Below are 72,089 nucleotides of genomic sequence, written 5' to 3' on the forward strand. Positions count from 1 at the left end.
CCTGGGGGAGTAGACCTACAATGGCAGTGTTCTGACAAATAATGCTGACTCACAGCCTGTAAGTACATTTTCATACTTAAAAAATTTGCCAATGATGATTCAAACTCGAGTTTTAAGAAGTGTAGAGTAGCGCTTGTTATTTGACGTTTCTCCGATCACAAATACCGACGTGGTTTCATGTTTACGCAGCACGATACACAATGCAATGTGTAAATAGACATTGTTAGTAGGGGTTGGCAATATGGAAAAATTAATCACTATTTATATATCACAATTTTTTATCACAATTGGTTTCATGTTGGTTTCACTATTTTGCAAGTTGTCTGCGCATTACAGCCAAACTAATTTCCCTATTATAAAGACAAAGCCTTTCAAGGTAACAAAAAAAGGAATGGCAGATATTTAGGCCAAAGAGGGCAAAGATAAAAATCGTTGTTCTTATTTTTTTTAATAACAAAGATAAAAGAATGACAAAGATACACATTACAACTACATATAATATACAAATAAAACAAACAGTGCTTTATTTTCAGTTACGATAGGTGTATTTAGCAGGAGCATTCAAGAAATTGAATGAATATAAAAATAAAATACTATATGAACTGATTCCTAAAGCAACTGTATTAAATTTCTTCAGTCAAGAGCAGTGAGTGATTTTTCTCTGTGTTTTGTTTTATTAATGTTAAATAGTTCACCCAAAAATAAAAATTCTGTCAGCTGCTTTCAATTCTTTCATAGTGTTTTATTTTTATACGACCATTTACTCACTAAAAAGTAAGGCTGGGCGATGTATCGAAAATTAGCGATAATACCGGAATAATTTTGACGACGATGTAAAATTTGAAAATATCGGGATTATCAAATATTTCAAATTCAAGCATACTTTCCCAAAAGAACGTGCCGAACGTTCAAAAAAGGAACATGTAACTGCGGACTGCTCTACGCACCTCTACTACGGGAGCTTACATGAGAGCAGTTGCCAGATAACAAGAGTTTAAATCCCTGAATCAGAGCTTCGCTGTTAAAGGATGCATTTTCTGCCTGGTGTGTGCTTATTTTAAGCAATCTGGCAACCATGTGCACGTGCTCACTCCTCATTGCGAAAGCGCCGGTCTGTGTTCTGTCATGAGATCTCGACTGTATTGTTTGCGATTGTGATCACTGAATAAATGCACTTAGTCGACCGCTGATGTTTGAATAGAGAAACATAGACTATGGCCATTTGGAATTACTATTAGGGAATTTCACTGTTATATTTACCAGTTTTCATAATATAGACAGAGAGAGTGCAAAAGTCTTTGGTATTCATATATACATATTTATATATAAGAAATAGCTATGTGCTTCAGCAACTAGCTCCCCATCTAAAAGGGTTTGTAGTGTCAGTGGGAAAATAGTTTCATGCCACGCTTCTCTTTAAACTGCAGACAAGTTGACAGACTTGTGTTCTTAGCTAAAAAAGTTGTACTTTTTTTTTTTTTTTAAATAAAATACTTATCCTAGTTGCATAGTTTAAATTGTTAATTGCATGCACTAAAAAGTTGACAGAATGCACTTTCTGTACTTGTTTTGCACTACTTCAGTTACGTATAGCTAGGCCTACATGTGTTCATTTAATAAAAAGCAGTAAGTGATCACTTAGTCTAGATTTATTTTAACTGCTTAAATTAGCTGTTTAATCTAAATTGTTTTTGTTGTTGTTGTTTTTAATGGGCAAAAGAAAATCATGCTTTTTTTTATTATTGAAAAGCAAATGCAAACCTATCGAGATATACAGGTGCTGATCATATAATTAGAATATCATCAAAAAGTTTATTTATTTCACTAATTCCATTCAAAAAGTGAAACTTGTATATTATATTCATTCATTACACACATACCGATATATTTCAAATGTTTATTTCTTTTAATTTTGATGATTATAACTGACCACTAAGGAAAATCCCAAATTCAGTATCTCAGAAAATTAGAATATTGTGAAAAGGTTCAATGTTGAAGACACCTGGTGGCCACACAACTCTAATCAGCTAATTAACTCAAAACACCTGCAAGGCCTTTAAATAGTCTCTCAGTCTAGTTCTGTAGGCTAACAATCATGGGGAAGACTGCTGACTTATGACAGTTGTCCAAAAGACAACCATTGACATCTTGCACAAGGAGGGCAAGACACAAAAGACATCATTGCAAACGAGGCTGGCTGTTCACAGAGCCTCTGTGTTCCAAGCACATTAATAGAGAGGCGAAGGGAAGGAAAAGATGTGGTAGAAAAAAAGTGTACAAGCAATAGGGATAACCGCACCTGGAGAGGATTGGGAAACAAAAACCCATTCAAAAATGTGGGGGAGATTTCACAAAGAGTGGGATCTGCAGCTGGAGTCAGTGCTTCAAGAACCACTACGCACAGACGTATGCAAGACATGCGTTTCAGCTGTTTTGCATTCCTTGTGTCAAAGCCACTCTTGAACACAACAGACAGCGTCAGAAGCGTCTCGCCTGGGCTAAGGACAAAAAGGACTGGACTGCTGCTGAGTGGTCCAAAGTTATATTCTCTGATGAAAGTAAATTTTGCATTTCCTTTGGAAAATCAGGGTCCCCAGAGTCTGGAGGAAGAGAGGAGAGGCACACAATCCACGTGGTTGAGGTCCAGTGTAAAGTTTTCACAGTCGTGATGGTTTTGGGGTGCCATGTCGTCTGCTGGTGTTGGTCCACTGTGTTTTCTGAGGTCCAAGGTCAAGACAGCCGTATACCAGGAAGTTTTTTGAGAGCACTTCATGCTTCCTACTGCTGACCAACTTTATGGAGATGCAGATTTCATTTTCCAACAAGACTTGGCACCTGCACACAGTGCCAAAGCTACTGGTACCTGATTTAAGGACCATGGTATCCCTGTTCTTAACTGGCCAGCAAACTCGCCTGACCTTAACCCCATAGAAAATCTATGGGTTTTGTGAAGAGGAAGATGTGATATGCCAGACCCAAGAATGCAGAAGAGCTGAAGGCCACTATCAGAGCAACCTGGGCTCTCATAACACCTGAGCAGTGCCACAGACTGATCGACTCCATGCCACGCCGCATTGCTGCAGTAATTCGGGCAAAAGGAGCCCCAACTAAGTATTTAGTGCTGTACATGCTCATACTTTTCATGTTCATACTTTTCAGTTGGCCAAGATTTCTAAAAATCCTTCCTTTTATTGGTCTTAAGTAACATTCTAATTTTCTGACATACTGAATTTGGGATTTTCCTTAGTTGTCAGTTATAATCATCAAAATTAAAATAAATAAACATTTGAAATATATCAGTCTGTGTGTAATGAATGACTATAATATACAAATTTAATTTTTTCGAATGGAATTAGTGAAATAAATCAACTTTTTGATTATATTCTAATTATATGACCAGCACCTGTATATCGAATATCGTAAAAATTGACAATATTGAGATATAATTTTATATATATATATATATATATATATATATCGCCCAGCCCTACTCAAAAGTGGTTTTGAACCTGAAGCATAAATGCTATTTTGAGGAAAGTGGAAAACCAAACATTTGCTGGTCTACAGTGACTTCCATAGTATTTTTTTGCTACTATCAAATTCAATGTGGACCAGCAACTGTTTGGTTACCCACATTCATTAAAATATCTTCTTTTTTGTTCAGCACAAGAAAGAAATTAATACAGGTTTGGGACAACGTGACACTGAGTAAATAGTGACAGAAATTACATTTTAGGGTGATCTATCCCTTGACAGCAATGACAGTGGGCTGCACGCTTAATAGGCCTACTGTCCCTTTAAGACCTGCACACATCTAATATACAGGCACGTATAAGTTTTTCTCTCAACTGTTTACTTTCATTTTAGACATAACCAACTGAGTCTACATGTAAACCTTGTGTGTTTTGACAGTATTAGTGCAAAAGATAACTTAGTCCAATAATCAGGCGCTGTTTGACAGACTTTAGTGCGTGCGTTTCGGGTTTATGCGGCGCTCAGAAACAGCACAGGTCAGACCAGTGCGTGAATGAAACATTCAAAAACACATGCAGATAATGAGAGAGTAACTCTACTGCTGAGTTAACCACTGGATAGCTGGCCAATCAGCGTAAATCTCGCTTTTCAGACCGATGAGCTTTGTAAAAATCACCGCGTTTCAGAAGGCAGGGCATAGAGGAGAAACAATGATACAGTATGTGGAAAATAATGTGTTTTTTGAACTTTAAACCAGATAAACATTTCATTACACCAAATACACAAAACAATGTTCTTTTTAGCAGCATCATATGACCCCTTTAATATATTTAAATCCCATCACTTTTTTAATTTTGTTATGTTGCAGCCTGATACTACAATAATTAAGACTTGAACACCATCGAACATCTTTGGAGAGACCTGAAACTAGCTTTCGACCAACAGCCCCATCCAACATCACTGAGCTTGAGAGGATTTGAAAAGAAGAATGGCAGACAATCCCCCAATCCAGGTGTATAAAGCTTGTTGCGTCATACTCAGAAAGACTTGAGGCTGTAATTGCTGCCCAAGTTGCTTCAACTAAGTATTGAGTAAAGGGTCCAAATACTTATGTAAATATATTTCAGTTTTTTTTTCTTTTCAATAAGTTTTACAGACATTTCTAAAATTCTGTTTTCACTTTGTCATTATGGTATAATGAGTATAGATTAATGAGAAAAAAAAGATTGCGTGTCTTTGGTAAATCCAGACAGTAGATTTTTAATGCCAAAAGAAAGTTTGTGCCGGCACAATCGGTTAGTAAATCCAGCCCTAAATATGATCAGATTCCATTTGAGATATATACAAAAATTAGACTTGAACTGACAGTCTGAATGAGGCTATAGTATCTTACCTTACCTTTCTAAATCAACAATAAGAAACTCAAAAAAACAAAAAATACTTTGAATAAAAAAAACAAAAATATATATAAATAGAACAAAAATAAAAATATTTCCACACTACACACAATCTCCATCTTGTTAAATCAGCTCTATGTAATACTCACTTTCTCTTCTTGCTTGACGCTTGCGATAGTAAATCACAACAGCAGCAGCACATGCAGCTAAAAGCAGAATGACAGCAACAGCTATTCCTGCTGCAGCAGCTGAATCTGGAACATCAGCTAAAGAGAAACAGTCATTATGAATAGAGAGTGACTGACAACCAATTCTACTGTTATCTTTGTCTGATATTTACACCTTTATACTTTGGTCATCTTTTGTATGACATTGATTTAACTTATAATAGCAGCATCTTTCTATTTATGACGTGCTGACACATTAAAACAGCATCACAGCACTTTGCACTGAAAAAAAACAAAAACAAACAAACATCAATGTTCACAGAAAAACTAATTTTATGCATTTTTCATGTTAATAACATTAGACTTTTTTTTAAGACTAGTCTAAGCAGTTTATGCAACTGGCCTCTGAATTGACCATATTAGCCTACTCAATAGCATTAACACAGGCTTTCTTCCTTTCAAACATTATCTGCAAATAATCAGAATGATTTTTTTTTTTTACCCAACCCGAATATAATCAGTGATGCTGTCTACACTGGATGGGGTGCGGCGCGACAAATCCCCAACATTCTATTTATGACGTGCTGACACCAATTTTAAGGATTTTCAATGCTTGCTTTGTCGCGTTCAGTGTAGACAGAGGCACTTGCTAAATGCAAACAGTTTCCATGACAGAACTGCAAGATCATATAAATAAGCCACAGAAGTTTTGACAAAGCTTGAACTTTTCAGCCCTAAAAATCATATATAAAGCCACAGAAGTTTTGTGATTCTGTTCTGTGGAGCAACAAAGCTTGAACTTTTCAGCCCTATGAGTCATTGGTATGTCTGGATGAAGAAGAATGAAGCATACACTATAACGAACTTTCTGATTACAGTTAAGCATGGTGGTGGCTTGGTGATGCTCTGGGGCTGCTCTGCATCATCTAAGATGGATTTATTGAAGTATCGGGAAATCCAAATAGAAAAATTCAAGCATCCTGAAATCAAACTAAAAAATGTAAATCAAGCACAACAATAATCCCAAGCATGCACAAAAACACAACAATGATCCCAGGCATGCTTCAAATTCCACCAAGTCTTGATTGCAGAAGAAGTCCTGGAAGATTCAGCAAGTAAACCCAAGAATATTACTGAACTGGAGGCCATCGCTCATGAGGAATGGGCTAAGATTCCCCAGCAACACTCCCAGAAGCTGGTGTCTGGCTATGTATGTATCTCTTTTGCAGCAGGTCATAACTCATTAAAAGTTGCATTTTCAGTTGGATGAACTTGGGGAAAACAAAATAAAAAAACGCAACTAAATTATACGTGTGTGTGTGTTCAAATTGCACAAGGGAACTAAATTATACTCACTAACAGCAACATTAACACCAAAGCTCTTCACACTGAAAGCACTGTTGCCGCGACGAGCATTTCTGCTGATCTGTAGTGTATAAACTCCAGAGTCTGTGGTTCTGGTGTTTGTGATGGTCAGAGATCCAGTCTGATGATCCAGCTTCAGTCTGTCTCTGAATCTCTCTTTGCACTCATCATCTGTACAGACGTTACTCAGATATCCAGTGATTTCAGCGATGCGAATGTCTTTATAATACCATCTCATCACCTCATTTGGTTGTCTTACTACACCAGGATCTAAAGTGACAGATTCTCCCTCCTTCAACGTGAAAGTAAAGCAACATACCACCAAGTATTTAAACCCAAACTCAAAAAAAAAGCACTGTGAATATGAAAGCAATTTATCATGCTGTTTTTAAAGTGAAAGTGAAAGTGACATACAGCCAAGTATGGTGACCCATACTCAGAATTTGTGCTCTGCATTTAAACCCATCCAAAGTGCACACACATACCGTGAACACACACCCAGAGCAGTGGCAGCCATTTATGCTGCGGCGCTCTGGGAGCAGTTGGGGGTTTGGTGCCTTGCTCAAGGACACCCTCGGTCATGGTATTGAGGGTGGAGAGAGCACTGTACATGCACTCCCCCCACCTACAATTCCTGCCGGCCCGAGACTCGAACTCACAACATTTGGTTTACGAGTCCGACTCTCTAACCATTAGGCCACGACTTCCCGTTTGCAGCATTTATTTGTTTTATAAATACTTTAACAGTAAATATGTTTTCAAATACAGGTGCTGGTCATATAATTAGAATATCATCAGTGTTAAAAAACACATAATTCTGTCTTCATCTTTCGATGCCGTCCGACCATTCTCAGTCCTTGCATGAGCTCATGGAAAGAAGTAAATGAACATGAAGCCGTTTAGTCTGCTCACAAACTTCTTTCCCGTTTATTATTACATTCACACATTAAATAGTTGCATTGTAAGGGGTGGTGTTTTAGTTTATCCAATGAGATATGGATTACATATGTGTGGTACCCAAGCCAAGACTCAACTCTTATATAGAATGGAAGTATGGCCAGGAAGTTCTGGACATATTAGGAGCACACTTGGCCAAGGATACCTCAACTCTGAGCAGAAGGACAGACCGAACTCAATAATCTTCGGGCCTATAGCCCCCGTCCTGGTCTGAACATCTGAACTCATGAGGAAATATGCATGTGTGCGCATACATTGAGGTATAGAAAGAGAACACAGAAGGGGAGGAGGGAGCAAGACATAAGAAAAGGAGTAAGAAGGGAGGAGGGATTGCAGAGAGGCACAAAACATCTGGCAGAGAGCATAATATAATCTAACAATCAAAAAGTTGATTTATTTCACTAATTCCATTCAAAAAGTGAAACTTGTATATTATATTCATTCATTTAACACAGACTGATATAGTTCAAATGTTTATTTCTTTTAATTTTTATGATTATAACTGACAACTAAGAAAAATCCCAAATTCAGAAAATTTGAATATAAATTAAGACCAATACTAAGAAATGATTTTTAGAAATCTTGGCCAACTGAAAAGTATAAAAATGAAAAGTATGAGCATGTACAGAACTCTTTACTTAGTTGGGGCTCCTTTTGCCTGAATTACTGCAGCAATGCAGCGTGGCATGGAGTTGATCAGTCTGTGGCACTGCTCAGGTGTTATAAGAGCCCAGGTTGCTCTGATATAGTGGCCTTCAGCTCTTCTGCATTCTTGGGTCTGGCATATCAGATCTTCCTCTTCACAATACCCAATAGATTTTCTATGGGGTTAAGGTCAGGCGAGTTTGCTGGCCAATTAAGAACAGGGATACCATGGTCCTTAAACCAGGTACTGGTAGCTTTGGTACTGTGTGCAGGTGCCAAGTCCTGTTGGAAAATGAAATCTGCATCTCCATAAAGTTGGTCAGCAGCAGGAAGCATGAAGTGCTTTAAAACTTCCTGGTCTACGGCTGTGTTGACCTTGGACCTCAGAAGACACAGTGGACCAACACCAGCAGATGACATGGCACCGAAAACCATCACTGACTGTGAAAACTTTGCACCTCAAGCAACATGGATTGTGTGCCTCTCCTCTCTTCCTCCAGACTCTGGGACCCTGATTTCCAAAGAAAATGCAAAATTTACTTTCATCAGAGAGCATAACTTTGGACCACTCACCAGCAGTCCAGTCCTTTTTGTCTTTAGCCCAGGCGAGACGCTTCTGACGCTGTCTGTTGTTCAAGAGTCGCTTGACACAAGGAATGCGACAGCTGAAACGCATGTCTTGCATACGTCTGTGCGTAGTGGTTCTTGAATCACTGACTCCAGCTGCAGTCCACTCTTTGTGAATCTCCTCCACATTTTTGAATGGGTTTTGTTTCACAATCCTCTCCAGGGTGCGGTTATCCCTATTGCTTGTACACTTTTTTCTATCACATCTTTTCCTTCCCTTCGCCTCTCTTTTAATGTGCCTGGACACAGAGCTCTGTGAACAGTCAGCCTCTTTTGCAATGACCTTTTGTGTTTTGCCCTCCTTGTGCAAGGTGTCAGTGGTCATCTTTTGGACAACTGTCAAGTCAGCAGTCTTCCCCATGATTGTGTAGCCTACAGAACTAGACTAAGAGACTATTTAAATGCCTTTGCAGGTGTTTTGAGTTAATTAACTGATTAGAGTGTGGCACCAGGTGTCTTCAATATTGAACCTTTTCACAATATTCTAATTTTCTGAGATACTGAATTTGGGATTTTTCTTAGTTGTCAGTTATAAACATCAAAATGAAAATAATAAACATCTGAAAATATATCAGTCTGTGTGTAATGAATGAAATATAATATACAAGTTTCACTTTTTGAATGGAATTAGTGAAATAAATCAACTTTTTGATGATATTCTAATTATATGACCAGCACCTGTAGATTGAGTATACACAGCATTAAAATACATTACTCTGAATGTTACTGAAAAAAAGGCAAACCATTAAATGACTTACCATAAACAGTAACATTGAAGGTCTTTATTCAGTGACTTACCATAAACAGTAACATTGAAGGTCTTTTCACTGATGCTGTTGCTGCTGATGATCTTTAATTCATAAAGTCCTGAGTCTGTGATTCTGGTTTTTATGATGGTCAGAGATCCACTCTGAAGATTCACTCTCAGTCTGTTTTTGAATCTCTCAGCACCATCATTACACTGAACATCTGTACATATATCACTGAGATCTCCACTGATTTCAGCTATTCTAATGTCATTAAAATACCATTTAATATCTTCTTGTTGGTTTGTTTCAACATAAGTGTTTAGAGTGACTGAATCTCCCTCCAACACTGATTCTCCGACAATATCAACACCGACAAAACCTGAAAAAGAAATTATGAAAAGTTAATTACGAACCAAACAACAAAAAATAAACAACAGGTCATAGCTGTGAAAATGTTTTTTCTCCATATCATACAGATTATAGGTAGAGAAACCCGTCTGAATTCAAAATACGCATGCAAACACAGTAGCCTACACAAGTCCCATGAATAATCTTCAGCAAATTAATGAACATTACACAAACCAAATCTTGATTCATGTATTAGCTGCTTTCACTATAAGTGCAGTCATGAAACAAAGTGGTTTCATAGACAATTTATAGAATATTGCTCATTATGAATAAGAACAATAATACTGATGAAAATTATCCATAAACAACAAGAAAAGTGTGCTTTTCATTACAAAAATATTGTTTTTAAGTATCCTTACAAAAATTAACCACCACAATAAGAAAAAAAAAAGAAACAAAAAAACAACTGGTTATTGTAGTTAACCATGGGTCTAATAAAATAAACAAATTATTAATTTCTGTAAGATTACTTTGAATGGACTACACGATTTAAATTTAACGTGATAGTTTTATTTGTAAGAAGGCTTTAACCAAAGCTCACATTACTATCAAGGAATTCTCCCCTTTAAAAATAAACAGCCATTCACTCAATACACAAAGCGATTTTGCAAATAAGATTTAAACTGAACTAACTGTAATGAAGGAGACTGAATAATAAATATTTGCAGCCGCTCAGACAAACCACAGTGCGATTTTTTTTTAAAGAGATTTACATATTAGTCCGTTTTATTCTAAGAGTAGGTTAGAAGGGTTTCAAAAAATATATGAATAGTCAACGGTCAGCTTTTTCTGTGGCGATCTGCGTGTGTTTACACGTGCTCCTGATCGTGAACATGGCGGAGGCGTGAGGTAGTATTCCACTGGGATTAGAGCTGAAAAACAAACAACACTTTTAGTTGTTATCGTTAGCAGGCAGATAACATAAATGACTTACCATGGTGGGATAAAACAAAAAATAAAAAAGAACAAAATCGCCATTCCACTATCGCCATATAAAATTAAATAAATAAAATTAGAAATTAAAATAAAAAAAGAAACACACGCATTTCCCTTTGAACCGTCTTCTTTTTTCTTGTTCTTCTTCTTCAGCGTTTTGGCGGTTGAAAAACTAGCTAATAGTTGCTTTACCGTCACCTGCTGGACTGGAGTGTGGAGCAAAAGTCTGACCGAGAAAGAAAACAAATACTATTCTCTTCATATTCGTTCTAGTAGACCCGTCTCTTTCAGATATGAAATTAACTGCACATATATGTTTTCCTCAATGCTGTTCCAAGCATATTTTACAAATTAAATTTGTTTATATTTTTCAAAAACATCTTTTAATATAATTCTCTTATTTTCATTTGTGTGACATTCTATTATTGTATGTTTTACTGATTCAGGTTGGTTACAATGTGTACATAAACCATTTGTGTGTTTTTATCTATTAAATGCAGAGTCTTATTGAGCCCTGTAAGTCCTATTCTGAGAAGAGTAAAGACTCTTTCTCCTCCGATATTCACCCTTATTCTCTAATTCATCCTTTAACTCGTTTCTTTCTGCAGTATATTTCCTACAGTACATTATAACATGTTCAACTGTTGCTAATGTCACATACCTCACAAAGCTCTGCTGGATGTTTGCTTATTAAATGTATTGTACCGTTCAACCTTGTATGCCCCAAATTGTAATCATGTTCTCTTCAGTTCTGCTCCAACCTGATACTATTCTCTTATCCACTGGTGACTGTACTTGATACACATGCCTAGCTTTGGTTGCTGTTTCCCAATACTGTTGCCATAATTTCAAAATATTCTTTTTGATAATTGATTTAACTTCTGACCTACTAAGAGGAATCTGAATGTCAACTATTTCACGTTCTATGGCCTTTTTTTGCTAAATTATGTGCCTCTTCATTACCTCTCAACCCAATATGATCCAGTGCCCGCACAAACTGTACTTTTATAGCCTACTGTTTATAATTCCTGAATAATCTCTGTTATCGTATCTTGCCTTGTTTCTGACTTCTGCTCCTTCACACTTATCAGAGCTGAACTAGAACCTGAACGTAATTTTATTGCCTTGTGTGGTGAGATGACCTAAAGAGATCAATAGTGACCAAAAATTAAAGTTAAAATTAAGGGTTTGTATCCCATACAAATAACAAGATAAAAATAGCTTAAAAACAACCTTTGAAAAATGTAAGAAGATGTATTTCTAATGAACCAAAATATTGTGTTTAACTGAGTTTGTTATTGTTCAAACAGACAGCAGGAGGCACGTGGATTTTCAAACGCAAAATTACAAGTCACGTTATTTGTGACATTTTATATTTATTATTTGTGACACATTTTGTGTTTTTCTATTTGTTATTCCTTTTTGTAGAACCATCAAAATTCTTCGCAAATAGTTTGCAATATTCTCAATGTAATCCTTCAGACACTGTCATTCAAACGTATTAGAACAGAGGATCACACTGTGATGCGGTTCATCAGACTGAAGATTCATTGTGTTTGAAAGTGAAAGTGAAAGTGAAAGTAATGTGTGCCCAAGTATGGTGTCCCGTACTTGAAATTCATGCTCTGCACACACAGCAGTGAGTAGTGAACAAACACAAACACACATCATGAACACACACCTGCGGAGCCCAAAGTTTAGTTCTTGCTCAAGGGTCTCACCTCAGTCGTGGTATTGAAGGTGGAAGAGACTGCTGTACATTCACTCCTCCACCTGCAACCTTTGGGTCCCCCCTCACTGCTGAGGGGGATCGTGTGGCTGCCCGAGACGGTGGTACTGGAACGATGGAAGATGAGGTGGGACAAAGAGCTCACTGCCACGCTCCTGGGTCAAGGAGGGGTGGCTGCTGTCTGAGAGGGAGCGGAGGAGTCGGAGGAGTCAGCCCATTCACCAAGAGGCCGGAGCCTGCTGGCTTCCGCCATAATTGGGGAGGAGCAGGAAACAGGGGAGGAGCTGTTCCCTAATATTTTATTATTCCACATTAGGTAAATCCAAACAGGGTAGGCACACACGCACAGGGTAACCTCCACAATAACTGAAAAACTAGAATACAAGAGACAGGAACTAATATAGGGCAGATAACGAGGGGCAGACAGGTGAGCACAATGAGGTGATTAACTAATAATAAGAACAGGAGCCACCAAATATGGAAACGGGGAGAAACCAATACCAACAGTCCACAGGGGTGTGACACAAACAAACAAAACAAAACAATGAAAAACATTTTAGCAGTCATTTTATTATTAGCTTATAATCATTTTAATATTTTTTTTTCTTTTTTTTTCATGTAGTCTTTATGTGTTTGCTTGAAAAATGTAAAATTTAATCATAAATAAATTGTAAATGTGTTCTTACCTGGAAATGTAAATAAATCATTTGTAAACTTCATGAAGAGATGATTACTTTATTCTGCTAGCAAGTTATATGCTTGCATATGCTTAAGATTTAATATAGAAGAAAATAGAAGCAATTTAACACGGTGGACTGGAAGTTGAGGGACATACATACATACATGCAGGCCTATATATAGTCCTTAAGTATTGTGTTGTATTTTCGCAGTGTAAAGATATGCAAATTTGTAAATAACCCATTAATTTTAAAAACTCGCATTTGTTATGACGTCAGCTTCAAACATTACAATGATAACTTTCGTGAACTCTACGATAAGTAAACACACTTCACCAGCTACTGTTCAACAGAAATGCTATCCAGTATCCACCTTATTTTTCAACACAGAAGTAAGCCATTTTCTATAAATGTGCGAGACTTCCAGTTCCTTAGCCACTGCAGAGTAATAGAATTTACTGCCGAAAAAAAAAAAAAAAAAACCTGGAAAACTGTTTGCACTACAGATAATACATTAAAATGATATGGTTCAACACATCAGTTTGCAATATCAAGCAGCAAAACGAACTGGAAGCAAATTATACCAGAAGCCACTCTTATGGGGAAAATAAGGTGGATAGAGCTAAAAAAAAATAAATAAATAAAAATAACCTTTTTGCCTGCTTATATAGTGTTTAAATGAACAATTCCTAAATTGGAATGTGTGTTTTTTTTTTTTTTTTTTTTTATTTCCTTATGAATGTGATGTACCATTCTATATGCTTATACATAGTTATGCTGGGGCTGTTGGAGAAAATATTTAAAAAAAATTACACAAACAAATAAAATGTTAACAGAAAAAAAATAAAAAACTATAACTGCATAACAAAGTATTGTGCAGTTAAATCTCAAAATAATTCATACTGCTATAGAGAGTTGTGTGGTGTGGGAGTAACTTATGCACAATTCTTTGACGTCACAGTGAAGTGGAAGGCACCAGTGAAGACTTAAGGTGGGCTCTTCTGAACAGTAAACAACCGACCACCAGAAGTACCCTAGTAGCCACATAGCAAACCACTTACACCTTACAAACCCCAAAAATGTATCAAATAAAGTATTGCATACTTCATTAATGGTTTTATTATTAACATTACCCCTTCAGACTTCCTCATCAGTGTTTTGTTCCCTGATAAAGGTTTGTTTTCCTCAAGTGACCGTTCATGAAGATTTTCATCATCCCTCATGTTTGTATCTGGAGGTTGACACCATCAAGTTCCCTTAAGGTGAGATTTTCTACATCTGTCTTTAACTTCATGGTGTTCAATTAACTTTGTCCTCTTGAGTGTTAAAAATGTTCAGCTGCTAACCAAAAAAGAACTGTTGATTACAAAATGAACATTGTTATTGTTCTGTTGAATTGCTGTATAAATTGAGTTTAATTGTGGACTATGTCTATGTGTGCATTTTCTTATATCTTTGGGATGTTGCACAAATCCTTTGGGAAACTTGTGTAAGAATGAATTGGTGGAAAATAACATTGATTATGAAGAAATTTGCAAGCAGGTTGAGGCAAGTCTTGAATCAACTGATTCATTCCAACCAGCTGATTAATTCATGAACAAAGCAAGTTATAAACGGATGAATGACAGTTTGTAATTTTCACAGTTTACTTTGAATCAGTGACAGTTTGACTGTTTGTTAAAAACCACTGCATCATTCAAGAATGAAACACCAATCTGTGTTATTGTAAAACTGTTCTGCTTTGTTTAACTTTTCTCAGCAAAATAGGAAAAAGACAATAAAAAGTCAGTAAATATTAACTTTATTGAATCGTTATACCTGTTGTATATCAACAGCAACTGTAAAGTAGAAGTCAAACTGTGAGTAGCATGAGTAGGAATGGAAAAAAAAAAACACCTTCAACCACACGTGTTCCACACAGATACACTCTTGACACCTCAGATGCACTCGCAAACTGACATCAAACAGCAACTTCTAGCAGCAGACATGCTCATGCAAAACATGTCTGTACAGAATGAAGCAGGGTTCACTCTGACTACTTTTGATGAGTATTTTGCATCCACGTTTTGCACTTGGGGATGCACGCACACATTTTTGAGTTTGCCTTAAAACTGAAATTTCTGTCAACACATACTCACCCTAATGTTGTTTCAAACCCATAAAACTTTGTTCATCTCCAGAACACACATGGAGGAGTGTTTAATATTCTCTCGTCATTTAACATTATGCACTGAAAGTCCACGCAACTAACCTCTTCAAGCTTCAATTAGTTTCTAAAGACATTGGGCTTTTATGAAAGATGTTGTCAGAATAGTCCATCTGCCATCAGTGGTTCAACCGTAACGTTATGAAGCGTCGAGAATACTTTTTGTACACGAAGAAAACAAAAATAACAACTTTATTGGTTCAGCTCATAACCTCCAAAATGGCACTACAGTGATGTGGAGAGAAAAAGAGGAGAAGAATTGTTGAATAAAGTCATTATTTTTGTTTTCTTAACGTACAAAAAGTATTCTCCGCCGGAAGCCATGTCACCCTGTAGCCCAAGACTGGTAACCCACTGAAGCTAAGCAGGGCTGAGCCTGGTCAGTACTTGGATGGGTGACGAACAAAGCTTTTTTGGGTTTGAAACGACATGGGGGTAAGTGATTAATTACAAAATTTTCATTTTGTGTTGGAGTATCCCTTTAAAAAAGTTTGATCATCCTCTTATGGTGACAGATGCATACTCTACATGGGTCTCCTCTGTGATTTTCTGTAAAACAAAAATAAAATTAAAAAAAAAAAATTACACAAGATATAATATTTTTAAATGTATCATCAAGAAAATGTTTGCCTTCCTATTACTGCTAAAGTTACTTGAGCAAGATTGAGATCAGATTCTCTGTTTTTTTTTTTTTTTTTTTTTTTTTTTTGCTTTTTAAAATAAATAAAATAAAATAAAATAAAAATACTTTAGTGAATGGAGTTTTAAACCATAATTACAAAAAAATCTTACAATGAAAGCAAATGTTATGCTTTTAGGGGTACAACAGCTTGTCGCTAGCACACTGTCTTCAAAGTGATACATTTGTACCTTCTTTACAACAAAGAGTGCATATATTTACCCTAGAGCAGTGATTCCCAACCGTAGGGGTCCCTAAAGATTTACAAGTCGCCAAGCTCACTCTAGTTTGAGGTTTGCAAATAGCAATATAACACCATTAACCGCGATATGCCGCTATTGTTTTATTAATAGCGAAAAAGCAATATGAAATTATTAGTATTGTGATTTAATATTATGGATCATAATTAAAACCATATTTGATTACTGGGATTTGAAAAACTCTATTCTGTTTCTGTTTGTTTCATGTGGGAAGTGTGTGGTCTGTGATCACGTGCAGTTGCTGACGCTCATGTTACTCGCTTTCATATGCGCTCTTGTTTTTTTTTTATATATATATATTTCAGTTTCACTTTTGCGTTCAAAACTGATCACTTTCAGCAAAGAGGGGAGAAGAGGGGAAGGTGGTTACAGTAACTCATTTGTGGGGGGAAGTCATGCGAATACCCCACTCCCACACACCGCCCCTTAGCGCTGGCCTTGAATAAGATAATGTGCATTCTAAAGATCTAACAATTTGGATAATAAGGTATCTATAATTATTAACAAAGCAGATATAATACTGTTCATCACTTTGAAATATCTCTTTACTTAAAAGTCTGAAATGTGAGGTTTATAATTTAATTATTTAATATTAAATTTTATTATTACATTATAATTATTACATTTATTACAAACTTAAATTATTTTTATTTATTTTTATTTTATCCTATTTTTTTTTTTAGTAACAATTTAATGCTAAACTAGGTGAAAAAGAAAAAAAAGGTTGGGAACTACTGCCTTAGACTCTTAAGTCACCATTAAACAGAAGGTGCAACAGTATTTTGTCTATCGGGAATTCATCAGATGGTTGTGGTTTGCTATTGGTGGATTTCATTGACTGATATGTTATTGTCCAGAACCTCCAAAAACTGTCAACTTTTCTTGGTCAGTTAAGAGTAAAAAGTGTAATTAGTAATTAGTAGGTACTCTTAGGGTACTATTCTGAGTGCACAATGAACTGCACAGACCTAATGGTATGCTAAAATATACTGTAAACATGATGCAAGCTGCACAGAAAAATTCACACTTTGTCCAAATGCATAAATAACAGTAGATGTGTGACCGTGTCTGAACAGACCTGTGAACCATTTTTTGGGTGTGAAGTAGCAGGTGGAATTTCACACTAGAGTGCTGCAACATGCATATCTTAGTGCAAAATGCAAATCTCATTGCATAATTTAAAAGTGTGACATTTTTAACAAATTCTGTTACATGATACTATTGATACAAACTGTGTAAAAAATGAATACAATTAGAGTACTTAGATTTAATACCCTATACTGAAGTAATAACAGAATGGAATATATATATATATACACAGTGTATATATATGTATATATATATATATATATATATATATATATATATATATATATATATATATATGATGTGTGATTTTATTGTAGCAATAGCCAATATATGCCAAATGTCTTTGGAGTCTGCCATGGTGCTAAAAACAGATCTGGCTTTAATCATATGATTTAAAAGCATTGGTTCTTAAGGATTGTTGTGCAAACCATGAGAAATGTGTGAATCATTATGACTCACTTTCTGAAGGCTTTACTTTCCTGTCAGATAGTTTTACAGAATGTTTCTGCTAAAATAAACATGTACCGTTCACTTATTTTACTTAGGGAAAAAAGGGCCTCTACTTATATTTTTTGCTCAACTTGTTCCCAAAATGGTACCAGTACATACAGTCCACTGCATTATTCACATTTAAGGATGATCTTATGGCTTTCATGCAAATCCGATATGCTGCTGTTATGTGTGTTAGAATGCAATCGATCATTATACAGACAAAAACACAAGCGCTCACACATCTTAATGTGACTTACAGCTTGACTGACACTGAGACTAAATATGTAACATGTCAGTCTGTTCTGTGTCCCCACTGGGTTTTGCTTGTGTTCTGATAAGTTCATTCATCCCACCTGTTGTCTCAATTATCCTCATTTGTGTCTGTAACTTAAATCCCCAGTTCCCCTCTGTGTTTGTTGGTTCTCGTCTAAGTTTATGTGTGTTTTTGGCATTTTACTCTGTTTGAATCACTATTCTGATTCTCCTGCCAGTTTCTGATCTACGCACACACGTGACAAAATACAGAGATCTTACCAATTGTGCTTTTCTTTTGTAGAATGTTGGCTCAGCATAAGTGATCATTTCTTCACAAGTCTGAACTGCAACAATAGATGCAATAGATGCATTAAATAGTCAATCTTAACTAGATCTGTTTCTATACAACATATGTATCATTATCAAGGCTCAAATGTAAGCATTAATACATACTATTTGTTTGAAATATAAAACTAGATGGACTAAATAGAAATAGACAAAATTATGATTATAATAGTGTTAATTTTGGATATTAATGCAGAAAAATATTTAGTGTATTTTTCATATTTCTTGTTTAAAATCAGTAGTTAACACTTGCCTTCTCTGTCATTTTTTCTAAGTTTCTTGTAGATGCAACACATCACGACTGCAGCTACAATCAACAGAGATCCAGCAGCAGCAGATATCAGCACTACGTACAATAAAGGTAAGCCCTGAGCTGTAATGAACAAAATGAGCCATTATTAGTGTGAGTGAATCTGTCAGCCTGATCTACAACAAACACTATCAAACATCAGCATTATAACTTATTAGATCAGCTCAGTTAATCAACATTAATATCAACACCAACATACCTGCACATGTGTGACAGAGTTGACTGATGTCCAGATGTGTGGTCTGGTTGCTGATGGGATTGTTGATCACACAGCTGTAGCTGTTTTTATCCTGATATTCCACCTCCAGAGGTAGAGAGAGACTGATGCTGAGATCAGACACACTGATGCTGGACAATAAACTGTTTCCTTTTGTACCAGGAGAGAGTCACATGACCCACATTCACCACTGAACACACCAATGAACAATTCTGCTGTGATGAAGATGATGATGATGAAGAAGAACATTGTGAAGAGTTACTGCTGATGACAGGAACAGACAGCTGAGCTGAAAACATGAGAAAATAAAGAGAAATATGGATACATCTAATCACCAATCTTATTTTCACTTTAATGTTTTGAGTGAATGTAAAAACAGATATTCGAAGGGCAGGACAAATCATCTCTCACCATAGACAGAAACATTGAATGTTTTTGATAATGGTGTTTTTCCAATTATCTTTACTTCATAGAGTCCAGCATGTTGAGTTGTGATGTTTGTGATGGTCAGAGATCCAGTTTGTCTGTCCAGCTTCAGTCTCTCTCTGAATCCCCCATCAAGAACATCAGATGTGGGGAGAATTTGCTTCTTATTGGTAATTCTAGCCATGAGTGACATTTCATTTCTAATATTCCACTGTATGTGGTCGTTTTCACATATTTCAGCAACATCATTGTGTAGTAGGACAGAATCTCCCTCCATCACTGACACTGACTTTATTTCATTTGTTTCGGCCCCAAACACACCTGTAAAACATGATCATGGACATATAAAAGCTCCTTTTGTTTTTACAAACCCTGAAATCAGCGGTAGTTTGCATTGTTCAAATATAAACTCAATACAGCAACAGATATTTACTGTATTTTAAATTAATCTGCTGTATAGTAAAATCCATGTGTAAAGTGCTCATTTAAAGAATAAATACATTACAATAATTACAACTGAATTCCTTTCTTGTAGACAGAACAAGACGTAATAAGCTCCGTGCATTTGACTCCCTTTAGTTCACTCAGGGTTTCCACATTTTTATCCATGCAGTGAATTTCCATAACTTCTACATGTTTACTGCTGAAGTTATAAAAAAATAAATAATAAAAAAAAAATAAATAAAAAAAGGATTTCTTAGATATTGCTGGAGTGGATTTGCATTTATAAACCTTTAAATTGATAACAAAAAACACATGCAATTTGAAAAAAGGTTTGGGAAATTTGCTGTAAATTTCTTACAATTTTGTTTAAAAACTGAGACCTCAACAGATGAAAACGATATAATCTGAATTGTAGCAGTTGCTTTACCATTAATCTGGCAATATTATAACATTTTATTTATAAAATAAAACTTGCGTAACTTACCAAGCAGGTGCCACCAGCTAAAACAGAACAAAAACATGTGAAATATTAAAAAAAAACCTTCACTAAAAAGTGTGATCGAATAAGACCATCTACTGAAAACTCTCAATCTGTTCATCTGGTTTGTAAATCCTCCCACAGCAGTATAAGACCCACCTATTTTACATGCCCATGCTCTGAACATGGTTTAAAAAAATAAAATAAAAAAAGCCTATATATTGCATGTTGTTGTTGTTGTTGGAAGTACATGAAAAAAATTAAGCTCTTTTTTTTTTTTTTTTTTTTTTTTTTTTTTTTTTTTTTTTTTTACTTGGTTGTACAAATATTTATAGTTTTAGTGTATGAAACCATTAAACCCATCTGCCATATTACAGTATCAGTTTTCCTGATGTTCATCTTCTCAGTCAAACTAAAACCTGCTGCAGTCTATTTTTTTCTTTATTTTTTAATTTATCAATTAATTACTTTCTCTTTTTTTCAGAACTGTGGTTTGATGTGTTGGGTGTTGGAACAGTTTGTAGGTCAGAGTGGACATTCAGTGTTTATAGGTTAAGGGTGTCTTCCTCTTCTGCTACAAGCTTTAATGACCCTTTAATCATCAGAAACAAGCCGTGATGAGACACTTTGTTTGACACAGAGGGAGAAAAACAAAAGAAACAGTGATTATTTTGCTCAAATAATAAATCAAGTGTCGGTTCATGTAAGCCACATCAGTCAAACATTTGAGACCGTCCATAATATCTTGTAATACTTGATAAATTTGATGGTTTTATCCAACCAATGCTGCATGGATGGGCAGCGAGTTCTTGTATATGCATGGCGAGGAGATATAAATGGGTTTTATGATATGCACGTCTATGAGACATGTAGGTTTGTCTGATAAGTGAATGTGTGAATCGATGATTCATCTGTATCTCTCACCATCATAATCACCAACAACTTTAAGACCTTTAGTGTAACTGGTAATTATAATTGCATTGTTAAATGCATTTTCTTAGAATTTTGGGTTTTTGTCAACCATGTAAATTAAAAAGTTAGCATGACTGCATTTTTAGCCAGTGAACTGTTTCCTGTTGAGCTCTCGGTCCTGTAGTGCTGTTGCTCAACGCACCAGAGGGCGCTATTTATTTCTCTGTTGCTTCCTTTTTTTCTATATTAGGATTCTATACTCTCTTCTATATTCTATTCATAGGTTTGTGAATATGGACTAAAGGCCTGTCAGTCATGTGTATGATGTCACAATGCATGCCGGCAGAATAAATGGCTCTGTTTACGTTGTTTTAGAGTGAGCCATATCGGTCTCAGACTATACTCAATTCCGTGACTTCACTTCAGGCCCAAAACTGTTGGCTAATCATGACTATTTGTTATGTATTTGTCATGTGGTTCTGAACCTCGACACATCTTGGGGTTTGTTCTTTGTTTATTGATATATATTTCACTATTTGTTCCGTTTAATAGTCAGCATTGATTTTGCGTCAGGATTTCAGTCTCGCGTCAAATGCAGTCAGTGCTTCTAGATAGGCTCATCTCTAGTCCTCGCGGTCCATATTCATGCACAATTAAGCTCCCACACTAAGCAAACATTCCTGAACAAGCTAATCAATGTCTCTAGGATTAGAAAGTTACAGGCAGGAGAGTTTGATCAAGGTTGGAACTAAACTGGGAAAATGGAACTTGTGGACTAAAGTTGAGATCTTAAAGATTCTTAGAATCCTCTCAGAGAGCTCCTGATTTAGCATTATAAGCGTAGACATAGGAGTCTACGCTTAGGAGCAATTCAGGACCAATCTGAGAGTATCTCTGAGCTTGGAAAAGGCAAAAACTTTCATTTTAGTGAGAAGGCGGGGCTGACCCCATTGCTGTGTATGACACAGTCTTTGGAAGAATAACATCGACACAATAAAGTTCTGAAAGTGCTGTAATTGTTTGTGTGATCACTTTGCTAGTAGAATATCATAATAGGTTGTCATTGCATTTTTCCAGTTACCAGTCACGTTCACAGTCGCAGAGCAGCAGAATACGGTTGTCAGTCCTGCATTTGAGTAGCCTACTTAACACGGTTACGTTCACACAATACAGTTATTTACGGGATTGGCAACTGCATTCTATAACCGAACTCACACCCCGTCTATTTTCAGGACTCACAACCGGGTTCTCAGAAAACACGCGCTGTGTGATCTAGCTTATATAGTGCGAGAGAGACGCTAATGTGTGGTTTCACTCTGTGTAAATTACAGCGACGGAGAAATAAGCTGTGCATCATCTGAAGGTTTTAGATCCAGTCACTGTTCTCAACTGGAGCAGTTTCCGTCAGTTTTGTGTTCTGTGCATGACTCAAATTCAGTGTCATGCACGAGATGCAGAAAAGGACGCGATTGCATTTACGGGCTTGACTCCTTGCACGTTCATACAGACAGTATTCGAGACGCATCTGCACAGTAAGCTGCTGTTTGAACGGGACATTTTGAAACTGTAAGTAAACGCTGTTGTGAACGCGGCCGTGGTTGTAGTGATTACTTTCATTTCTGGTGCTCTGGCATTTTAAAAATGTGTCGGAGATGCTAGCCTGTCTCTAATAACATCGGTCAAAAACATGATCCCTGCACCATCTAATAGCGTCTTATTAACTCACTTTCTGATGCATTGTTTGCAAATATGCATTTCTTATCCCTCTTCGCGTTTTTGATTCTGTCCACTGCTCATAAGCCCCCAAAAATTCCACCCAAAAATCAAATTTAAGACCTAAAAAGCTCTCTTAATGACTAATATCCTTACTAAATTACTTTCTTTAAACTAAATTTTAATTTTAATTTTAAGAGGAAACACCCAAGACAGCAAGCCCACATCCAGCCCACATCTGGCTCGCGTGAAATCCAAATCTAGAATTTTCTTAGAATTTTGTTACTAGGATCAATTCTTAGCACTAAGATTTTTCATGAATACGGGCCCTGGTGTGCATCTTAGCACACTTGTAACACTTTCTGGTAATAATTAGCCAAGGCGACAAACACAGTGTGTAAATTCATGCAATCTAGTTAAGGCCTTGAATAGCCTTCTCTGAAGTTTTCTGTTTTGTTCCTACATTTTCTTTTTTGGTAGTTTATTTTTGGGTTAGTAGGCACTCTTGTTTTCTACGTTTGTATTTCTCTTGTTTAGACCTATTGTTTGCAAGTTATTCACACTGCACTCTCACTAATAAATAGGAATCACTGGGTACATATGAGGCTCGATTGAGATGAGCAAACTCTGTGCAGAACCGATCACCGCAAGATGCATGCTGGTTAGAAATGTGACCGAGGGCAGTCCGCCTTGCTTTGATGTCATTCTGACGTCACATACTGCATACCAAAAATCTTGAGCGCAGTTGCTCTCTCCTCCAGCTGCTGCGTTGAAACAAAGCACGATGGGAAATGCCGCCTACTCTCGCCTAAATTTCAGGTGAAGCTCATCTAAAAATGAGCCTATTATGTCTCATTGTTTGATTGAGTTATTTGCATACTGCAGTAGTAATATCTCACTTAAATGTTGTGCAACCATACCTTTAACAACATCAACGGCAGAAATATCAGAAAGGCATCAGTAATGCACTCCATATTCAGTTATTTGAAAAATAAATAAACAGACAAAAAAATAAAATAAAATGAAAGCCAATGGAGCATGGTGAAGGGTAGGAATAATATGATATTTATTAATTAACCTTAAGCAAATTTCTGTAGACTATGCAACTGGTGAACAACTTAATCTAAATAAAATCAGTTTTATTTTACACAATAACTCAAAAGATGTGATACAAAGAGTGAAAACAAAACAGGGACATCCAAGAAAAGAATATATTTTTAGGTATTGTTCTCTAGAAATGTCTGCAGCAGATATTAGGCCTATCATCGCTTTTTGGGTATGTTTTCATACACATGTTCCACCTTTGATTTCTGCAAGGAGAAATACATTCAGTTAGGAGTTTTAATTAGCATTAAAAATAGCATTATTATTCTCTTAATTAACCTTAAGAATGCAAACCTTATTAACTGAACACAGCCTTTTTGTTTTGTTGAAAACAGAATAGATGCTAACATGTAACTTGGAGCAGCAAGAAGAAAATGACATCAATCTCATTCATCACCACCGTTAAAGCATCAACAGATTATTCTTAAAGTTCGTTACGACACGCTGAGAATGATTGTCTTTCAAACAAAACAAAAAAGATACTGTAGGTACTTGTAGTGCGTCTGCAAATCAACCAGTGACCTCTAAAGCTGCATTTCTCCTCAGATGATCATGAACCGCAGAGCAGCTGCAGCTCGAGACCAGAACTCAGCACAGCAACATGCGTTAACAGCTTGTGTCCTACTTTCTTTCCTGTGACTATCTACTGGTACAGAAGCTAACTTTGTATGTTACTTTAGAATAACAAACCACTTTATGTAGAGTTGTAACTGTTTACATATGATTTTAAACAATGATAAAGTAGGCCACACCACATTAATAACACCTCATTCATGATACTGTATTTAGATTATATATATATATATATATATATATATATATATATATTATTACATACAGTATCATGAATGAGGTGTTATATAAAATAATAATCTTAAGACAGCAGTATGTCAAGAAATATAAATTGTCCATAAACTAAAGACGCCTCACAATGGCTTGTGTATGACATGAAAGTCCCTATTGACTGTCCTTTTATGAAGAAGAATTAAAAAAAAAAAACTGACCGTCTGACGCTGCAAACTTCAATCACCAAACTTCAATCACATTAAATGACTATGACTTCTTGCAGCTTCTTACCGTTTTTCTTGTTTTTGGTTTACGCAATGCTGAATCAGTTCTGTCTTCCTCCTGGATCTCAACTGCATTAACAATAATACACTCATGTGTTAAAATGACCAAGTTTTCAATACTATATTGAAATATGTGTCTTAAATTTTTGTAAAGATGAATTGTTTGTCCCCCTGACCTGTTTTTCTACGTTTCTTGCAGATGCAACACATTATGACTGCAGCTACAATCAACAGAGATCCAGCAGCAGATAGCAACACTATGTACAATAAAGGTAAACCTAAAGGTAAATCTTGATCTGTAATGAACAAAATGAGCCATTAGTGAGCGTGAATCTGTCCATCTGATCTACTACAAACACTATCAAACTTGATAGATCAGCTCAGTTAATCATTGTTAATATTAACACCAACATACCTGCATATGACCAACAGAGTTGAGTGATGTCCAGATGTTGAGTCTGGTTTCTGATGGGATTGTTGATCACACAGCTGTAGCTGTTTTTAACCTGATATTATCCTGATATTCCACCCAGAGTAGAGAGAGACTCTGAGCTGAGATCAGACACACTGATGCTGGACAATAAACTGTTTCCTTTGTACCAGGAGAGAGTCACTTTTCTCACATTCTCCACTGAACACAACAATGAACAATTCTGCTGTGATGATGATGAAGATGATGATGATGAAAGATTTTGTGAAAAATCTCTGGTAATGTTAGGAGTGGGCAGACGAGCTGAAAAACATGAATGAGCAGAAATATAAGTACATCTAAAATCAGTCTTGTTTCTGATTTACTGTGTTGATGGTCAGTAAGAGTTTCTGTAAAATGAACTAGAAACTTTTATTTTTAAAAATAGTATAATAATAATATTCAGAGTTCAGAACAAATTAAGCTCAATCAACAGCATTGGTGGCATAATGATGATTATCACAAACAAAAATTATGACTTATCCCTTGTTTTCTTTTAAAACTGAAATGGAGGTTACGTTGAGGCACTTACACCGGAAATCAACAGAAAACTATCAATCTAGAAACTTAAATGCTAACCTAAACTCTGCATATTTTACAACTTTGTGTTTGACAACAACACCATAAACCCTAAAGCAACTGAAAAAAAAAATGATTTAAACAAGCATTACAGCAAAAAATAATACACTAGTTTGAACAGAAGAATAAATGTGTTTTAATGGAATTATAAGCTTCACTTATGCTTTTAAATCCTTAAAAAATGCACCGCGTTGACGTCCGCCTCAACGTAACGAGGAAAAAAAAAAGAAGAGTTTTGTGATAATCAAGCATATGTGACAAATTTTCCCATAATTGTTTTAACCCAAAATATTCATTTAATAAAACATGAATGTGCTCAATGCCCAACAAATTGTCTCAACTCACCATAAACAGAAACTGAATGACTGAATTTTTTTGAACTGAATTTTTTTGATGACAGTTCCACTCCACTTATCTGTACTTCATAGAGTCCCGCGTGTTTAGTTGTGATGTTCATGATGGTGAGAGATCCAGTTTGATTGTCCAGCTTCAGTCTGTCTCTGAATCTCTCATCAGGAACATCAGATGTAAAGATTCCATAAAGTCCGCTGATTTCAGCAATCATTAACTTTTCCACTCCGAAATTCCACATTATGTTACCTCCTTCGTGTATTTCAGTAAGTTCAGTATGTAGAGTGATAGAATCTCCTTCCATCACTGATACTGACTCACTAAACACACCTGATGGACAAATAGATTTTACACAGATTAATGTTGGTTTAGAAAGTCTGAAATCAGTTTGTAAACTTTAACAGCAACAAATACACTAAACAAAATGAAAGTCGACACATGAACAGACAGATGTGTGTGAATCAATAATTTGATCTTTAATATTTTAAAATAAATGTCACGTTACATGATACCTTAATTAAAATTGGGTAAAACTAAGTTTAATTCTGCTAAACACCTTCCATAGCTTCATATTTTTTATATTTGGTTCATTATAACAGGCTCACTAAAAAGAGATCTGAATACAAAGTAGGTCTCACAATAATATCTGTGAATTTGCAAAAGCAGCGGGAGCTTCATTTCTTTGAACTGAAAATAAAAGAAGCTGTAAAAACGCTGTAACTTACCAGTCAGACAACACAAACAGAACAAAACAAGCGTGAGAAACATTTTCTTCAGTAGTTCAGCTAAAACTCTGATCTAATAAGACCTGCTGATAACACTGAAGCTGGTGTGTGAATCCTCCAACTACACACTTATAAAATAAAACTTGAAACAATCTAATTAACGTATACATACTGTCAACATTATTATGTAATTAACCGCGATTAACTACACACTTATGAAATTAAGCATGCACCATTTATCTAAACATATTTATTTTGTCATTATTCACTATATCTAGCAAAGTAAACCAAAAATATTTAAGGGTGATTCTCACAAAACTGTATTCTCTGCAAATTTAAATTTAGATGTCTTTTCAAAAAAGGGCACTTGGAGACTCCACAAGGACACCAAAGAAACAAATGATATAAGAAGTTCACATAATTGATTTATATATACAGTACACTATACACACCAAAGCACCCGTTAAATACATTGATAAATTCAGAATCCATAGTGTATAGTATGTGTAGCTTAGAGTAGACAAGTCAGGTTGCGATACTGAGCAAGACCACATGGAGATGCCAAAAAAAAAAAAAAAAACCTAAACCAACTGCCTTGAGATGACCACTTATACTGTACCTACTACAGTATACGAATCCATTCAGAATGACTAAACACAGCAACATACACAGGTGACATGACAAATCAAAACATTATCCTGAATGTGTGTGGAAATGTAAATGTGCTAAAATGTGCTTTAAATACAGTATGTGCGTCAGGAGCGCTCATAAATGGTTTGTTTGCACATCAATATATCAGACTCGCATGTACTTTCTGTATGACTCCTGTACGTCACCACAATTGTATTTTTCTTGTTTGCAGTATTCATCCATCAAAACTTTACTAGGGAGATACTGGTTATCCAGATGAGAAACATTTGCTTATCACACAGTGGTGTCTAAGATAAGACGGCCTTGTCAATAAACCATTGTGGGAGGGGCCCGTGCAGAACTACGTCATTCTGACAGGAATCTCAGAACAGCCTGATTTGAGAAAGGGGATTTTAAAATAGGGATTTTAAAAAAAAAACCCTGGGTGGATTTTTATCATTATAAGATGGATGTGTACACACACTTCCAACACACATTTATGTTCAAACAACTTCTAAAGTGAATTTTGCATCTGATGACCCCTTTAAAGCAAAGAATAATTAACTGAAAACGCAGTGTGAGTCTCTGTTCTCTCTGCCATCTCTGATGGAATTGTCCCATATGAAAGATTGGCATCTTGAAACAATCGTGGCGATTTCTGTGATGGTGACTTCTAATCGGTGTGCTGACACATTAAAATATTCAGCACGATCATCGCACAGTGTGTTTGCTGCTGCGACCCACATACTGAAAATACAGCATTAAATCAACGCGACATGACGCTAAAACATAAAACTGCTTACCTCAAGCTCTTTCCCCTTCCTCTTTTGCCACCTCCACTTTTTTAAGCACACATGAAAACTACAATTTCTAAAGTGTGAATTATCATGCTCTTTTTTTTACCCCTAGCCATGCCGTTGACATTTTATTCTTCTATAGAAAAGTGTGCCGTTGCATTCGAGTCAATAGGTGTCATCATCATACAGTCTACAATTACTGTAGATCCATGTTGCAGAATGTGCCATGCAGTGATCTTATACGATTGCAATCTATCTATCTATCTATCTATCTATCTATCTATCTATCTATCTATCTATCTATCTATCTATCTATCTATCAGTGTGTCAAAAAATAAAAATCTTTATCAAACAGACATCTGAATTTTGAAATTTGTGAATTTTGATTTTTGAATTTTTAAACATTGATGGTTTCTGAATTTTCTGAAGTTTCTGACTATCCATCTCTCATGGTGTGTCTTACAGAAGTGTTACGTGAGCAGCTCAACATCTGAGTCAAACTGAAACCTGCTGTGGTCTGATTTTCTTCAAGTTTGATCTGTTTGGGGTAGACAAGTAGCTCATGCAAGAGAACGACCATTTGTTTGATGTGTGTTTGGTTTGTAAGTGAAGACTTTCTTTCTGTCCTGCTGTCATGAACCTCACAGCCTGACTTCCTTCCTGCACAGACCAGCTTTACAGTCAAATAAAATTAATCATTTAAAAATAATGTTTTAAAAACTGTCAAATAAGAAATGCTACTGTTCATCGATGTATCATTAATTGATTTAATAATAATTTTTCATTAAAGTGCTTTTAGAGTGTTAAAGTGCTGTCATTGCTCTAGTTTACAATAAAACCAGTGTCTTATCATTGGGTAATCATTAGTGTTGTAACTTAGTAGAGGTGTCTAATAGCCTATAAAGTATGGTTACAGTACTGTAACAGATGCGCTGAATTACACAGAAAGAGAAAAAAAAAAAAAATACTTAAAAAAAATTTTTTTTTTTTTTTTGAAGAGGGAAAGGTATAATCATAAGGATATATATATATATATATATATAAACTTATACATATATATATATATATATATATATATTAACTTTAAAGCAAATATGAGTTTCTACGAGGAACACGAAGATGTCCATGTCAGTTTAGCAATTTAGTTGGATCCTTGACCCATTAAAAAAAAAAAAATAACAAATGTTGCTCAGCCACTCACGATCATCTGACAGCTACCTCAAAGCCATCCACCGCCCTCATATGACAGCCTACATCCGTTCGGAGATGGTGTAAACAGGAAAACGGAACTTTTTGTTTTTATATTAATTCATTTATTTATTTTTTGAAAGGTTTTTTTTAGAGAAAACTTGATGAAGCTGTTAATTTTCATCGCAGTGTGGGTTTTACAGATTGGTAAGTCGGAATGGCGAATGTAGCGCAGTGTTATAACATTATAGCCTGCTTCCTCGGATCACTAACACTCGACTCGACTCTTAACGTTGTTTTAAGACCATTATGACATTATGACTGTACAATGAATAGCATTTTAGTTTCGGTTTCGATTTACAAGTACTATAAAAACATGATAACGGATATGAAACAGTGATGCTCGATCATTCGCCTTTCCACATAAATGTCCGAATTTAACGTCCAAATCAGTCAAATCATGTAACGTAACTTCATGACATGCTTGATATATAATAAGAGTTGTTAAAAGCATATTCAACTGCGAAAGGGATCTGGTTCTATTTCACGGCAGCGGTTTTTTTTATGTTTTTATTTTTTTTTTGGATCGACGACATCTCACCTGGCCCACATCCAAGTGTGACGTCAGAAGCCATGGTCTGTGGTCACGCCAACATATAAACAGGAAGACAAGTCTAGACCAGAAGATGGGGGGGGCGTGTCAAGATCTCACAGACAAAAATAAAAATAAATACAAGACCAGAAGACAAGTCGAAGGGAAGTGGATGAAGTTGTTTGCTTACCGCCAAAAAGAATAAGAAGTTGTTTGCCCTGTCTGTAAGTAAAAAATCTTTACCAAGACTTAAAACGTTGACAAATTTTATGCGTGCGTAGTTTGTGTGCATGTGCAGGTTTATACCCTGCACTATAGAGATTGCTAATGTGTCGTTCTCTCCCATGCATTCACATTCATCACTTCCCCACACAAAACACTCACTCACATACATAGCATAACATTCATCTCTCACCCACTCACACACTCCCACTCACCTGCCCCCCACACAAAACACTCACTCACATACATATACAGGGCTGGAGTGGGACTCATTTTCAGCCCTGGAATTTCATGCCTTAGACCGACCCACTTGGAGTTTTTTATTTTTATTTTTTTATTATTATTATTTTTTTTTATCTGTTATTTGCTGGCATATCTCCAACAACTGAGGGTTTTTTTTTGTTTGTTTGTTTGTTTTGTTTTTGTTGTTGTTGTTTTTTTTGTTTGTTTTTTTTTTTTAGCAAGATGCCCCTGTCAGGGGAGTCAAAAGATAATTACGTCATCATTAGAGTTGCTAAATAACCTCAGAAATGGAAAATAAGGGACACTTGTGATTCTGATTCTCTAGTGTTTATTCTTGTATTCTTGTAGAAAATAAGTGTTTATTCTTTAAGAATATAAGGGAGAGAATAAGGGACGCTCCAAATATTTGTACTGTACCATAATGTAGGCGTATATCTGCCTGCAGTTAAAAAGTTCTCAGGAATAATAACATTTGTTTTGCTTAACCCATCTATATGTGTCAGTGACTTGGTTGAGCAACCACATCATTTTACTGTGTCTTACTTGATTACTTTTTGTATGTGACAGCATAGGCGCCGATCCCAAGGGTGCTCAGGGACTCGAGCACCCACGGAAATGATTGAGCATCCAATGAAAAACACAAGATACTCTTAAGAAATGGATTGCAGCTTAGTTTTATTGTCGTTTTCCAGAGTGCATTATTGTAATACGTGAGGGTGCCCAAGGGTGCACAGATCTTTCGGTTTGCAGCAGGCTTGCTCTCCAATAGCCTATAATGATCATGGCTCTACGCTCCTTCAGATATTACGTAGTGTGCGCCCTCAAACTTTGTCCTGTGTACGCACGAATAAGTGCTTATTGTAAACAGGTATTTATTAAATCATTTTATTAAGTGAAACGCAACCCTCAAAGAAAGATTTATTATTGCAACACGTTCTCACTCCCAACTTGTCACATATGGACGTTTGGTCATATTGAGACTATTAATGTCACTGAATAATAGATACAGTATGCATTGATCTTTCGTGTTCCTAAACAGTACATTTTTAGGTTCTTATCCGCCCTCAAGTCATGGCCTAGTGGTTAGAGAGTTTGACTCATAACCCTAAGCTTGTGTTCTACTATCATCACACCAACAACACCACTAATGAGCCCCCCATCATAAAAAACTGCCCACCACTGCTCCGGGTGTGTGTTCACGGTGTGTGTGTGTTCACTGCTGTGTGTGTGCACACTTTGGATGGGTTAAATGCAGAGCACAAATTCTGAGTATGGGTCACCATACTTGGCTGTATGTCACATCACCTTCACTTGTTGTGTTGTTACCGGCAGAAACATAAATCAGCACCTATGTGTGACAGATTACCTTTGTAGCCTTCTCACATAATGTGTTTTTTTTTTCTCTTTTCTCTTTTTTTTTTTTCAATGTTAATTTATGTTTTACAGCATCCTACACATTTTCGGTCCAGGCCTGATGCAGAGAAGTTCGGGGATGGGAGGTTCTAATATCCTTGCTGCAGTTTCACCAATGCAGAGAATCAGATGAAGCAAGAGGTGTCTTTTTATTCTTCTTTAAGTATCCGGAGGACCTGGACACATTCAAATCAAATTCTCTTGATGAACAAGACTTGAAGGGCATGCCATGTTCCACGAATAATCTATCAGAGCAAGGAATCTCTATGCAGTATATCTACTGCATATCAAGAACTGTTCATCTGACTTCATGATAGTTGATTTTTATAATTATAAAAATAATAAAATTAATAAAAATTCCAAAAAATGCCAAATGATGACGTGTTGATGCATTTAGTTTGTGCAATTTTAGCCCAACCATCCTTTAAAAAAAATAAGAAAACATTTATTAGTGAAATGCAAGATTTTACTTAGATCCTCGAAACTGGCATAATTTCTTTAACATACTTCCAGGTTTCCCCGAAATTGGGATGGGGAATCACAAGGTTGTGTATTGGACACGGACATGGCTTCTGACATCACACTTGGATGTGGGCGGGGTTGGATGTGCAGCGAATGCAGCGAGCCATGCTTGCCTTCTTGAGCTCCTTTATGATTTTGCACTCTATTTTTGGGGGCATGCCCAAATGGTCAAAATACAAACTAAACATTCAAAATGCCAGACCTGGCATTCATCTAAACACAGCATTTGTCTGTGTTCAAATGCCTACTTCTGTCCCAGCTTATTTTGCAGAGACAACTATAAAGAATTAATTGATTAATTTCCAAAAAGAATTGCAAACCATATCTCTGTAGACTACTTATGACTAATGGTTTTTGAGGCATAATAGAGATAATTACTTCAGCTTTTAAGAGGGACAATAGAGAAAATTCACCTTTTTAGTCAGGATGGTAATCATGATGTTTTTTTTTTTTTTTTTAATTGTAGTTTATTTTCTGTTACATTTTTTGTTTGTTTGTTTTCTGACATTTCTTGATCTTATTTCTCTTATTTGAGTAAATTCTCATAAGCTGGCACAAGTTGATTCAATATATATATATATATAGCTTTATTGTCTACCCTAGAATGATAGAAAATTGTCTTTGACAAAGGCTTACACAACATACATTTAAAAATTAGAACTTTGCAGGGGAAAAATGCATGGTGCTTGTTGTATATGCTTTCTTAAGAGTTATTTATAGTGAACATTTCATTTCTTCTCCAGGTGCAGCAGATGTTGTTGAAGACAGTGTTTTAGTGTCAGTGATGGAGGGAGATTCAGTCAGTCTTAACACTGATGTTAAAACAAACCAGCAAGAAAAGATTAAATGGTTTTTTAATGACATTCGCATAGCGCAAATCAGTGACTATCTCAGTAAGACCTGTACAGATGTTCAGTGTAATGAAGGTAATGAGAGATTCAGAGTCAGACTGAAGCTGGACAATCAGACTGGATCTCTGACTATCATGAACATCAACACCACAGACTCTGGAGATTATAAATTACAGATAATCAAAACCAGCAGCATGAGCGAAAATATCTTTCGAGTCACTGTCCTGGGTGAGTCGTATAATAAATGTTTAAAAACTCAGGGTCTACATGCTTATTCACAATGTGTTTATTATTACAGCAGTGATTCAGCATGACTTTTGGTTTCAGTTTGTGTTTCAGGGACTTTTAATCATTTATTCATTTAATTAATTGTTTTCTTGTCATCAGTGTCACCAGTTATTTCTGTTCAGAGTCTGGTAATGTCTTGTTGTGCAAAGCTTTTATGATTTCCTTTCCAAGTTCTCGTTATTATCTTTGTTTCAATAGAGACGGATAAAATGAAGACCAAAACAGCAAAGGAAGGAGAATCCGTCACTTTAGATCCTGGTGTAATAAAAAACACAAATTATTTGATGAAGTGGTATTTTAACGATACTCTCATCGCTAGAGATACCAGCCAGATCTCTACAGATGTTGAGTTTGAAGATGCTGGCGGGAGATTCAGAGACAGACTGAAGCTGGATCATCAGACTGGATCTCTGACCATCACCACAGACTCTGGACTTTATCATCTTGAGATCATCACTAACAGCACCAGCATCCATCGTCAGTATAGCATCCAATTTATCAACGAAAAGAGCCATAGTGGGAGTGGCTCTAGTGAGTATCCTACTTGGGTGTCATCTGTTTACTCAATATATCTGAAATCTGAAAAATAATGACTTTTTTTTTTCATGACAGGTGGGATTGAGTTTCTTGTTATAGCAGGAGTATGTGTTGGAGTTGAGCTGGTCGTTGCAGGTGTAACAGGTGAGAATTTCTGGTTGTGTTTTCTATATACAAAAATATGAATAACTAAATATATAGGACAGTACTGCACCTTGAAATGTGTAAGTTGTTTAGGGAAGATGACTGGATTTTTAACTGCAAAATTATAAACTTTTAAAGTGTACAGTGTGTGTATGTGTAACTGAAACATCAGTCATGTGAAAGAAAAATAGAAAGTTAAATGGAATTCATCATTACAAAACAATCCTGTTAAAGTTTTCTTATAGGATAGTGGTGTAGAAAACTAGCCTCTTCAAAGGACGTCCTCTATTCATCTTAAAATATTCAAACACACTCAACTGAGACTGCCCTGCTCTCGGTTACTGAAGCCCTGCGACTGGCAAGAGCACCTTCAAAATCCTCAGTACTCATTTTGCTGGACCTGTCTGCTGCTTTTGACACTGTTAATCACCAGATTCTCCTGTCCACCCTCAGAAAGATGGACATCTCTGGAACCGCACTCCTGTGGTTTAAGTCCTACCTTTCTGATAGATCCTTCATGGTGTCTTGGAGGGGTGAAGTTTCTAAGTCACAACAACTTGCTACTGGGGTTCCTCAAGGCTCAGTACTTGGACCACTTCTCTTCTCCATCTACATGACGTCATTAGGATCTGTCATTCAGAAGCATGGCTTTTCCTATCACTGCTACGCTGATGACACTCAACTCTACTTCTCATCAGTTAAGGGATCATCAGTTAAACTTCACAGACCATATTGCTACAATGACCCGGTCCTGCAGATTTGCCTTATACAACATTAGGAAGATTAGACCCTTCCTGTCAGAGCAAGCCACCCAACTTCTTGTCCAAGCTCTTGTTCTCTCCAGACTGGACTATTGTAATGCTCTCCTGGCGGCCCTCCCTGCATGTACTATCAAGCCTCTGCAACTGATCCAGAATGCAGCAGCGAGGGTTGTCTTCAATGAGCCAAAAACAGCTCACGTTACTCCTCTCCTCATCAGGTTACACTGGCTCCCAATAGCCGCTCGCATCAAATTCATGGTACTGTTGCAAACCTGTTAAGTTCTCTTACTACTCTCGCAAAAAAGAAAGAAAGAAAAAAAAATTAATTGGATTGAGGGCAAAATTTCCATCCAAATAAATATGTGTAGCCCCAACTCAAAAAAAAATAAAAAAAATAAATAATTATTGCGAAGAAATGTAATTGAGTTGGCCCATAATAAATTATTATTAAATAAATCATTAGGCAAACAAACCTTCTACACTCAAAAAAAAAAGGTATGCTGGATTTCCTTACCCTCAGGCATTAGCCAACTTGTTACGCATAGCCATGAGATGATTTTGTTACCTCCACAGCATACCTAACAACTTTGGTTCACGTTACAAGGTCCTCAACATAAGCACATGCTTTACTCTTTACCACAGTGGTGACCCCCAAAGCACTAACATACCAGAAACTGTTTTAAATACAGACATAAAAGAGCATTAAACATAAACAAGTCACCCAATTTTATCATCTTAATAAAAAATGCCTCAAATCACATTTTATTTCAATGTGTGCACCTTCTGTAGCCAATACTGTATTTTTTCATAAGCTAACCATAAAGCTCTTGTTACAAAAAAGTACAAAAAGATGTAAGTAGCAGCATGTCTAATTTCATCATACAGATATCTTCTGTACTCTGTGGCATTACTTGTATTTGTATTATTCATATTAAAATACTTAATTGTTCTTAATAATTGTTGTATGCAATTGTTGTTATTTCTGCTCAATTGTAGACCTGAAATGCTAACAATTAATTTTTGCTTAATAAATCTTTGAAATGGGAACTCACCCATAAATTTTTGCCCGTGCTCAGCCCGAACCCTTTGAGCGCCCCCTAGCGCTCACACACAGATTACTCTCTTCAAAAGCTGCCAGTCGAAAATCCCAAACCTTGGAAGTAACAGTGTGGGCAGTAACATATTTATGTAACAAAATATTTTCTTTTCAAAGAATGTACTATTTTATTTTTAATCTATTGTTCCTTTGATACATTTTTTAAAGTTTGTTCAATACAGAAACCTTTTATCAGTAGCCATACACTCTTAAAAATAAAGGTTCTTTATTGGCATCAATGGTTTTATAAAGAACCTTAAACATCCATGGAACCTTTCAAATGCAGAAAAGGTTCTTTATAGTCAATAAAGGTTCTTTAGATTTCTAAAATGTTCTTTTAGAAACTGTTCACTGAAAAGGTTCTTTGGGGAACCAAAAATGGTTCTTATGGCATCACTGCAAAAACACCCTTTTGGAACCTTTATTTTTTAAGAGAGTGGTTATTGTACTTAAAACATTTTCTGCTGAAAAATAGTTGTAGCCTAGTCCATTTGCTCCGTTAAGCAAGTCACAAGTAGCGTGCAAGACATTTTCAGTTCCATTTGTAGCAATTAAGAGTGTGTTATCTAAAGGCCCATCATGAGAAAGGTTTATTCATCGTTACATCGTTAACAGTCAGTAACGGGAGGAACACATGTATGCTTCACTGCTTGCTGAAGTGAGTCCGCTGAATTGGACTAGGCCTACTTTTATACTCCACCACTGGGCTAGTTTTGGCAGAATAATCCTTTAAAGAAGTCATGAGTAGCGTGGCAGACAGACACTTGTTAGCCTGCGTTGATGCCTTGGAAACAAAACCAGTTCAAAAACAAAAGTGAGGCCATCAAGTGTATGTACTTATAATATTCCTCTTAATGTTTCACTTAAAAAAAAATACATGATATTTGCACATTTCACATTCACATTCTAATGTTTCACTGAAATATCATTGTTTGATTTGAGAGAATATATTACTTGTCAAACATTATCATTGGAACAAACTCACTACACTCTCAAACTGAGCTGGTACTCCCAGTGGGAATGCTGTGAGCCATATCATGTATGTAAATTAATACATTTTTGTGTCAGAATTTGTGTAAAGTTCAGAGAGTCTGGAGTGTGGACTCTCAACCACCCCAAACCTTGGATGTTGTCTAGTACTTCTAAAGATCAAAGATCACATACTAAATCCAAATGCCAAATGAAAGTTTCATTTTCTTATGCAGATAGGTGCATACTCCACATGATTCTCATCTGCAGCTGTCTGTAAAAAAAACATCACACAAGATACAAAAATTAACAACAATTGTTAATAAAAGGGATTTAATTCACTTTTAAATCATTGAAAATGTAATTGCAAAGTTCAGATTCAGAAACAAATGCATGAATAACAGCAGCAGTGTGATTTACCAGGCTTTCACTACGCATTTTTGTAGTCACATGTCACAACCCACCAATTCTACCACTGATCTACCGAACCCATCAGATCAACAGAATAAAAAAAAAAAAAAAATACTATAGTCTTTTTATTTGTATTTGTATTATGTGTGTCAGATCATCATTAAGCACAATAAGACACATAAAAATGCACTTACCTGTTTCTGTCTATTTCGTTTGTAAAATGTCGGATCGGCGTAAATGATCTCTTCATCACAAGTCTGAACTGCTTCATTTTCAGTCGCAACAGCAACTGTAAAAAAAAAAAAATAAATAATATATAACAGAAAAAAATATAATATCTAATATATATAATAATAAATCTGCATTAAAAACAATAATATAATATATTTTATTATTATATATATGTGTGTGTGTGTGTGTATTAATTCCATATATATCCATATATATATATATATATATATATATATCTATATATATATATATATATATATATAAATGGCACCATCTATTATCATACAGCTATACATACATATTGTATGTTGTGATGTTAATGTAATTCACAGAAATTGTAAAACCCGAAAACTACAAATACTACTTACAGTTCTTTCTTAAATACTGTAACACTTGCCTTCTTGATCAGTTTCTCTGTGTTTCCTGCAGATGCAGAAGATACTGACTGCAGCTATGATCAACAGAGGTCCAGCAAAAGCAGCAGAGATTAACACTATCAGAGACACGGTTTGTGAAGTAATGTGTCCATCCAGTGCTGTAATCATAAAGAAGTGAATGATTCAGTCTGATCTACAACAAAAGACAGAGATCAGGTCAGTAACTAAACACATATGTCAGTGCTGCTGTACCTGAACATGACTGACAGAGTTGAGTGATGTCCAGATGTTGAGTCTGGTTGCTGATGGGATTGTTGAGCACACAGCTGTAGCTGTTTTTATCCTGATATTCCACCTCCAGAGGTAGAGAGAGACTGATGCTGAGATCAGACACACACTGATGCTGGACAATAAACTGTTTCCTTTGTACCAGGAGAGAGTCACATGACCCACATTCACCACTGAACACACCAATGAACAATTCTGCTGTGATGAAGATGATGATGATGAAGAAGAACAGTTTCTTCTTATGACAGGAACAGGCAGACGAGCTGGAAAACATGTGAAAGTAAAAATGAAATAAAAGAAAATGCTTAATTTAATTCCCTGAGTAAATGTTTTATTTAATGGGACTTTGTGTTGTGTGATTACACATCTGATATCTTACTTAATTTTATAATACAAATGGTTCCAGTAAAATAAAGTAATAATATTTGAAGGACAAATGTATTTTTTTTACTCACCATAGACAGAAATACTAAATAATTCTGATGTCAGTTTCGATCCACTTCTCTGTACTTCATAGCGTCCAGCATGTTGAGTTGTGATGTTTGTGATGGTCAGAGATCCAGTTTGATTGTCCAGCTTCAGTCTGTCTCTGAATCTCCCATCAGGAACATCATATGTGAAGAAGATTTTAGCCTCTCTACTGATTTTAGCTATGAGAGTTTTTTCAGTTCCAAATTTCCACAGAATGTCTTCATCGTCACGTATTGCAGTAAGAAGTAAGAAGTTTAGAGCTACAGAATCTCCCTCCATCACTGACACTGACTGTGTTCTATTTGTCTCAGAACCAGACACACCTAAAGAACATGAAAAGATCTTGAACCCAGTTTTGTGTTGATTTAGAAAGACTGAAATCAGTTTGCATTAGTTAATTGTGAATTGATCAACAGCATCAAAGACACAAAAGATAAAAGTTCACATAATGAACAGACAGATGAGCAACATAAACCTCAGTTTGATTTGATCTGGGAAGGAAAGCAAATGCAAAGCAACAGTATACAGTATGTTCTGAAACAGAAAAAATAAGCAGTAAAAATGCTTTTGTAACTCACCAATCAGATGCCTCCTGCACAAACAGAACAAAATAAGCATGTAAAGCATTTTCTTTACCAGTTCTGTGTCTGATCAAAAAGACCATCTGCTGAAAACACATGATGTGAATCCTCAAACTACAGAGTTTGACTCTCCTAATGAACGCACGTTATCAGCAGTACATATAATATAGTATACAGCAGTTACATATAAATGCTCTTCTAAGGCTCTTATTAAGACTTTAAATGTTCTCAAAGTAAAAACACTTATTATTTTTATAATTCAACATTGTTTTTAAGGTAGCTGTCTAATTGTATTAAATATGTAAAAGAAGAGTGTTATAGCAAAAGAAAAGTGTAAGAGTGAATGAAAAAACAGGTAAGTGTATTTCCCATCCTTCATTGTAGGTGTTACTGAGGTGCGATACAATCAGCTCAAAATGAAACATGAAGTCAAACAGAAACCTGCTGTGGTTCCTCACAATGATGGTGTGATCAGTTGATGGCCAAACATCTCATGCATGAACTTTTGTTGCAGGTGTGGCGGTTTGTAGGTGTAGGCTATCTGTTGTTAAAAAGATGAAAGACTTCACATCTGGTTGCAATTTCATCTTTTTTCCACTAAAATTTTATTTTAAATAAAATGTTAAATCAGTGCTTCTCAAGCCTGCACATTTTGGATTTCTCTTTCATCTAGCCAAGCTAATGATTTTTGGTTTCCAGAATGTTCTGAGAACGTTAGTTGATCTTTCCCAGAACATTCTTTGATGGTTGCTAAAAATAACCAAATGGGATCCATAAAAAGAACATTAGGGGAAAGTTCTGTGTTGCTGGAAACATATCTCATTAAACTCATCAAAATACACAACATAGTAAGTTCCATATATGACAGGCTCTAAACTTGGTCAATACTAATTTTATATACAGGCACTGGACTAAAAATACATTCAACCAGTCATCGCTCCCAAAATGATTTCAACAGGTCATCTTATTAATGCTATAAATTGATTAGGCCTACAGCAATAAAATAAAATTTCATCATGAACAAGAACATGAACAAAAATATCACATTAAACCACAGATTCCAAATTCCAAAATGACATTTCCCTTACATTCAGCTTGCAAAAGTGCATTCATCTTTGCCATGTTACATTCATTTAGTTGACTAGAGCTATATGCTGTATAAGCAAAAACATTAATGGCATTAATGAAAACACTTACACTGACAAGCTACACAATATCACGTTCATAATCGAATGCGAATCATCTGCGATTATGAACGCGATATTGCATAACTTGTCAGTGATGTACGGCTCTGTGTATTAAACGCCACTCCATCTAAAAGAACGCAATGGAGATTTAGCACAGAATCGGCTTTACTGACGCGATGCGTATGACAATCACATGCAATTTATCATGCAGCCCTTGTATGTTGATCACAAAGTACAAAGTAGATGAGAAAAACTAGGATGCCGGGTGTATTCAAAGCGCCTCCATTACTGTCTAGAGTGCGTGGAATTGTGCGCTTTGGTTGTTACTGTTTACAGTGCGTGGAATGGTGCGCTGTGATTGGTTGAGCGGATATATCATGTTCCGCAGAGAAAGTATACTGTTTGTCGCAGTTTGAAAAAAAGGAAAGAAAACATGACCTAATAACTCGGCAGATATCGTATTTTACTGTAAAAAGGTTGCTGTAAATTTTACAGCGACCAGATACTATACTGATTTTTGATGGAAACTAAAAAAAAAATAAAAAAAAAAAAAAAAGGCGACGTGCAAGGACTTATTTGACTTAATGGAGACTTAACGCCTCCATTTTTTCCAGGTTTTTATCCAGGTACATTTATTGTATTGAATTGTAATGGAGAAATAAACAAAGAGAAAAAAGAGATCATGCAATCTAAATTTTAAACTACCTAAACTATTAAACTGCTTTCATCAGCGTAGTCAGATATAAGAGCTGAACACACATTCTTTCTACAGTGGAAATCAAATATTTCTGATAAACTTTGCTTAATCCCATTACTTAAGCAGAATAAATTTGTTTAGTTAAAGAAAATATCTGTGTTTTCTGTAAGTAAACATTTTTTTTCCATGATAACAACTGGCTGGATGTACATTATCCCTTACTTAGCCATCATTCAAGTCGGTCAACCAGAAACTCAGATAGATTACAGTATAATAATGTTATTTTTTTCTCTCATGATTTTCTCATGTTTATTTTTATTATTATTATTATTATTTATTTTATTTTATTCATAGAAAGATGATATAACTCGGTTCATTTGTGTTTCAAGTGTGTCTGCTGTAGAGATTAATGAAGTGAAGATGACCTTAGGGAAGAAGTGGGGGAATATATATTACGTTAGACACTGGTGTTATAACAAAAAAAAAATATTATTAATGTGGTATTTTAATGGCAATCAGCTTGCTTATACTACTGGAGGTCCAGAAATCTGGAAATCTCAGAGATTCACAGACAGACTGCAGCTGTATCATCAGACTGGATCTATCAACATCACAAACATTAAAACCACAGACTCCAGACTTTATAAACTAGAAATCACCAACAGCTGCATCAACCCTTCGGTGAGCATCAGCAGAGTCAGGAGATTTCAGTCAGTGGTGAGTGTCATAAAGTGATTCAGTAATATTAAAAACTGTTCAAAACTGAATAAATAAATAAATAAATAAATAATAACATATATTTATACACACACACACACACACACACACACACACAGACAGACAGTATCTCACAGAAGTGATTACACCCCTCACACTTTTGTAAATATTTTATTATATCTTTTCATGTGACAACACTGAAGAAATGACACTTTGCTACAATGTAAAGTAGTGAGTGTACAGCTTGTATAACAAAGTAAATTTACTGTCCCCTCAAAATAACTCAACACATAGCCATTAATGTCTAAACTGCTGGCCACGATTACGATAAAATAAGACATATAGATGAGCACACACAGTGTTAATTTAATGCTAAACTGGATATACAGTATAATTGCTAAAGACCTTGTACCGCTTTAATGACTATTTATTTAGCCTGTTTCTGAATACCACACTTGAAACTCCCCACAATGATCCTGCTGTATGTTCACTGAGATTTTTTGGAAAATTGAAAGTTTTTTTGGCCAGAATTAGTGCTTCATGCTCCACACCAATCCCAACAATCCAAACCCTTGAATCTCTCACTACCACACCACTACAACAAAACAACTAAATCATTAGCAAATGATATAACTCTTTAACATCATCAAAAAAATAAATAAATAAAATAATAAAAAAAAAAAAATAAAAAAAAAATATCCTTTCATATCACATTTTTATATAATCTTTTATATAAAAAAACCACACAAGCAATATTTTAAATTTTAACCCTAAAACAGACAAGAGTGGAAAATGATCAGCAAAAAAAATCATTTCATATCACATTTCTTCTATCACATATATACTTCTGCGTAGTTGTCCACTAGTCTGCAGTGTCCACTGGCATGTTGCTGGTGTAACCTGCAGTACCATGACAAAAGCCAAAGAAGAAGTGACTCGTCGGAGAAGCATTATAGCCGTGAGACGGCGGCAAATAAATATCAAATCGTTAAATCTTTATTTAAAACTACTAAAGGAGACAACAATGGAACAAGAGAAGATGGCATTCTTTTCATCTCCACAAGGACTTGTATCACGTCAGATCAACATTGTTTTTCGTGGACACATACTGTTGTATAATGCTGTTTAGTATAATAAATGATAAGACATTTGTTCTTTGGTTTATTTTATTTTATATAAGAAGGTGTAACATTAAAACACACAAAACTCAAGTACATACGGAGGGAAGGATTCTAGCAGACCAATGACATCGCTTGCAGTCTGCCTAGAATTGACGTGCTGTTAGATTTTTGGAGAGGTGCATGTCAGGCTACGGCGTAACCTATGGTTTAGGATGTGCGTCTATGCGTAGGCTATGGCGTAGGTTCGACGCAGTGTATAAATCAGCCTTTAGTCCTGTATCTACCACCATAGCTTCTCTAAAGGGAGGGGTGAGCGGGGGACTGAGCTGTTTGTTGCAATTCGCAACATCACCGTTAGATGCCGCTAAAATTTACACACTGTATCTTTAAGTAGAACATATTCAAAGGAATTTTTGTAATATTTGATATATTTTGGATTTTATGAGTTGTATCTCCCAGGATATGTTGCCCTTTTATAGGGTATAAAAAACAGCCTAAGTCTTCAATTATTCTATTTTTTTTTTTTTTTTTGATGCAAGCAAATATGTCATATTCAAAATATCCTGCATGTATAAGATGTATAAGTGTCCTAAAATTGAGACAGAGACATTTCTTGTATTTTTACATTTCTGAACTGTCCCATCTTCATTCTCAGGGGTGGGCAATTCTACCCCTTGAGGTCCACCGTCCTGCACGGTTTAGCTCCATCCCTTAACAATCATATAATGTAATTAATGTAACAACATATTATTTTTTATGTAAACTTGAAGACTTTGCTTAGATTTTTCAGATGTGTTTGATCAGGGTTGGAGCTAAGCACTGCAGGATGGTGGCCCTCCAGGAGCAGGGTTGGACACCCCTGTTCTACCATAAAATGAGCTGTGTGAACCCCTGCAAGAAAAAAAAAAAATCTAGTTAAACATGCAAAGATGTAGTAAACTTAATGTGATATTACCAGTTTTACATGTAAATATTAAAATTTGCACAATAAGGACCCCTGGCCCTGAAATGTGATTTCTACTGAGGGGGATCCACTCCCCTTGATATGGTTTATAATCCCCATACACACCCCACCCCTCTGAGAGATTGTTATCAAGGGGCTCCCCTTGTGTTTTTATGTGATTTCTGTGATTACTGTGTATTGTCTGTGTATGTTCTACACCCCCTCCATAACCACCAAGGGGGAACATCAAACCCCCTCAAAACACTCCACCCCACCCCTCACACACTCATCAACCCATACCACCCCAGAATTCACAATAATGAAATAACCAGAATAGGGGGCACAGTTTACCTTGTGACACCATTTATTGTACATATTGAGGATAATACTTTTTTCATCGTCATAAAAGTTCTGTAAACTGCCACAGAAACAAAGATATACAGTATCTTTCATTTTAATCACACTGAATGCTCACTAAAAACTGATGCAGTCATTATCCTCCAGAAAAGTTATGGCAGCAAAGGGGTCTCTGTAGAAAGTCAATGGACCGAAGCAGGAGAGTTGTTTACTTACTTTATAATTAGCTATCATTTTCTTAATTCAAGAGCTTGCATGAAAACAAGAGGCGGGATTTATCACACGAACCAAAAACATCCAATCAAAACCAGTCATATCCAATAATAGCACGATGGAGAAAAGTTATGGAAGCAAAGGGGTCTCTGTAGAAAGTCAATGGACCGATCCAGAAAAGTTATGGAAGCAAAGGGGTCTCTGTAGAAAGTCAATGGACCGAAGGGAGGCAAGCCTCCGCTGTAACTTTACAAAAACGATTAGCTTTAACAACTATATAAAAACGCAACTAACTTTAAGACTTTTAATAACATATTTAGCCATATTTGCACTGTTTTATTTTTGTAATATCATTTTTTTTCCATCCAACTTTTTGAGGAGACACTGCCTCCCTTGCCTCCTTGGAGGAAACGCACCTGACTGTAATGATGATAACAGAATTGAATGAAAAAATCTTCCTCGTGCCTTCTACAAGAGGCTACAGAATATGTGCTCTGTGGTGCACGTTGCCTGTTTTAGGGTTAAAAATGTGGCATCCCGAAGATTAATTGAGATTCAGAATGAGATCTTGTTTTTATTTAATTTAATAAAGATTTTAGCATGGTGATGGATATGACAATGTTATAATATAGATCTGCTACGCTGCTTGATTGCTGCTGCTGTTGGTTATTGCTGTAGTTGTAGATCATTACTGCTGCTGCAAGCAAGTACACTGTGACGAGTGGGGCGGGGCCGTGAGCCGTGGGAACGGAGCGAGGCCGGTGGAGTGATTGGGAAATGAGCGACACCTGCTCCACTCACCGGTCTCGAGTCCCACAGGGGAGACTGGGAGGATACAAAAGAGGAGCGACGACAGTGAAGGACGAGAGAGGACCAGGCCTGGGTTTTATTTTGTGTTTGGGTTTTGTTTGTGCGCGGCAGTCGTCCGTGAGGGGCTGTCACGCTGTTTTGTGTTTATTTTGTAATTAAAGTTTTATTTGAGTGTTCGCCAGTTCCCGCCTCCTTCTTCCCATAATTATGGAGTTTTTATCGTTACATACATGAACTTCCTACTGCCAATGCATACGGCGATACGGTGCCGTGAGTATTTAAGACATACTGCTGCTGCACAAATAGCACATAAAATAAGCCATAGCAGATCTATACAGGTGGAGCTGGGGAAGGTGGAGGGTTTCACAGAAACTCTGAAAAGCGATCTGCAGGAATCTCTAGTGAATGCTAGCCAGCCATATAAATGCAAGGCAGTTAGCTCATTGGCTGCATATGCAGCATGAACCAATCAGCTTGTGCCAAGTCATTTAACTCCCTGAATATCATCGGTTACGTTAACATCCTATCATCCTGCGCGATCTAGAGTTTCATGACTAAACTATATATTTTAGTCAAGTAAAGTCACCTTTATTTATATAGCGCTTTATACAAAACAGATTGTGTCAAAGCAACTGAACAACATTAATTAGGAAAACAGTGTGTCAATAATGCAAAATGATAGTTAAAGGCAGTTCATCATTGAATTCAGTGATGTCTTCATTCAGCTCAGTTCAGTTTAAACAGTATCTGTGCAATCATTTGCAATCAAGTCAACGATATCGCTGTTTAGGAGAAGTGCCATGGGCTATTTTTCAACCACAGAGAGTCAGGACCTCAGTTTAACATCTCTGAAGGACGGTGCACTCTAGGACCCACACAGACTGCAGAATGGCCACACTAACAGCTCTTCCTGCAGCAACCTCAAGACTCAATCCTGCTTAGCTTCAGTAAGTAACTGTTATTTGGCTAGAGGGCGATATGTTTCCTTAAATGTGAATAATAATGTATTTGCATTAGCCATGCTTTTCTAGGGAGAAACAAATATATATTTCAATGATTTTCATTCTCTCGCAATTATATATTTGGGTAGTTATATTGTTTACAGGGGCACCATAATGGGGAAAGGTTAGGACGAATCCAAGGACCTGGTGAGATAGACGGGGCCCAGAATGTGATTTTTACCGAGGGGAGTCAATATGATGTTCAGGGGGCCTGGATACCGTAGCGGCACACCTGATTGTGTATAATTTGTGGGTATCTGGAAGGCACTGTCACTGACGGTCAGGATCAGTTGTGCTCTAAATCCTTCCTGTCAGTCTATTCTCCTTATTGTCTTCACGTGAAATATGATGTAGGCGTCACTGACGGTCAGGATCAGTTGTGCTCTAAATCCTCCGACATCGTCCTGTCAGTCTATTCTCCTTATTGTCTTCACGTGAAATATGATGTAGGCTACTGCAATAGGACTGTTTTTTTTTTTTTTTTTTTAACAATGATACAGTGAGTACCATGAATATTAAAGGAAATGTGTTAGTGAATGATGATCTTATGGCTTTTATAAACATCTGTTATGGTGCTGTTGTGTTTGTAATATATGTAATGGAACAAATGGTAAAAAAAAAGAGCATCTAATGTGATAAATAAATGTGAAATAAATAAATCATCTTACTGTTTTAGATGCATCTCGTTTGTAGGAAGTAGGTTCAGCGTAGGTGATTTCTTCATCACCAGTCTCAACTGTTTATGAGATTAATTGTGATTAGATGATAATTATGGTTATTAATTAATTCAAAGCAGTTTTGAAAGCCGTAGGAAACACTTGCCTTCTCTGTCTGTTTTTCTTTGTTTCCTGCAGATTCCAATTACAGCTACAATCATCAGAGCAGCTGCAGAAATCAGCACTATCTGAGATACAGAACCTAGGTTGAGAAGGAGAGTATAAGAGAGGCATTAATGTAAGGGAATGTGTACATAAATGCTAATATCATAACTGTTGTACCTAAACATGTGTGACAGAGTTGAGTGATGTCCAGATGTGTGGTCTGGTTGCTGATGGGATTGTTGATCACACAGCTGTAGGTGTTTTTATCCTGATATTCCACCTCCAGAGGTAGAGAGAGACTGATGCTGAGATCAGACACACTGATGCTGGACAATAAACTGTTTCCTTTGTACCAGGAGAGAGTCACATGACCCACATTCACCACTGAACACACCAGTGAACAATATGATGATGATGATGATGATGAAGAACACTGTGAAGAGTTACTGCTGATGACGGGAACAGGCAGACGAGCTGAAAACATGAGAGAATATTTTTTATTTTTTTTATTAAATCTAATTAACAATCTTATTTCTGGTTCAGTGTGTTGAGTGGATGTTTATGACAAATCACTAAGTGTTCCTGTGATAAGACTATATAAAGGACAGGACTGGTGATCTCTGCTCACCATAGACAGAAACATTGAATGTTTTTGTTGACAGTTTTGCTCCAGTTATCTCTACTTCATAGAGTCCAGCGTGTTCAGTTCTGGTGTTTGTGATCATCAGAGATCCAGTCTTATCGTCCAGCTTCAGTCTGTCTCTGAATCTCCCATCAGGACCATCATATGTGTTTATGATTCCAGCATCTCTACAGATTTTAGCTATCGTAGACTTTTCAGGTCCAAATTTCCATAGCATGTCATCCTCTATATCATGTACTTCAGTAACATTAGTGTGTAAAAGGACAGAATCTCCCTCCATCACTGACTCCATCTGTATTTCATTTGTCTCAGAACCAAACACACCTGGAGACCATGAACATTTAATGAAATAGTGTCATTGAATCTAAAATCACTTAATGCACTCAGGGCTCCCCTGCTTTTTGAGCAATATATTAAGATAAAAAATGGCCTGGTATTTGAAAGCAGTTTGCATTTCCATAATATATACACACACACCCTCCATTTATTGCATTTAAGTTACTTTTCAAGGTTTAAAAAATTCCTAATAATTGCAGACTTTCCATGATTGCAATAAAAACAAACCAGAATCAAAGCTGTATTAAGCAATATAAATATTTTTTAACTTACCAATCAGACACAACCAACAAAAACAAAAAAAACAAAACAAACAAAAAAAACACAAACAAATAACTAAAAAAAAAGTCTCATGTAATAAGACTGTCCCCCAACTGAAGCTGTTATCCTGTTGTGTGAATCCTCCCCAAACAGAATATGAAGACCCTCCTCAAGCACATCCTCTAAAAACTTTTGTCTTGTATTACACATATAGTACATAAAGGTTTCCAGTATTGGAAAACATTCTTCATTTTTATCATTTAACATTAACCATCTTCTGGTTTGTACATATTCAACACAGGTAACTTCCTGATTGTGTTAAATGTTTAGAAGTGGATGCTAAATATTTAAAAATGGAATGTTGTGCGAATATAATCTAAATTTCACAATAAAATAAATTACAAATAGCTTTTTAAAAATGTTTTATTATCATTCAGTTGAAAAAAAAAGACTCCTGACCATATCAGTTCCAGTCAGCAGCTTCTTAAGGGTCAAACTGAAACTTGCAGAAGTTGGTTTCCTTTAAACGACTCAAGTGTTAGGAATTGACATATGTGGTTGAGGTGAAAGGTTATATATGAACTAAAAGGTGTGAATAATTGGTATTACTGTGAACTCTCAGCTTTAGAAGTAAGTAGTACTTGAAATCATGTGACAGCTATGTGGAGGCTGTGATGTTTTGAAAAAATGCAAAAAAAAAAAAAAGCCAAGGCTTAGGGGTGTTGCTTGAGCCCTTTTTATTTTATTTTATTTTATTTTATTTTATTTTATTTTATTTTATTTTTTTTATTTTATTTTATTTTATTTTTATTTTTATTTTATTTTATTTTATTTTGCCTGGAACTGCCCTGGTTTAGTGGAAATGTGATCAGACCTGGGACATTTCAAAGAATGTCTTGCTTCCTGTCACATGCACAAGCTCTCGTGTGGCCAAGACTGCAAGGCCCACAACACACATAGACCATGCGACTGATTTTAGTCTATTCCAGGACTAAAAATGCATTCACAAACACATAAACACATTCACATAAATAAAGAAATAAATAAAGATATAGGGGCAAAAAACAAAATAGAGCCATTGCATGCTTCCAAGCAACACATAGGTCTTTCATTACTTAATACTGAATAAATTATTGAATATTATTGACCCATTCATAAAGACTTTAGATGCATTGAAAATTGCACACTACTTCCCTACTATATCTTAATCAAGTAAATAAATAAATAAATAAACATTGTTTGTGACAAAAGATGTATGTCTGAATTCACAGTAATCATAAAAGAGTAGGTTAAAAAGTACCTGGATGAGATTTTGAAGTGTGCATATGATGGACACTTTACTTTCCTATGACACCAAGGGAGATGATTTCTCTCCATTGGAAGTGACGCAACTGCTGGTCGATCACGTGCAATTACAACATGTAGCTAATAATGCTCTGTTGGAGAAGAGGTGAATGAACGAGCATTGCTGTTGAAATGTCGCATTTCCAACCTGAATGGTTGAGTTTCTAGTCAGTCACATGTTACGTGTGAACATGTGACTGACTAGAAACTCAACCATTCAGGTTTTCATTAAAGTCCTGAGAAAAAAAAAAAAAAAACCCTGCCCTTTAATTGCTGACGCAAGTTTTACCAATTGACACCGGAAGTCTGTGCAAGAGTCAGACTCAATATTCAGGTGATTTCAATCTTCTTTCTTTGAACCTATTGAAAAATAAACCATATAACATATTTGTGATTTTTTTTCTATTTGGTCATGCGTTATTAATAATATTAGACCTAAATATTTGGAAACAGGTGCAGTTATAGTCGCCAGCGATAGACACAAAATTTATATATATATATATATATCATATATATATATATATATATATATATATATATTATAATATATATATATATATATCATACACACACACACACACACACACACACACACACATTGTGTGATGTGAGATGTTATAACAGTTTTGTAATTGTGTTAAAATAGGTTAAACAATAATTATTTTACACATATTAGATTTCTATAATAAACTGAGGGGCATAGGCTATTCATTATAGTGGGCGTGCATATGCACGTCAGGTCCGCTCCAGTCTAGGCTAGCTATATAAACACTTTCACTTTCAGGAAATCATGGCCAAAGCAAAGGGACAAGCAACTTTTATTTCCCTAAATCACAATTCATTTATCTGAAGAAATGACTCTTATCTTTGTTTTTCTCTCAACGTGTGTTTTACTACACCGTGGTGAGATATTTTGTTACAATCTACAAACAAATTATTTATTATTGCATCACACACTGATGTTCTTCTAACTGTTTGATCGCATGTCATTGATGTATTGTGTTTTTAATCTGTATTAATCAAGTTTTGTTTCATTACCTATGAGATTTTATTTACAGAATTTTTTTTTTTACAATTATTAAAATAAAAATAACAAAAATAAAATCTTGTTGTAACAGCTGTATGTGGAAATTTTGTCAAATATTGAAAGACCACCAATATTCTTGAAATTATTTATAATTAACTGTTTGTTTCTTCTTCAGGTGTGTTTGGTGTTGAAGAAATCACAGTGTTTGTAATGAAAGGAGATTGTGTCACTCTATACACTGTATATAAAAAAAGCCATCAAGACCGAATTAGATGGTATTATAATGACATTCGCCTCACTCAAATTACTGGAGATCAGAGTAAGATCTGTACAGATGAACAGTGTGATGAGAGATTCAGAGACAGACTGGAGTTGGACAGTAAGACTGGATCTCTGACCATCACAAACATAATAACCTCAGATGCTGGACTTTATAAACTGAAGATTTTCAACAGCCCCAGCAGTGAAAAGATCTTTAATGTTACCGTTCATGGTGAGTCATTCAAAGAATGTTATTGTGTTCAAATCACAACATTTCTTTATTATAATGCATTATGAACAGAACAAAATATATCAGAGTATTCAAAATGTGGTATAAAATGCACAGTGTAAGTAGTTTATAATCTCACCTGGTACTGCATCACAAAGACACACACAAACACTCCTAACAATTAGACTACCAGAGTAAAACTGAATTAGAGAGCACAGCGAGCTTATCGATGGCCTCAATGGTCATGACAGAACCAACAGGGGACACAGAGAATTAACAAATATGACTCAAATATGCAGAAACTGTCAAAACGGTAATTAACAAATTTCCTGATACACTAGAAAAAACACATGCATTATTTACTATTTCAACAGTCAGAGTAAGCCAATTTAAATGACTTGAATGATTTGAATAAGCAACATAGCAGAAAGTTCGGACTTACACAAAAAAACAAAAAAAAAAAATGCGCTTACCTTCGTGTCCCAAACAGTGAGACATTTCTCTGTTTCATGTCATTTACACCGCAAGACTTATTAACTTTAACTTCAGCACTAGAATTATAGAAAGTCTTTCACGAAGTACATATTGTACAACATAATACAGAACTCTGCACAGCCAAAACTAATCAAGACCAGCAGCTTTTCGGGGATATACCCGGACTGTTTAAAAGATTTCAAGACAGCAACAAATAGTCCCATATTCAGTTTCAATTTTGATTAAAGTATTGAACTGTACTCTGATTGATTTCAGAGTTAGAGCCTTTCTGCAAAGGTGTTATTCACGTTTTGAGAGTTGAGAACTAATCATTTCATAACTCCTGAGACTCCTGAGATGAATGAACATGCATGGGCAAAAACATTTATTTATTTATTTTTTAATCACCAATTCATTTTTTTTTAGGTTTCAGGATTTTTTTAGGTCCAACTTTATATCAACTACTACTGTATGTACTTACATTTAAATTAATAATTTGATACAATGCACTTATTGTGTACATACATGTTTTTACATTGTACTTATATTTAACAATGACCTGCATGTAATTACATCTGTAATTCATTTCAGTAATTACATTTATAATTACACTGTTGACCTATTTCTAACACCTTAACCCACTCTTAATCCTACACATACCATCAAACTTGTCCCTAAACTTCATAAATGTTGCTCTGTACAGAACATCCTGACTGTTAAAACTGTGGCATGTATAGTCTCAAAGAAATTCACTAAAATATAATGTCCTTATATGAGGACACAGGGTCTCAGGAGGTTAAGTACATGAGTAACCATCATTTAATAATGCCATTGATATGACAACTTAATACAATATGATAAAATGTTAATGCCACACTTTCAATATTCATAAGGACTATTGGTAAGTCTCCAAAATCTGTAATGTGAATAATTTACATTTAAGTTGTCGTCAATATGTCAGTATACATTTAGATGCTGTAAATATGTGATATGTGATATGCTTTATGTATGTGTTGATCATTGTATGAGCAACATGATCTATAAAAAACCCATACTAACACCTAAAATACCCAATTCATCTGTCTATCAGAAGGGTACATGGGTGTAAATACACAGGATATCAAGGAACTAACAAGGAACAAGTGAAGTTAAGGAATAACTCTGGTAACTATGGAGACAAATAAGGCAGTAGCGAAAGTCAAACATGAGTACAGAATACAAGTAATACAGAAAGTGAAATAGCAGAATACAAGGAACTGAGAGTACAGCCCTTAAACATAAAAGAGAGGGAATTAAACAGATGATGTAACAGAGAAGAGCTGAGAAAAGCTGACTAAAATAATTCATTTTGCAGTACTTTTGGTTCTACAGAATTTCTCAAGATTCAGGAAATCGATAGGCTATGTCAATATGTCTTCACAGCCATTTCTTGTTGTTGAGTTCCCCCCAAAATGATCCTTCAATCAGCTGTCGATTTGTGCTTCTGGTGTTTTTGATACAGATTTTGAAAAGAAGACAGTGACAGCGAGGGAGAGAGAAACAGTCACTTTATGTACTGGTGAAGTACAAAACCCAGATGATTTGACGTGGTATTTTAATGACACTCTCATCGCTGAAATCAATGGACAGCCTAATAAGATCTGTGCTGATGTTCAGTGTAAAGATGGTGACGAGAGATTCAGAGAGAGACTGAAGCTGGACAATCAGACTGGATCTCTGACCATCACAAACACCAGAAACACAGACTCTGGGCTCTATCAACTTATTTAGTTCCTTCAAGCAATCTTAAAATAGTTTAGTTACCCTTTTTTTATTCATAGTTTCATTGTGTTTGTCATTCAGTGGCTAGTTATTTCAAGTTATTTCTACTGGTCTTTTCAGGCCAGTGCCTCAGATTTCTACTTGCTTCTCCAGTATTTTTACTGGCTATGCATTTTTAGCAATATATTTTTATGTTGGGTGTTGCTTAAAACCTGAAAACTGAACTGAATGTATAAATCATTCTAAATATTGTTTTCAAGTCATTCTCACAGTTTAGACAAAACCTCATGTGGGTAACTTTACCCTGCTGACATTTAAATTGGTAGAATGTGTTCAATACTTTACAGAAGAGAACATTGTATAAGTAGATGAGGTTCAAAAGCACATATTCAGATGGGGTTACAATGCAGAACTGATCTGATCTAGAAATGTAAAACTGTAAAAGTTCTACAATGAATATGCATTTTTAGTACTTTTTTCAATCAATTTACAGCAAGTTATTCAGTTGTGATCGTATTTTCTATTAATTGATTTTAACAGTCCTTTCATCAAAAATGACTGGAAAAGTCATGAAAATATGTAAATGATAGTGATACTCATACCGTGTTAACCCTAAACCTCTGAACAAACACATGATATGATATGATGATATGTGACTTTTTACTTCATAGCGATCATTTATGAAGCATAATGTTCTACTTCAAATCGAATCATTCATATCTACTATCTCAGATTTGCTGATGTTTTGTAGTGTTTGATACAGAACAAACAAATGACTATTTTCTTCTATTCACTACAGGTTCACATGTAGAAACTCAGGGTCTGCCTTTAGCTGACATAATAGCAGTATTTGTTAGTGCAATCCTGCTGTCGCTGGCCGTGGCTGCTGTTGTTGGTGTGATTTACAGTTTCTGCAGGAACCATAAACTTAAAAGACAGAAGTGTAAGTATAACAGCTGATACAGCAAGAGAAAGATGAGTTTTTTCATATAATATCATCTTAATAAAATGGTGTATTATTCATTCTAATTAACAAGTTTTCTGCCACCGTTTAATACCTCATTAAATATTGGTTGTTTGTTTATTGCTAAACAATTGGTCCCTATTTTCTCACACTTTTTTTTTTTTTGAGGATGAAAATATAGTGTCCTGACTACTAAGAAGTTATAAGTATTATCTTTTGACTCATGAAGATAACTACATTTATTTCCAGTGGCAAAGTCGAATCTCCATTTATTCCTGTCAAAGCATAATGTTGTCTTGATAGGTTACAAACTGCAAAAGCAAATTCATCTTTGAATGAGATGGAAGGAGAGAACAGAAAAAAGATCATTATGATTAGTGATGATTTTGTTATCTCTGCTTTTGTTCGTTTTCTTTTTCTCATTTCTGTGTTCCATATGTGCTGCATGCTGTGACGATAAAGTGAAGACACTGCCAGTGATGGAGGGAGATTCAGTTACTCTAAACAGTGATGTTGCTGAACTACAGAAAACAGATCAGGTATGCTGGCTGTTTGGAGATGAAAACACTCTCATTGCTCAAATCAAAAGAGATCCTTACACATGATGATGGTCCTGATGAGAGATTCAGAGAGTTCAACAACAGCATCAATCATACTCAACCCCTCACCATCATTAACAACAGAAACACATACAAAAGAAATTCTTGTACATAGATCATCAGAAGTAGAAAACACTTCAGTGGGATTATATAAAATAACAAAAAAAAAAAAAATAAATTATAATATAAATATAAAAAAATATCAATATAAAAACACTAAAATCAAAAAAAAAAAAAATAACAATAAAAACTAAAAAAGTCGTGACATTCTGACAAATGTTATTCCTGACAATGACTGTTGTCATCCCAGCAGGCATCTTAATATCAATTTGACATCAAATATTAGTCAAGATTTGATCAAGAGTGTACAAAAGGCTGAGATTTAATGACGCTGGTGCCCTCTGCTGGACATTTAATTTGTTGCACTTTAGGATATACATATTATTTCTGAATCACCTGACTATCATTCCTGTAATTTCATTGGTTTAGATCGGGAAAACTAAATGTCAGTCAAATGTGTTCATGCCCAGACATGTTACTATGTTGCTAAATCCCACGGCAGTTTTGTAGTGACATCCGTGCTGATCTGGTCCGATTTCTAGCGGATTTTTGTTCATACTGTGTGTGTACATCTTAAAAGTAAGTAATTACATACTCTTTCATGTATATATTGGTAGATTTAGTTGCTGCTACGTTATATTGCAACAACTTCCATACAAAGATGCTGTAACCTAATGTTACATTCAATTTGGACAGTAATTTATTCCAGGGGTAACTGGATGAAAATAGGAAGTTAATCCTAAACTGAAATTGGAATAATGTATATGTAGGCCAATTTGTTTGAAGTTCAATTTCAAATCAAATCAGGTCCAGGGGCACAGCAAGTGCTTGATGTTTTTCAGTTTCATTTCACTTACACATCAAAACTAAACAACAATAATTATTAAAAACAATAAAACATTTATCTTTTCCAATTCATTTACATTACCCTAAAGACTCAAAAATCGATACCCGAGTTAAGCCCAGTTTCGGCTCCTGATCCCAGTTTAAGCCCAGTTTGCGGCTCCTGATCCCCATTGACCCTGCCCTTGTTAAAACACAGCCCAGTGTCGGCTCCAGCCCAGTTAAGCCCAGTGTCGTCTAATCATCACCACCAAATAACACCATCTTCTCCTCCTGATCCCCAGTTAAGCCCAGTTTCGGCTCCAGATCCCCAGTTAAGCCCAGTGTCAGCTCCTGATCCCCAGTTAAGCCCAGTTTCGGCTCCTGATCCCCAGTTAAGCCCAGTAAATCGAGTCCCCCCTTCCACAATCTTCCTATTCCGGTCGGCTCCTGATCCCCAGTTAAGCCCCAGTGTCAGCTCCTGATCCCCAGTTAAGCCCAGTTTCAGGGTGTCAGTGATGGCGGCTCCTGATCCCCAGTTAAGCCCAGCCCCATCGGCTCCTGATCCCCAGTTAAGCCCAGTGTCGGCTCCTGATCCCCAGTTAAGCCCAGTGTCGGCTCCTGATCCCCAGTTAAGCCCAGTGTCGGCTCCAGCCCCAGAGCTTGCTCTGGTGACTGCCTACAGTGCTTGTTCCTAGAAAGTGTCCTCCAGTGCCTGTTCCTAGACTGTGTCCTCCAGTGCCTGCTCATAGAATGTGCCCCCCAGTGCCCGCTCCTTGAAAATGCCCGCACTCCCACCCACTCCTTCCTCCTCCACCAGTGTCGTCTGGCAGCCCCTCTGCTCACCCTCAGCCCATCATCATTGTGGTGTGAGCTCCGCGGGACTGCCATCCTCCAGCGTTGCCATGCTCTGAGTCTCCCTCACCTCCGCCTCCTGCCTCCAAGGCCTGGACTCCGCCTCGGCCCGTTGACCCATCAGCTCCACCATGGCTCCTAGCTCCCTCCTCTCCGCCATAAAATTATTTGATTAAATGTGACACTTGTTTTTCCGATCTCTCTGTAAGTTTAAAGCTCCCTCCTCTCCGCCATGGCCCTGCAGTCCACAAGCTCCGCCTGGCTCCGTCGTCCCTCCGGCTCCACCTTAGTCTGGCGTCGACCATCCTGCGCCTCCTTGGTTGCCACCATATTCAAAGTTCAAAGTTATGGACTATCACAGTGGTTCTCAATCCTGGTCCTGGAGAACCCCCAACACTGCACGGTTTTGGTGTCTCTCTTGTCTGACACACACATTTGAGGTCTTGGAGTCTTCATTAATGAGCTGATGAGTTGAATCAGGTGTGTTTGAATAGGGAGACATCTAAAATGTGCATTGATGGGCATTCTCCAGGACCAGGATTGGGAACCACTGTACTATCACATGAGTTCACATGCATGATCTCCTCTGAATGTAAACAAGGTGCAGCCAATGTGTGTTCCACATCAGCAGACAGCACACGCATGCATCATGATACTCTCCAAAATGGCACCCAAAGGCGACTCGGAGGAGAAGAATTGTTGAATAAAGTAATTTTAGTTTTGTTTGCGCACAAAAAGTATTCTTGTACTCTTGTAAATTACGGTTGAACCCCTGATGTCACATAGACCATTTTAACGATCTCCTTACTATGTGCCTTGACTGTAGGACCCTTGCTCTCTATGGAGGGTCAGAAAGCTCATGGATTACATCTAAAAAATATCTTAATTTTTTCAAAAGATGAACAAAGGTCTTACAGGTTTGGAACGACATGAGGGTTAGTAATTAATGATGTATACTAATTTTCACTTTTGGGTGAACTATCCCTAGCTTGTCAGCCATATACCCAACCCTGTTCCTGGAGTTGGAATCTCCAACGAGCTGATGAGTTGAATCACACACTAACCCATATATTTCTGGTCTTGGAATCTCTAACGAGCTGATGAGTTGAATCACACATGTTTGTTTAAGAAGTGTTAAAAAAATAGGTGTGCCTCCAGGAGCAGGGCTAGGAACAAAAATCATCACAAGGACATCATCACTCATGTTTTTGTTACCTGATAATGGCTCGTCGTCCTCAGGTGGCAGTTCCTGAGCTGAGCCTGGAGCAGGTGCAGATTTTTTTTGAGAAGTACTCATTAGTTTGTGTCTGGACTTTATTACAATAAAGGGAATTTATGGTGAGATTTTTGGTTCACATTTTCTCTGATCTTGCAGTTCAATTTTGTCTTTATCTTGAAGGTTAGCTGTTGAACTGTTCACCAAACAGATGATTATTGATAACATAGTGAACAATTGTTCTGGTGCCTCTACCATTTACCTGATACGCATTGCCAGTTCTGTTGCATATGAGTAGGGAGTAGTTTCCCCAACAACCAAAACTAGCAAGTGCAACCCCCAATATTTGTACCATGGATAATGAAAATGTGTGGAATTATAAATAAATTAAAAAAGGTCAAGTACAAGGTAGAATCAGCCTCATGTGGGAGTATGTCCTGGGACCCCGATAAAATGGTTGAGTGCCCCTCATCAGGTCTGAATTTGACACTTCATGCTCACAAACAAACAAACAAATAAACAAAAACAGTGAGGACTTTGCTTCTTTAATTCAGAACAGAATACTGCGACACTGTATGTTTACATTTATTATAATTCAGGGTAATAATATTGACTCTTTTATAAAATTATTTGATTAAATGTGACACTTGTTTTATCTCTCCGTACATCTTTTGTGTCACCATGTTAAATACCAAGCATCTCTGGAATGTCAAAGTTATGGACTGAGTTGTAAATCCAACTTGTAGGCTTCTGAGAAATGAATGCAGAAGTAGCTGTCTTTTATAAACAGACCTTTTTTTTTCAAATAAAGTAATGTTTACATCTCAAAGTAATTATTATAGGATTAGCCTAATATTACCCATTCAGACTTCATCAGCCATGTTTTGTTTCCTGATAATTTATCTTCCTAAGGTGGCAGATCAATAGCAGGGGCAGATCTTCACAGTCCCTTACAAGTCTTTATCTGGATTCTGGAGTCATTATCAAATTCCTTTAAAGTGAGAATATATTCATCTGATGCACTAATCTTTAACATTGTTGTTTCAAACCCCACCCCACCCTTTTGCGTTTAGAAGAAGTCAGATCATGAGCAACATAATGACTGGAATGGACGAAAAAAAAGACCCTCAACCACGTCATTCACACCTCAAACATAAACATGCACATGAACTGACACAAACTACAAACTTCCAGTAACATTGCATCCTTGCGAAAAAGTTATGCAGGACAGGCCAAACCACATTACAACATATACAGACATACGTAGATGAACCAACACCATATGAATTAATTTTGAGGGTTTAAAGGGTTAGTTGCTGTGTTCACACCAAACGCCAAAAAAACGCCTCCATCGAAAGAAACCAATCCCAAATAAGACCTCCATTCATCTTCAGAACACAAATTAAGATATTTTTTGATCAAATCTGATGGCTCAGAGAGGCCTCCATTGAAAGCAACGCTGCCCAAAGTTTCAAGATCCATAAATCCAAAGACGTTCTTGTTTGCATACATATTTCTCTCCCACAGTCGGTATGATAAAAAAAAAAAAAAAAAAATAATAATAATAATAATAAAAAAATACGAAAACACTAAACTGATTTGTTTTAATACTCTAGAATCTGAAACTAATGCATGGAGGAGGGCTTGAAAAGCAAAACATATTTTCAAAACACTTTCCTGTTATTTCTGTTTAGATTATAATTGACTCTTTATTTCTTTATCAGGTGTTTCTGTTGTTCATGTAGATGGAGTGAATCTGAAGGAGGGAGATTTAGTCACTCTGTATACTGATGCTGAAACTTACCAACAAGAAAAGATAAGATGGTACTATGAAGACATTTTTATAGCTGATATCAGTCAAAATCTCAGCTTTATCTGTACAGATGTTCAGTGTAATAATGGAACTAAGAGATTCAGAAACAGATTGAAGCTGGATCATCAGACTGGATCTCTGACCATCACAAACACCAGAACCACAGACTCTGGATTGTATTATTTACATATGAGCAGCAGGATCATCAGGATCAGCATTATTAGGAGTTTCAGTGTTTATGTCACTGGTGAGTGTCATTTAAACATTCAGCGATCTTCCCTTTGAGCATTTCTAAAACAAATCAATTAATGTTTTTATTTCATTTAATTTTATGTATACTGTACATGACATGAATATCATATCACCTTCACATGGATGTCAAAATGACACAATCACAGCAAGATTTTTACTAATAATATTGATGTGAAAAAGCAGCCGTTTCTTGTTGAGCTCACTGTGCTGTGGTGCTGTTTTAACCGATATACTTAAAACTAAACTTTATCGGTTAAATCAGTATCATACAACTGATGTCTTCAGATCCAGGCGTGTCTCCAGCTGTTCCAGATCCTGGTCTGTCTTCCTTTGCTATTTTTGGAATATGTGTTGGTGTTCTGGTGGCAGCTTTGTATGTGTGTTTTTACTGTCGCAAGTGCATAACAGAGAACCGGGTGAGTATTGCAATATTCATTGAAGGAAAATCATCTTTTAAAAGATGCTAAGATATGTAATAATTTCTTTTTTGTCAAAGAATGTGTTTAATTGAGTGTAATTTTACAAACAGGAAACAGAAAGCAGTGCAATATACTATAGGACTGAATATGAGAACTGAGATCTGTTAGTGTTATTTGAGTTTCCTGTATGTAGTTTAATTCAGAAATCATTACATGGAAAATAATAATAATAATAATCAATAAAATAGATCACTGCTTTTGTAAGTTTAAAATGAAAAACAGTGGCATTAATACATTGTATAATATTATTATTATTACTATTACTATTATTATTATTAAATGTATAATTATTTATTAATATGGGACATTATGATCATGCTTTAGGGTAAGATAGCAACAAATAATTGTCTATTATTATGATCGCCACATAAGCAGTATTCAGGGGTGAGGCCATGCCACAACAATAACAACACAAATAACTCCCAAATACAAACCGGATTCCAAAATAGTTAGGACACCGTACAAATTGTGAATAAAAACAGAATGCAATGATGCGGAAGTTTCAAATTTCAATATTTTATTCAGAATACAACATAGATGACTTATCAAATGTTTAAACTGAGAAAATGTATAATTTTTAGGGAAAAATAAGTTGATTTTAAATTTCATGGCATCAACACATCTCAAAAAATTTGGACAAGGCCATGTTTACCCACTGTGGTGGCATCCCCCTCTTCTTTTTATAACAGTCTGCAAACATCTGGGGACTGAGGAGACAATTTGCTCAAGTTTAGGAATAGGAAATGTTGTCCCATTCTTGTCTAATTCAGGCTTCTAGTTGCTCACTCTCTTAGGTCTTCCTGGTCACAATCTTCCTCTTTATGATGCACCAAATGTTTTCTATGGGTGAAAGATCTGGACTGCAGGCTGCGTTGTGCATTTTAGTACCCGGATCCTTCTCTTCTACACAGCCATGATGTTGTAATTTGATGCAGTATTGTGGTCTGGCATTGTCATGTTGTGGAAAATGCAAGGTCTTTCCCTGAAAGAGATGACGTCTGGATGGGAGCATATGTTGTTCTAGAACTTGGATATACCTTTCAGCATTGATGGTGCCTTTTGTTGTATTTCTATCCCGAGGGAAATCCACTAAATATCTTATGGCCATTCTCTACTCTCACTGACAGTTATAATTAATCTGTTCTTACCACTGAAATCCAGATCTGCGATGAGTAGAGGTGGAGTCCTCCCCGGCACCCGCAACTGCTCAGCTGGGCTCGGTCTACTTGAAGCCCGTAGGATTATTCAGTTTACAATAATTTTCTATTCATAAATGAATTACTCAGAGACCTTGTTGTTTAATAAAATTCTTTACATCACCATTTGTCATGGTTTCTTTTTATTAATGAATAATAACTCATAAGCAATCAAAAATGAGAAAATAAAAGCGAGTAGGTCTTCACCATCGAAGTGCGGCCCCGCACTCAGATTTTCTCCCCCTTTCATAGCTTTGCATATCTTTTGTATTCCTCCCCTACATTCTCCCTTATTTGGTAATCACGTGTAACCATACACAACCATAGTATCTGACCTTTATAACGTCTAATACAGAGTGTCAAAAGTTCAAAGGGAAGAATGACAGGGGTGGTCAGCAACATATATACGTTTGTACAAAAATATCTTTAACACCTTTTTCTGCATAGGTACAGATGTGTTCGGTTCAACCACAAAAGTGACACCTTCATGCACTGCAAAATCAACACTGCTCGGTTGCGGTTTCATCTCCTAAGCACGCTGTAAAATGCAGCCGTGTCCTTTAATACTCTTTAAACAAACAAAGCATACATGAAACCTTAAACCACAAAGATTAATACCTTCAACGGTTAGAGAAGTAAAAGAGAAATGAAAAAGAAATAAAAATAAAATAAATATTTGAAACATGATCATGTTTCCCCCCAAAAGAAAATAAAAGAAACTCTTACATCTTAAACATTGGAGCTTTGAGCTTCAAAGACTCTAAACCATTTGTCAGTGCTTGCAGCTCGAGATGGATCTTATTATACTCAGCCACCTCTCTTACATGATTTTTTTATTCCAAGTCTCTTGCTTGCGCACCAGCTTGAAATGCATGTCCTGCTGATATTCCAGATTTCTTCGTTGCTCAGCGACGCTTCTCAACTTTCGCTTGCTTTTTGGCTTTTCGGCTTTCTTCCACTTGCAGTCCTTTAATGATGAGATCACCAAGGTCAACATTCAAATTTGCTTTACAGTCTTGGTTTCCTAAGGTAATGGGTCCAGCAGGAGATTGGTCAAAATACTCCACTGTTAAATTGTCTCCGAACATTACACTTTCCAGATGTGTAAGCTGCCCATGCCACACGCACTCATGCAACCCCATACCATCAGAGATGCAGGTTTCTGAACTGAGCGCTGATAACAACTTGGGTTGTCCTTGTCCTCTTTAGTAGCCGGATGACATGGCATCCCAGTTTTCCAAAAAGAACTTCAAATTTTGATTCAACTGACCACAGAACAGTTTTCCACTTTGCCACAGTCCATTTTAAATGAGCCTTGGCCCAGAGAAAACACCTGCACTTCTGAATCATGTTTAGATATGGCTTCTTTCTTGACCTATAGAGTTTTAGCCGGCAACAGCAAATGGCACGGTGGATTGTGTTCACCGACAATGTTTCTGTTGCATATGAGTAGGGAGTAGTTTCCCCAACAACCAAAACTAGCAAGTGCAACCCCCAATATTTGTACCATGGATAATGAAAATGTGTGGAATTATAAATAAATGGAAAAAAGGTCAAGTACTGTATGTGATGCAGTGCTGTCTAAGGGCCCAAAGATCACGGGCATCCAGTATGGTTTTTCGGCCTTGACCCTTACACACAGAGATTGTTCCAGATTCTCTGAATCTTTGGATGGATATTATGCACTGTAGATGATGATAACTTTCAAACTCTTTGCAATGGTTTTCTCTAAGAAACTCCTTCTGATATTGCTCCACTAATTTTTGCCACAGCATTGGGGGAATTAGGAATCCTCTGCGCCATCTTGACTTCTGAGAGACCTGCCACTCTAAGAGGCCCTTTTTATACCCGATCATGTTGCCAATTGACATAATAAGTTCATAAAATGGTCCGCCAGCTGTTCCTTATAATGTACATTTAACTTTTTTTCCGGCCTCGTATTGCTACCTGTCCCAACTTTTTGGAACATGTGTAGTGCTCTCTCAGGAAATCCAAAATGAGCCAATATTTGGGCATGACATTTCAAAAATATCTCACTTCCAACATTTGATATGTTATCTATATTCTTTTGTGAATAAAATATAAGTTTATGAGATTTGTAAATTATTCCATTCCTTTTTTACTCACAATTTGTTGTGTGATTTGTGAATGACTCATTAATTGAGTCAGTTCTTTCCATGATTTATCAAACATAAGTAGCTTTCTTAAAAACCTCTACATTTAGAAGAAGTCAAACTACTAGTGTCATAATTGTAGGAATGGAAAAAATACCTCAACCACATGTCATTATCACCTCCAACACACATGAACTGAAATGAACAGTAGCATTGCAAGAACAAGTTATGCGTCACAGGTCAAACCCCATTAAGATAATAAATTATGATATATATTATTTAGAATAAATGATAGATATTGATGAACACACAAGGAAATATTTTGAGGGTGTAAGAAACAAATATGAAAAAAAAAAAAAAAAAAAAAAAGGTTGTACCGGATGGATATCTGACAAACCTTGTGCTGCAATGCGCTGCCATGTACCAAAATTTGTATTTATTTATTTATTGGTTAGACTTTGATGCTTCATGTGCTGAATCTTCTCACCAATCCCAAAATTCAGGCATGGACTCTCAATCTGACGGTGTCTCTGGAGATGCATATAAAGAAGACAATCCTACAGCTGGATATAGTACTTAGAAAAGTTAATATTCTAGTGCTATTAGGTGTGTATGCCACATAATCCTCCTCCTTAATTTTCTGAAAAAAAAAAAAAAAAAACACATTACGTGACACATTAAAATTTGAAAAATGTGGCATCCCAAACATTAATTGAGATTCAAAGAGAAACCTTTTTTTTGCCCTAGGACACCAGGGTTAAACCTCTACTCTTTACGAGAAGAGCCATGGGATTTTTAGCCACCACAGAGAGTCAGGACCCCAATAACGTTTATATTTAGCCAATGAAATACGAATTTTACCACAGCAACTCTGCCAAAAAAAATAAATAAATAATTCCCTGCTGGAATGTGATTTTTACCCCTCAAAACGTAACTGGGCTAGTTTTTAGTAAAATTTAGGCGGGTTTTGTTGTGATTATACTGTCATTTTACTGGGGCATCACAGGATGAACTCCCCCTGCTGGCCTCCCATCCAGGTACTGACCAGACTCAACCCTGCTTGGCTTCAGTGGGTGACCAGTCTTATGCTACAAGGTGATATAGCTCCTGAAGTGTGAATAATAATATATATGTATAAGCCAAGCTTTTGCACAATTATATGGTAAGGATCCATGACCCTCTTAGAACAGTGGTTCCTGATTTCCTGATGTCTGAATCAGGTGTGTTAAATAAGGAAGACAAAATGTGCAAAGCATTGGGTCCTAGGGCTGGAAATGATTATATTAAATTATTATATTATGTGTTTTTGAAAGATTTAGGAAGTTAATATTGGAAATTTAGAGAGGTTTCAGTTTGTCTTAAATTTTTTTTCTGTGGTTTCTGTTGGCAGCTCCGTGAGCAACAGTCAAGCTAACACTAGTTCTGACACTGAGCAATAGCCATGCTAAAGCTAGTACTGAAAACAATCTCTTCTGACTTGCTCATCCCATTTGTTACATATATTGTTAAATAAAATGATTTTTTATGCTAACTATTGCTTAACTATATGTTTGACAGACTACGTCCTTCACAGATGGATGCTGTTGTGATTTAGATTAAAAACTCTGTAAACAATCTGTTCGTACAAACCAATACTCTGTTTAACAGACCCAAAGTGCCATAGTGACCATGTATATGAAAAAACCAGTTTACTGTAATCACAGCATGGTCTTTCAGTTTTAATTGTGCCTTGTTTGTAAACGAATCCGCGGCGTTTCTTTTACCATGTCTGGCCTGTTTGAAACCATCCCTTCCGCGTAAAATGAAGTGAAATAAAGACCAAGTGACCAATCATGGGATCATAAAGAACCAATCTTTCCTAAAACTTCAATAAAAATAAAGAACCAAACTCAATCCTAAATTTGGGATCAGAAGGAAGACAATGCAAAGACTCTTTTTTTCTCCAAAACCCATAACTACAAATCGTCTTCTTCGTATACATAGCCATATTTATCTTCTTATACCTGCATATAAACTCATATCAAAAACAACCACAAACAACAACCAGTGGGTGGGGCTAAACAGGCAGTGATGTAGAAGCAGGTTTAGATCTTCATGATAACGACAACTCATCTCTAACCAACCCTTAACAAAATGTTACATAATGGAGTAGAACATTCTACAAGTTTTGGCAGACTGGCTTAAATATAACCTGTTTTTAGGCTAACGACAATGTTTTGAGTTCTGAAACTTACAGGATGTTTTTTTTGAAATAGTAAAATAAATGAACTACTAATTTTGATTTCTCATTTCATGACCCCTTTAAATTTGTTTAAACCCCTTTAAATTTGTTTAATAAAGCATTATTTTATTTAATGGACTTGTTCTACTTTTGATGTAGTAACCTAAATGAACTACTGAAATATTTATTTAGTAAGTTAGTTATAATGATAGCGTGAGCATTATGAATATTGCAAGACAAGAGTAAGTGTTCAGTGTTTCATATAAATAAATAACTATATTATGGCTTTTATAAACATCTATAAAACACAAGAGCATCTAAATGTGAAACACATACACAAAAAACAAACAAGAAAGAATCAAAATACCACACACAGAGACAAACTCAAATAAATGAATCATCATACCGTTTTAGGTGCATTTTGTTTGTAGAAAGTCGGTTCAGTGTAAATTACCTCTTCATCGCCCCATCAATATCACTAAAAAATATCATAAACATAAAACAAAAAACAAAACTCAAACTAAAACTAAATCTTTATTCTTAATGAATGTAATTATTATTAGTGATTTCAAACACTAATTAAGATGTAATTAATTCAATATGTTTGAGGCTGCAATTTCTAAAAAACAGCACTAACAAATTTCTAACAAATAAATATGTTTCTGATTGAATGTTTCCAATTCAGCTTTGTTTGTTTGTTTTCAAAGTGAAACGAGTAAAGAGTATGATTCAATGTCATTCTAGGCTAAATATGTTTCTGATTGAATGTAATCTACAGAAATTACCTAAGCAAATAAATGCATTTCAGTTTGAAGAAAAAGAAGTTTGAAGGCAGTAGGAAACACTTGCCTTCTTGGTTTGTTTTTCTTTGTTTCTTGTAGATCAAGAAGATCCCAATTACAGCGACAATCAACAGAGATCCAGGAGCACCAGAAATCGGCACTATATGAAATACAGAGTCTGGAGGATGAGAAGGAAAGTAAAGGAGAAACATTAATGTACATTAAGTAAATGTGTTCATGGACACTAATATCAGTGCTGCTGTACCTGAACGAGTTTGCTGATGTCCAGATGTGTGGTCTGGTTGCTGATGGGATTGTTGAGCACACAGCTGTAGCTGTTTTTATCCTGATATTCCACCTCCAGAGTGTCAGAAGAGACTGATTGCTGAAATCAGACACACTGATGCTCGGGACAATAAACTGTTTCCTTTGTACCAGGAGAGCGCGTCACATGACCCCCACATTCATTTCCCACTGAACACACCAAATGAACAATATAACTGTGATGAAGATGAAGAAGAGTCTCTTCTTATGACAGGAACTTTCAGATTAGCTGTAAAACATGGGAGAATAAAGATAATTGTTGCTAAATATAAACAACATTCTTATTTCTGGTTCAGTGTGTTAAGTGAGTGTTTAGAGTGATGAAAATCAGTAAGTGTTTCTGTGATCTCAACATCTAAAACGATTCAACATTTTATTATGTAAATAGTTGTTAAAATAAAAATATAAAAAGGGCAGGACTGATGATCTCTGCTCACCATAGATAGAAACACACTGAAAATGTTTTTTTTTTTTTTTGATGACAGATTAATCGTTCACTTTTTATCTATACTTTAATAGAGTTCCAGAAGCATGTCTCTACTGCAGCCTCGCCCCGTTGTTTGATGTTTTTTTGTGATGGTCAGAAATCCAGTTTGATTGTCCAGCTTCAGTCTGTCTCTGAATCTCCCGTCAGGAACATAATCAAATGTGGAGAAGATTCCAACAGCTTTAGTGATTTCAGCTATCAGAGAGTTGTCAGCTCCAAATTTCCATTGTATGTCTTCATATTCATGTATTTCAGTAACATTAGTGTGTAAAAGGATGGAATCTCCCTCCATCACTGACATCAACTGTATTACATTTGACTCAGAGCAAAACACACCTGGAGAAAATTGACATTAGATGAAATAGGTTCACTGAATCTAAATCCTTTAAAGCACTCAGGTGTCCCCTCCTTTTTGAGTAATATATTTCCATGACTTTTGTTGTGCATAAAAACATATGCACTTATTATTCATTGCTGATCTGGAATTTGAAAGGAACACAATGGAAGATTTACTTTATGACCCTTCATTTTACATTTCCATTCATTTCAAGGTGTGAAAAACACAACTGAAAAAAAAAATTCCTATTCAATGCAGGTTTTCAATTAATGTGGAGATCCTGTGCATCAAATAAATAAATAAATAAAATTAAATAATAATAAATAAATAAATAAATAAATAAATCAAGTAAAAATACAACCCCAAACCCAAATCAAAGCAGTATTAAGCAATAAAAACATTTTTTTTTTTTTTACTTACCAACAATCTGTCTGATTCAACAGACTATTTCCCCAAAAAAACCTATTCAACAAACCATCCCCCCAACAAAAACCAACAGAATATAACACATCTGATTCAACAGACTATTTTCCCAACTCAAGCTGGTGGGTGAAGCCTCCCTGCACTAAATATGAAGACCCTCTGAATTTAACACAATCAGATAACTTCCTGACCAAAGCAGGTGCAAACATGTTAACATTAGCAGTTTGACTGAAATGTGTGGTTGGTTAATTAAGCTCATATAAGTGTTGGGGATTCGCACATCTCTGGTTGAAGTGAAATGCTTCTTCCTGTTTTCCTATACATTTAAAAAAAAAAAAAAAAAAATACAAAAAGTGAATCATCATGATGGCAATAAACGCGATAAGTGCCAGTTATACAAGGTTTCCGTCATCATTCAAAATAATAAAAGCTAGGACAGGAAGTGAATGTTTTACAAGGTCCGTGTCAGTCATTCAAAAAATAATAAAAAGCTAGGACAAAAAGGAAGAAGTGAATAAGGTCTTTTTTTTTTTTTTTTTTTTTACATTTTGAGGGATTTGGCTGTCCGGATGGCGTTAGGTAGGTCATTCCACCAGCGAGGAACGGTGAAAGAAAACGTGAGAGAGATTTTGAGCCTCTCTGCTTTTGGACCATGAGTCACTGCTTGTTTACCATCCACAGGGATTCTGTTGGGGGCGTAGATGGGCACAATGACAAATTCAAGTCCAATGACTTGAACATGATATGAGCCACGACTGGTAACCACTGCAGAGAAATGAGAAGGGGTGTAACACGGGTTCTCTTTGGCTCGTTGAAGACATGCTGCTGCATTCTAAATCATTTACAGAGGTCACATGATGGAAGTCAAGCCAGAAGAGCATTGCAATACTCTAGCCATGAAGTGTGTTGCATGCTCTATAATGAAGCGTCTGATCGTTGTTTTGTTGTGTAGTGCAAACCTGCAAGATCATGCTATTATATACACACACACACACACACATTTACACCCCCGGAAAACAAGTATCATAACCAAAGAACAGCTACCTGACTAAAAGATGCATCACATATGTTTTAAAAATCATGCACATGTCAAAGTCATGTTAAAGTGAAACGACATGTTATGAAGTCATATTGTCTACAACGCTTCACTTGGTGTCAGTTAAGTGATTTTAGTCTAGCCCTGAATGTTTTTGCCTGGAACTGTAAATGACAAGTAAAAGTTATAAATAAAAAGTAAATGATATAATTTTTTTTAAAACAACTTCCAATATGTGATGCTGACTGCTGAAATCTCTCACTCCCTCCCCCAGTACCCACACTTGACAACTTGTCAACTTACATGACACATTTCTGGTATTTGGCAAGATAACCATAAGTGTGTTTAGAACAACCAGTGGGACACACTTACAACACATTGCTTTAAATATGTGAGTACATTTTTTACAGAGTTTTATTTACCCATTTTGTACATGTAATACTTTGTAGCAATTTGCTTCTTATTAATAGCTAGTAGTTGTTAAGTTCAGGTATTGGCTAGGATTAACCATAACTCTTTCAAAATCAGCCAGAAACCTCAAAATTATGACTGATGATCAGCTGACTTTCTCAAACCACATCGCTAAAACTGACCGGTCCTTTGCTTTATTCAACATCAAGAAGATCAGGCCCTTTCTTTCGGAACATGCTTCACAGCTCCTTGTTCAAGCTCGTGTTCTGTCACAACATAAGTAGTAACTGTAGCAGAATTAAATTGCCATCGACTAATCTGTTCTTCCAGCGAACATTTAGCATAATTTCATATCAACTCTAAGAAAGGATGTTTTGATGGCCACAGAAAACAACCTTCTTACAGTAGCCTAATAATGCATTAGAGCATGTAGCAAGGATCAAAATTGTAAATGGTCAATTAATTTGCAAGGCAGAATCAGAAACTCATGTAATTTGTGAATAAGAGTTTTATTAACTAAACACTAACACAAACTAGTCTAACAAACAAACAAACGAACAATCACTCATACAAGGGAAAGGGCAAATGAGATTTGATGGATGGATACCATCAGGAAACCACAGAGAATGAAGCTATGAAAAGAGTCCCCAGTTGCGAGGCAGATCACGTTAAACCCCTGAGTAAAAAACCACACGACGCTGTTTATAACGGGGTCTATAGATTATACTAAACCTCTGTTTTGTTTAGTTAAATGTATGATTCTTGCATTGCCTTGGCCTGGAACGAGCGTCTGGATACAGTCTCGATCGAAAGTCTTGATGGTTTGGAGGTTTTGGACTTGCGATCATGTTCTTCCAATTAATAACAAAGAAGAATTCAAAAAAAGTTTGAACAAAACGTTCAGCATGATTAGGAGTTTCTTCCAAGTGAAAAGTGAAAAAGAGCTTAGAGAGACGTCAGCTGAGATCCTAGGAACATTGGTGAATGAAAAGTCAAGGCAGAGGCCACGCCTGCACCGGCTCAGGCTTTCCACACGTTCAGCAATCAGAAGATTTAGCAGAAGTCTGCAGAAGAAGAGCAGGGTGGAACTGTGCGTAAGCCTTTTAAGGTCTGAGAAGATTCACGTCTCTCAGGATGGGCTTGTCCAATGAGAAAGGCTGAAATTCCAAGTGGGAGGTTGGAAATACTGAAGAGTTTTACGGCCCTTTGTCTGAGAGCATGATAATTTGCATATGGAACTTGATTAAGTGTTAATGCAAAATTAATAAAGATTCTTAGAACACTAATATATTGCCTATGTACCAACATATAATATATACTCTTGTTTAGATCATCAGAAGACGAATTCATAGATACTAAACATGGTAAGATTACATGAACGAGTGGTTCTATCATAAGCATGCATAAAACAGGTATACAATAGCAATATACAAGAACAGTAAGAGTAACAACATACAAAATGACCTGAAGTATATGTGTGAAACATATCAGATGGTGGTTTTCCTATGAATTAATTAGAGAAGAGTCCATTTTTATGGGCATTATGTGTCTGTTTAAGAGAGACTTGAGTAAGAGTTGCTTTGCCCACATTCCTTTGAGCCATAAAACATATCAGATGGTGTTATCAG

The 72,089-nt window shown here is 36.1% G+C and overlaps 2 protein-coding genes and 3 long non-coding RNA genes across 10 annotated transcripts; 3 read left to right on the forward strand and 2 right to left on the reverse strand.

Annotated features, from left to right (window-relative positions):
* Nucleotides 1–19,218: 19,218 nt before the first annotated feature.
* Nucleotides 19,219–20,512, reverse strand: LOC109093282. The gene is made up of 3 exons (XR_002018360.2): nt 20,339–20,512; nt 19,396–19,731; nt 19,219–19,273 (listed from the first exon to the last, which is right to left on the reverse strand). It is a non-coding gene; the product is annotated as an uncharacterized LOC109093282 (long non-coding RNA).
* Nucleotides 20,513–22,314: 1,802 nt separating this feature from the next.
* LOC122141777 lies at nt 22,315–29,518 on the forward strand. 2 transcript variants are annotated; one of them, XR_006158092.1, is made up of 3 exons: nt 22,315–22,810; nt 25,331–25,415; nt 29,148–29,518. It is a non-coding gene; the product is annotated as an uncharacterized LOC122141777 (long non-coding RNA). The 2 variants fall into 2 exon arrangements; XR_006158093.1 differs by having other exon boundaries at nt 25,331–25,403.
* LOC122141780 lies at nt 25,156–25,436 on the reverse strand. Its single transcript, XR_006158095.1, has 2 exons — nt 25,308–25,436; nt 25,156–25,200 (listed from the first exon to the last, which is right to left on the reverse strand). It is a non-coding gene; the product is annotated as an uncharacterized LOC122141780 (long non-coding RNA).
* Nucleotides 29,519–29,886: 368 nt separating the features above from the next.
* Nucleotides 29,887–35,118, forward strand: LOC109051554. 5 transcript variants are annotated; one of them, XM_042749913.1, is made up of 6 exons: nt 29,892–30,077; nt 32,374–32,481; nt 33,606–33,941; nt 34,200–34,532; nt 34,614–34,682; nt 34,928–35,118. In XM_042749913.1, the coding sequence occupies exons 3-6, from the start codon at nt 33,647–33,649 to the stop codon at nt 34,930–34,932; spliced, it is 702 nt and encodes a 233-aa protein (XP_042605847.1). In that variant the 5' UTR covers nt 29,892–30,077; nt 32,374–32,481; nt 33,606–33,646; the 3' UTR covers nt 34,933–35,118. The 5 variants fall into 5 exon arrangements, with proteins under 5 accessions (XP_042605846.1, XP_042605847.1, XP_042605843.1 ...); XM_042749909.1 differs by having other exon boundaries at nt 29,894–30,077; nt 32,374–32,503; nt 32,854–33,941; XM_042749910.1 differs by lacking the exon at nt 29,892–30,077 and adding an exon at nt 30,616–30,686 and having other exon boundaries at nt 32,374–32,503; nt 32,854–33,941.
* A 15,995-nt stretch (nt 35,119–51,113) lies between these two features.
* LOC109097927 lies at nt 51,114–54,079 on the forward strand. The gene is made up of 3 exons (XM_042748962.1): nt 51,114–51,221; nt 51,521–51,838; nt 53,811–54,079. The coding sequence occupies exons 1-3, from the start codon at nt 51,173–51,175 to the stop codon at nt 54,077–54,079; spliced, it is 636 nt and encodes a 211-aa protein (XP_042604896.1). The 5' UTR covers nt 51,114–51,172.
* The last annotated feature ends 18,010 nt before the right edge of the window (nt 54,080–72,089 follow it).

Source organism: Cyprinus carpio, chromosome B22 (genome assembly GCF_018340385.1).
Source record: "Cyprinus carpio isolate SPL01 chromosome B22, ASM1834038v1, whole genome shotgun sequence".
NCBI classification, from domain to species: Eukaryota; Metazoa; Chordata; class Actinopteri; order Cypriniformes; family Cyprinidae; genus Cyprinus; species Cyprinus carpio.

Excerpts from the sequence above, each read along its gene's own strand:
- LOC109051554 (XM_042749909.1), top strand. The coding sequence starts at position 33,542 with ATGGTGCTTGTTGTATATGCTTTCTTAAGAGTTATTTATAGTGAACAT. Across the intron at positions 33,942-34,199 it reads CTTTCGAGTCACTGTCCTGG|AGACGGATAAAATGAAGACC; the intron begins GTGAGTCGTATA and ends TTGTTTCAATAG. Across the intron at positions 34,533-34,613 it reads CCATAGTGGGAGTGGCTCTA|GTGGGATTGAGTTTCTTGTT; the intron begins GTGAGTATCCTA and ends TTTTCATGACAG.
- LOC109097927 (XM_042748962.1), top strand. The coding sequence starts at position 51,173 with ATGACTCTTATCTTTGTTTTTCTCTCAACGTGTGTTTTACTACACCGT. Across the intron at positions 51,222-51,520 it reads GTGTGTTTTACTACACCGTG|GTGTGTTTGGTGTTGAAGAA; the intron begins GTGAGATATTTT and ends TTTCTTCTTCAG. Across the intron at positions 51,839-53,810 it reads CTTTAATGTTACCGTTCATG|ATTTTGAAAAGAAGACAGTG; the intron begins GTGAGTCATTCA and ends TTTTTGATACAG.